The sequence below is a fragment of the Schistocerca serialis genome, chromosome 1 (genome assembly GCF_023864345.2).
Source record: "Schistocerca serialis cubense isolate TAMUIC-IGC-003099 chromosome 1, iqSchSeri2.2, whole genome shotgun sequence".
Classification (NCBI taxonomy): Eukaryota; Metazoa; Arthropoda; class Insecta; order Orthoptera; family Acrididae; genus Schistocerca; species Schistocerca serialis.
In genome coordinates, this window is record NC_064638.1 from 624909947 (window position 1) to 624982035 (window position 72089).

The following is a 72089-nucleotide window of genomic DNA, read 5'->3' on the forward strand; positions in this document are numbered from 1 at the left end:
ATAAAACAAATTGAATGTCTAGTAAAATTGGCAAGGAAATTTATGTACTGTAATTACATATTCCAGAAAGGCGGACTATTTAAAATGAAGAAGAGGATGGTAAGACTGAAGGCATAATGCAACAGATTGAATATATACTTCTTGATCCCGCAGACCAGCTTCCAGCATATAAAAGCGAACGACCTGAGCCTTTGTAATGCCAGGAGTCCGAATGCCACATTACGTTACAACTCACTGCACGTTCAACAAGCGTTATGACTGCAAAATAACAGTGCAAATATACAAAAAATACAGCTGATACGACTTAAACGTTCCTTATTAACGCCCACAACAAAGTATTTGGAAGGATCTCACCCTAAATCTAGAACATCGGAAACCTCCCAATCGCCTCCCACCGACCCAGTGAAAATACTGTCCAATATCCCAAAAAATGTTGAAATGAGTGTGAATTCCTAAGGAACTAAACCGCTGCGGTCATCGGTCCCTAGACTTACACACTACGTAAAATAACATGCTAAGAGCAACACACACACTCATGCCCCTAGGGAAGACTCGAACCTCCGGCGGCATGGCGTCTCTAACCGCTCGGACATTCCACGCGTTGCAATATCCTACTCAGACTTTACACAGACCCGTGGCCCAGCAACCGCCAGGGTTTTCATGGGCTGAAGGACCGAGCAACACACCAGAGATGCAAACAAGCTTCATTTGTGCCACAAGGAGCAAACTCGAAGAGTTACTGCGGCTAACAAAAGCTGGCCGTTGGATGCCTTGAAGAACATAGCGAAAACTGTTTCCCGATATTAGAAAGTAAATAAAAATTGTGGGCAAAAATGGAAGTGCAATTTAACAAGCAAGTTTAAACTTCAAGAAAGCAGCTGATAGTATCAGATAACCAGCCAGTCAACTTTATTGTACTAGTCATAAACATGTATTCGAGATAGGTCTGATTGTGGGAGTAAAGTGGTGGTGATTTACAAAATGCGTTCAGTAAAAGTCGTTTCACATCCTGAAAACTGTTTTTACACCACAAGAAATATTTACACTGTAGCTCTAGAGAAGTGTCTTCAAACATTAATATTAATACGCTATTAAATGACACTCCCATTCACGTATTGCTCCGTTCACATAGTTTCAAACACTGGGCAGAAAGTCTAAGATTCCATGACGAAATACATATCTGTATTAGATAGCACGAAGACGTTACAGTCGTATTCAAGTGGATTTACGTTCAAATACACAGAAAATTTATTTAGTTTCCGTTAGAACTTTTCAGTAATGCAACGATCCTTCCATCCACAAATGGGGCATTGTGTGCAGCACAAAAAGCGCTAATAGGAGTTAGAGTGAATCTAAAATTTCGTACGCAAAATCGTCATTTCATTGCGTAACTGCAAGGAGGTGACAAAAGCGCTGCACACGTAGAAAATCCAGTCCTTACCGTCGCTCGGGTTCCGCATTATACCTTGTGTACTCCCTAACAAGTTCATGGTTTTAAGTGACGTATTATTATATGTCCGAACCTACCGAGATTACGCGGCATAATTTCCGGTACTCAGGATCCCATGTTGCCGTATTTTCTGAAGTTTTACACAAATCAGAACGGGATGCATTCAACAAAGCCAAACACCTCCTGGCAGCATCTGTCCAGCCCGCGCAGTGGGAGTATTGGCGTGAGGCTGGTAGCTTTGTGTTACTGTCAAATGAAACTGGAAGCAACTATTGCTTGTTATAGTAAGGTCCGCATTTACAGTTACCAAATTTTAGCCGACAGTGGAGGTTCATCTTATACCAGATTTTTCCTTCACTGCAACTACTTTTTGTATCCATTTTCTACAATCTACTTCTTGCTAGTTCTCCAACAGTCATATTCTTTAGTTCTACTCCATCGAGTTTGCATCACAGCTATCGCCAAATTCTTTCGAAGCACGTCTGGTGCTTAGTAATAAACTTTTGCATTATTGTCAGGGCATCGAATTATTTTGCTTGCTTCCTGGCACCTCCTCTAACATATCCTTATCTGAAGGAACTTTCTTTCGGTTGGCTTTAACGTAATTGTTACTAACGGTGTAGCACGCTATATTTTTGTCAATAGCGTGGATCATGACAAAAGATGTATAAACTGGGTTGTAGATACTCCCACTAAGTGCAGATTATAGCGCCAAGAGATTTCTCTTCAACGTAAAGCTGACAACTAGTTTACTGTTGCGTTACAGTAATACTCAGTAAAATATAATACGCCAGAGAATGACATAAAATTAAATTGGTCATGTTGTTTGGAATAGATAAGTGGAGACGAGTGCTCGTCTCCCAGATCTCTTGTCTAATAACTGAATGTAGGATGACATGGACATTCGTTTCGTCATTGATAAAGCACACAAAATAAAAGGCACACGGTTCGCAGAATAAACGCTCGTGAACTGCTGCCTTCAAGCATACGTTTAGTCTACACAATGTATTGGATGGAAATATCAGATTCGATTATAGCTGTGTAAACGTGCTGTCACACACATATTAAGAAACTTTCACCACCTGGAGAATTTTCCTATAACTTGTCGTGAAAATAGGTGGTGCGAATGTTTTAACGATTTATGAGCACATGGGCGCAAAACTATTTTACTTCCTTACAGTTAAGACAAACACTGAATTGGTATAATGGCTTTCATATGTTGATTTTGACATGGATGACATTACGTTGCCTCTCAGAGGGCTAATTCATTTTATATGTTTTTTTTAACACATCATAAATTTTCACGTAAATGCTTTGCAGTAACGTCTAGAACTAGTGGACTCTCCATACGGATATACAAACATCAAAAAAAGTTTTGCATCACCCCAGTCCCAGAACTCCTAAAGATAGACGTTGACTGTGGTTACTGTATCACAGACACAGTCCCTTTTACTGTTCAGAGATGTCACTAAACCCGGCCACATATGTAAACAACCATGCATTAGCAGCGCGTATTAGACGGAGGGAGTCCGACAGCCGATCACTTCCGGTCATTCCTCCAGGAAGGAAGTACACGTCTCGTGTTTTCTGTAGTTCAGCCATGCCTAGACGGTCAATACCGTGGTCCGATGGCGTCCGCATTGTTACATTGTGCCAGGAAGGGCTCTCAGCCACTGAAGTGTCCAAGCGTCTCGGAGTGAACCAAAGCGATGTTGTTCGGACATGGAGGAGATTCAAAGAGACAGGAACTGTCGATGACATGTCTCGCTTAGGCCACACAAGGGCTACTACTGCAGTGGATGACCGCTACCTACGGATTATGGCTCGGAGGAAGCCTGACAGCAACGCCACTATGTTGAATAATGCCTTTCGTGCAGCCACAGGATCTCGTTTTACGTCTGAAACTGCGCGCAATAGGCTGCATGATGCGCATCTTCGCTCCCGACGTCCGTGGCGAGGTCCATCTTTGCAACCACGACACCATGCAGCGTGGTACAGATGGATCCAACAACATGCCGAATGGACCGCTCAGGATTGGCATCACGTTCTCTTAACCGATGAGTGTCGCAGATGCCTCCAACCGGACCTTCGTCGGAGACGTGTTTGGAGGCAACCCTCTCAGGCTGAACTTCTTAGACACACTGTCCAGCGAGTGCAGCAAGGTGGAGGTTCCCTGCTGTTTTGGGGTGGCATTATGTGGGGCCGACGTACACCGCTGGTGGTCATGGAAGGCGCTGTAATGGTTGTACGATACGTGAATGCCATCCTCCGACCGATAGTGCAACCATATCGGCAGCATAATGGCGAGGCATTCGTCTCCATGAACGAGAATTCGCACCCCCCATCTTGCACATCTTGTGAATGACTTCCTTCAGGATAACGACATCGCTCGGCTAGAGTGGCCAGCGTGTTCTCCAGATATGAACCCTATCGAATATGCCTGGGATAAATTGAAAAGGGCAGTTTATGGACGACGCGAGCCACCAACCACTCTGAAGGATCTAAGCCGATTCGCCGTTGAGGAGTGAGACAATGTGGACCAACAGTGCCACGAAGAAAAATACATGCATCAATGCAAGAGGATGTGCTCCTGGTTATTAGAGGTACCGATGTGTATAGCAATCTGGAACACCATCTCTGAAAATCTCGCTGTATGGTGGTACAACATGCAATGTGTAGTTTTGGTGAGCAATAAAAAGAGCGGAAATGATGTTTCTGTCTCTATTCCAGTTTTCTGTACAGGTTCTGGAACTGATGCAAAACCTTTTTTGATGTGTATATTTTACTAACTTTCACATTTGACCGGAAATGGAGTTCCTTACTGGAATGCTGTACATTTGCTAATGGATAGTCACTTGCACCTAAAAATTTACTAGCTATTCGAACGTCAGTCATGTTTTATCTTGATTTTTTATTCCCTTGCCTTCTATATATAATGTAGAATCACATAAATAAGTGAGCAGATTATTAAACGACTGTGATAGTCCAATGTCCAAGCTACATGACGTTGAAATGTGAGTAAACAGTCCCAGAGAAAATTCGTTATTCATATTTTGCCTGTTGAGGGAGTTAAATGATTCAGGTTTCTGGAAATGGTATGAGGTCGGTACATATGATATATGAATTAATTTAAAAAGGCTCTCAGATGAAGCTTCGGAATTACCTTTAATTCTGGGCACATGCGGATGAGAAGATGGCAGCTCAGGAATAGCGATTAATGAAGCAATGCAAAGTTACCTGCAACAGAAATTTAATTTCCAATTAAAGATCGATATTTTCCATGAAAAAACAAAGAAAACTATTCAATATAAAATATTATTCCAGATATATTTCATTGGTTACGAAAACCGTAAATGACTAATCATTCAATGCACTTCAGAATCGGCCGAGAGAAACTCACGTTTGTTACTAATACTAAGCCCATTGCAACTTAATATCGAGTAATTCAAATAGAATGTACTACTCGATGACGGATACTTTGTATCCGTTAAAAAGAGAGGTTTCTAAAATTGATTTAGTTATGTCAAAATCGAATTTTTTAATAATATTTGATCAATGTGTACACTGTGTGTCAACCAGTTGTTCTTTATATATTAAACACTTATCTTTAAGTTAGAAAGGAATTTGTAATTCACTTTGTATTGACATCGATCATATTGATATCCTATTTTTGCATTTCTGTGTTGTTGCTACACGCAGCTGTACATTTTAGTGCACTTCCTATCATCGACTGGCGGTCAGCTTGTGTCAATGACCCGACTACTGCACTTCATCATCCAACGTACAAAATATATTCTGAAGGCATTAATTTTCTAGGCTGTTCCAAGCTTGGGCTATTTTTATATCTCTGCACGCTCTGCACGCTTACCACAACTAAAATGTAATCGGCATATTCTGATTTTAGCAGTCTTATTTTCATCTACATCTGTATATACATGATTACTCTGCGGTTCATACTTAAGTAACTGTTGAGTGTTCATCGAACAACTTTCACACTATTTCTCTACCGTTCCACTGTTAAACAACATGTGCAAAAAACGAACTCTTAAATCTTTCTGTGCGAGTTCTGATTCCTGTTAATTTTTTACAATAATCAATTCTCCCTTTGTAGGTGGACGCCAACAAAATATTTCCGCAATCAGAAATTTAGAAACTGAAACTTCGTGAAAAGCTGGCTCCACAACGAAAAACGCATTTGTTTTAATCATTGCCGTCCCAACTCGCGCAACATATCTGTGGCACTCTCTCACCTACTCCACGATGACACAAAAAGAGATGCCCTCCTTTGCACCTTTTTGATGCCCTCCATCCGTCCTGTCTATTAAGGCTGCCGTGCCACACCGCAGTACTCTAGCGGACAAGCTTGGTGCAGTCCCTATCACAAACATTTTAATTATCTGCTTAGCGTAAGTCTGGTGACTTTTCACATTTGTCATTAGCGCTTTTTCTGGTAAGTATTCCACTGGAATTATTTTCTTTTCTGTCTTCATGATACCTTATCATTTTGGACTTCTGTAGCAGTGTCATTCTTTGTATCGTTCTGTACAACAACATATGTGTATAAGTTTATCCACTCTTTTTTATTTTCTTAGACTTGCCAGTAACGTACATTTCAGTTGCGAAGAACATCGCTCACAATTCTTACTTTTTCAGCATCTTCATTGCAATATTTCTTATGTTGGGCGCAGAACAGAAAGAAATGCTTTTGTGGGATATATTGCCACAGGGAGCGACATGTGTGTGCACAGTAATGGCGCAAAGCAATGGCCAATCTTTAGAATGATGGCACATGTCCTCTCAGGTAACAAACAAAATTCAAGTTCCAACATTCGGCTGGGAAGTTCCTTTAGTTCTCTTCCTTTAGGGGCACTTTAAGGAGAGAGATTAAACAATGAATAATGTGTGAAATGGCAGACAGCAAAGCAGAAGCTAAAATATGAGCACAAATCCGACATAGTGGGCTAACGCGTTGAGGTATTCTTCATCCGCAGAATAACGTATTTTTCCATACTACAGAATAAAATCTAAATTTGCTTGAGAAGTTGGAAATTTCATATTCTGCCGCATCCTACAAAACAGTAACAAAAAAAAAAAAATGGTTCAAATGGCTCTGAGCACTATGGGACTTAACATCTTAGGTCATCAGTCCCCTAGAACTTAGAACTACTTAAACCTAACTAACCTAAGGACATCACACACATCCATGCCCGAGGCAGGATTAGAACCTGCGACCGTAGCAGTCCAGCGGCTCCGGACTGCAGCGCCTAGAACCGCACGGCCACCACGGCCGGCATAACAGTAACAGTCCCGCGCCTTCGTGTTAGCATGTGCACGTCTGAACTTAGTACGAAATATATGACAAAAAGATTTGAGGCAATGATTCCACAAGTGTAGTGTACGGAAGGTGATTATGTTGAAGTTTTTTTTCCTTGCTTTTCGAATCGAAATATGTATTTCAGATATTTTATTCTATTATATTTTGGAACATTAATGTCCCTAAATTACGACTTATTCGGTTCATACTCCCCATGAGCTCTTCAGTGGAGTTTATAATGAGTTTAGTATCGTCCGTTCAAGTGAGCAGGCACAGTCGGCACTGCCCGTGGAACTGTATGAAAGTATCTTCGCCTTCGAACGGGAACAACAAGCGGTTATGAAGCGCTCTCCATCTGCGAGGTGTGGTGCGGTGCAGTGCTAATAACTCGGCATCGCCCCCAGCCGTCCGGATTATTGGTTCTGCGGGCAGCAGCTGCCGGCTCCCTGCTGCCAGTTGCTTACGAGCCCGCCCACAGCCTGCAGCGGCCGACACTGGACCGCTTGTACCGCGAAACACACACTCATTTTCTCACACAAGTCCGCAACTGCACGACTTTTATTCACTATCATCGTTCTCTAACACTGCTGCGATGCGGAAGTCATTGCACTAGCAGGAGTGCTCTACAAGTAGCGAATGTACACTATTGGCCATTAAAATTGCGACACCACGAAGATGACGTGCTACAGACACGAAATTTAACCGACAGGAAGAAGATGCTGTGATATGTAAATGATTAGCTTTTCAGAGCATTCACACAAGGTTGGCGCCGGTGGAGACACCTACAACGTGGTGACATGAGGAACTTTTCCAATCGATTTCTCTTACACAAACAGCAGTTGACCGGTGTTGCCTGGTGAAATGTTGTTGTGATGCCTCGTGTAAGAGGGAGAAATGCGTACCATCACGTTTCCGACGTTGATAAAGAACGGATTGTAGCCTATCGCGTTAGTCGAGATCCAATGACTGTCGTTGAGTTCAGGAGGGTAATACGGAACGCCATGCTGAATCCCAACGGCATCCTATCACATGCAGTCGGGATGATAGGTATCTTATCCGCATCGCTGTAACGGATCGTGCAGCCACGTCTCGATCCCTGAGTCAACAGATGGGGACGTTTGCAAGACCACAACCATCAGCACGAACAGTTCGACGACGTTTGCAGCAGCATGAGACCAGCAGCTCTGAGACCATGGCTGCGGTTATCCTTGACGCTGCATCACAGATAGGAGCGCCTGCGATGGTCTACTCAACGACGAACCTGGGTGCACGAATGGCAAAACGTCATTTTTTCGGATGAATCCGGGTTCTGTTTACAGCATCATGATGGTCGCATCCATGTTTGGCGACGTCGCGCTGAGCATACATTGAAAGCGTGTATTCGTTATCGCCATACTGGTGTATCACCCGGTGTGATGGTATGGAATGCCATTGGTTACACGTCTCGGTTACCTCTTGTTCGCATTGACGGCACTTTGAACAGTGGAAACCCTACATTTCAGCAGGATAATGTACGACCGCATGTTGCAGGTCCTGTACGGGCCTTTCTGGATGCAGAAAATGTTCGGCTGGTGCCCTGGCCAGCATATTCTCCAGATATCTCACCAATTGAAAACATCTGGTCAATGGTGGCAGAGCAACTGGCTCGTCACAATACGAAAGTCACTACTCTTGATGAACTGTGGTATCGTGGTGAAGCTGCATGGGCAGCTGTATCTGTACACGCCATCCAAGCTCTGACTCAATACCCAAGCGTATCAAGGCCGTTATTACGGCCAGAGGTGGTTGTTCAAGGTACTGATTTCTCAGGATCTATGCACCCAAATTGTGTGAAAATGTAGTCAGTTCTAGTATAATATATTTGTCCAATGAATACCCGTTTATCATCTGCATTTCTTCTTGGTGTAGCAATTTTAATGGCCAGTAGTGTAATTGACCGTCGTGGCCGCGCCCCCCTCACCCCTCCTCCATCCCCCGCAGATATTCTACTTTTAGTAGTACGGAGGTATTACCCGGATTACCCGGCTTCAGGAAGGCTTAACGTACTATTGATTTCAATATGTTATTTGTGAAAATGGAACAGCTTAATATCTCAGAGTTCAGCACTACGGTCCGACAGCTACCTCAGAAAGATGTACCAACGGTTCGTATGTGACTCAGAGGAGTTATAACGGAAACATGGGCTCCAGGAGTCACCCAGAGACTCTCCCGGGTAGCCACGACAACCTCTGGGGCGGAGGCATACGCCGGACGCGGATCGTATCCGCCCACCGGAAGAATGACGAGGTGTCAGTGTATCTGTCAGCCTGGACATCAGTTTAGGCAGTTTCTCGCATCCGACTAGGTGAATACCGGGGTTGGTTTTCTTGTTCGGCCTCACGCTCACGCCATGCAAACATTTGGAAAACCTTCTCACACTTGCACACAGTCTTTGCTCTACACGCAGGCGGACTGGGTACACTGATTCTGTCACAGGGTGTGAATGGGACGCTGATTTCCTTATCTGTTTGGTCTCCTTACTCAGCAGCAGAAACCCCCCAGAGGTCAGTTCTCAGTCCACTGCTTTTCTCGCAATAGATCAATGATACCTTTCGTACTGTGTTTTCCAGGAGGAGTGGCCCATATACAGGGATACCTTAAGATCCATGACCACTTCTTCATTAGAAGAGATGTATTCCACAGTCGTGAAGATGAACAAGTGATCGTACCTCTTGAAGTACGCACTTTTGAGTCCATGTTTACTTCACTTTTTGGCTTCGGAAGATTGTTTCTGTCATATCCCATAATACTGACCATTCCTCCCGGGAAAGCATATTCATATTTAAAATAAATTTCGTCCGTACGAAAGTTTATTAGAGTACCGGGTAAAAATTAAAAGTACATCGGACAACATTTTTAGGGAGTTTTGATAACTATGTTTCCCTATTACATATTATATATACATTTATATTTTATATATATTAGAAAAATATATAACCTATATGCATTCGAGTGTTTGTTAGAGCATGCTGTAAAAGTTTTAAGTAGACTCGTCAACAATTTTCGAACCTTTAGGTAACACCGTTGAAAACGTCGTGGCTTTATACAATAGTAAAGATTATTGTTATTATTATTATTTTTATTATTGTGTACTATTCATATGACACACATACCGCACTGAACTTCTTCTGTTATACTTCCGAGGATTTCATGAGGCCTTTGGCAACCAGTGCTGCTCATACATGGAATAAGTCATCACATTTACAGTTTACGTATGGCGATAGTAAACAGAACATAGCATCACAGCGTTTCTGACCTTATACACACATAGAGAATGAAATACAGCGAATAAGTGGAACCTAAAGCCTGAAATAAATGCGAAGTATGTGGCATAAGCAATTCTTTCGCCTTAGATTTGAAGACCCCATAATGAACAGTTTTTTTCTTGATTCGTTATCGCTGCAAGCCAATGAAATTGGAGACAGATGCATAGTGTACGTCTTTTTGCACGTTGCTTCTTCGTCCAATTTCCGCTGAGTGGATGTTGCAGTTCCGATTGAATGAATCCATTACTAACTATAAATCCCATCTGAGAATTACAATTTCCAACCACTTGATCAACAAGCTTCAGATTTCAATAGTGTACTCACAACATTGGTAGTGTCGTGGAATGCGCTACTAACGTTTAAGCTAAATACAGAAAACGCTGTTCACACATATTATCCTAAATTCAGTGGGTCTAAGTGAGCCTATAGTGTGTGGTATCTTTGTTTTACGAAACAGGTAGCACGTAACTCTGTGATGTTGACTGGTAACTCCTTAACATTACGCTTCCGTCGTTCACACAGGCGGATAGAAAAGCCATTCCCTGTTTATGAAGAGCATTTTATCTGTTCTATTAAAGATAGATCTGCCAAGAAATTAATCAAATTTCTTTTGATACTTTCATGAGTGTGTGGCGTAGAAATCATTATACATGAAATCTGCAATGTCCACATATCAGTAAGGAAGTCAATGTGTTCTCCTCTAAGAACGAAAAGAAAGTTGAGGAAATATACTGTAACACGCCCAGCACCTACAGAAGCGCATCGTGATAGATAATAGATCCTGAGAACAGGAAAAGTGGAAGCTGTGAGACAGCGTTAGTAAAGAGGAAGTCGCAGATAAGGTCTTCGCTGATCATCGACATACTAACAGTCAATCATAGACAGTGGGGAAACAAGAGCAAAAAAAAATTCGAAATATTTAGATGTGATGCTACAGACGAATGTTGCAAGTTAAGTAGACTGATAAGATAAAGAATAAGGAAGTTGTCCGTCGAATCGGTGAAGAGAGGATCCTATGGAAAATGCTGACCAGAAGGAGTGGCGGGACGTTAGGACATGTGTTCAGACATCAGGAGATAGCCTCTATGGTACTACAGGGAACTGCAGTAGTAATTTTTGAGAACCCTTCTCTTCTCGTGGAGAACAGCAGTTCCTTTTTATTACTTAAAAATGCCCATGCACAGTCACAACTTCAGGAAACCTCTTTTTTTATTGGAGGTTACCGGTTTCGGTCTTCTTTAGACCATCTTCAGACCTGCCACCATGAAGGCAGACGGTGGCGGTAAATGGAGCAGGTGCTACGAAACCACGGACGCTAAACTGAGTTTCTGCGGATGTGGCTGTGCGTGTGCATTTTGAAGTAACTGTAGTAGCTTTTAAACTGGATTCCATTATTTTGTCCGAATGGGAAAGATGTGGAAACGAAGATGGAAGATTCTTACTCTGTGAGTCAATGAAAGTTCTAGAGTACTCCTGCGTTCGTAATACCTAAGGTAAATTACTGATTCAAGAAAGGCTTCAACATCTTACATTGCACCACAGGTTAGTAATTCATGCAAAAGATTGAAAATGGACACATATTTTCTTAGTAAAAAGTACCCTGGCTCCAGTTTGCAGTTGAAATGCTATCGTTTATTCAGAGTAACATGGAATAGCTCGGACGTACTGTTTTATTTCTTACACGTAGATCTTGGAAACTACCCATTTATTACCTCTAAGTACATTAATATTCTTTCAGCCCATCTTTCTACAATGGAATTATTTACAGTTTCCAAATTGCTACACGCGACCGCTACAGCCGCAAGTTCGAATCCTGCCTCGGGCATGGATGTGTGTGATGTCCTTAGGTTAGTTAGGTTTAAGTAGTTCTAAGTTCTAGGGGACTGATGACCTCAGAAGTTAAGTCCCATAGTGCTCAGAGCCATTTGAACCATTCCAATTTGCCCAACTACGATCCATACATGGCTTCCAATAAGTATGAGCAACGCACTCAACGTTTTGTTGCTATTTACAACAACGATGAATGGGTCGTCACGATCCGCTTTTTCAGCCTCCGTGTTCCCATAATGTAACAAGCAACTATTCTTTCTACTCCTATAACATTTTTCCAAGCATCTGTCTATGAGACAGACCTTATTGTAGCTTCGTTGGCGGAGAGGTTTTGCGAGTTCACATGAAGCTGTGAGCTATAACGGCAGTGACGTGGTCATTAACAAGTCTTCACAAGTTCGACAGGTCATTGGTAAGATCCAAGCTGGACAGATCACTCATAAGACCGCTCACGATGAACAAGTCCAGCCGACGTATCAGACAGGGTGTTGTCCTATTTCGTCCCACCACTCTCAAGTCCGATTCTCTGCATCTTAACCCTTTACGCCCTAAATAGACTTATGTTTGGTGAACAGACAGAGGTCAGCGCTCCATCGTAGACGTTTTTGAGGGTAGATGTCGGCAAGTTTCATAAATGATGACATTAATTTCTACATCACAAAAGGAAGAAAGAAATGTGATCAGATGCAGTTGCTGCCAAGAAATGCCTTTCACTACTGCGGCCACCAAATCGGGTACTCGGGAACAGTTCTTATCATTACGAACAAAATTGTTGACATTAAACATGTGTCAGATTAACAAGCGTAGTATTAACAGTAAATAAGATATTGTCATCGGAAATAGAACAAGTTCATACCTGCAACACCCTTGCACCATTATGAGGTTGGAGATCCTTTTGAGGAGTCACAAGAACAATTTAACAAAAGTAATTCCGGATTGCAGTGGGCCCCTTAAGACAAAAGCGAGGTAAAATATTGGATTCGATACCACGAACGACAGACGAGATGGGCTAATGGTATTCTCTGAGAACAAGCTGACTGTACATCCAAAACACATGTTCTGAGGAAAACTCAAACAGGATATCTACACCGAAAGGTTGAAGCAGGATTTAAAAGGAAACTGACGATTTGCTGTCGAAGAACACGGAAATCGTGCAGGATGAATCGATCTTAAAGTAGCTCACGATCTGTAAAGACTATGGGCTAAAAGTATGCAAAATAAAACTGGGCAGTAAGGAATAACTTCGTAAATCCAGTTTCACTGATTGAAAAAGAAAAGGTTTAAAAGTGGATACAATGGAGGAATGCCACTTAACATTAACAGGTTTATGCTCTAGGAAATTAAGAAGCTATAGGCATAAACATCAGAAATGATGCATTAATAAACATTATACTTGAACCAGCCTAAGATGTTCTAGGAGTGAAGACGAAGAAGCAAATAAGATTTCAGAGGAGACAAAACTGATTAAGACTCGGAGATCAGAATCAAAAGTAAATGGCCACCGGCGTTAGATATATTTCACTGAAGTAAGCAGAAGTGGTCAGAAACGTTGACAAGAAGATATCAGAAAGTATAATGAAAATATCTAAGGGGAGACAATGGAGAACAACCAATGGTTGAAGAATACGAAAAAAACTGGGTAAAATTCGCGTCTCGGCAGTATGTCAAGTGGCACTATTACGACGAACCAGAAGATCATAGTGCAGGTGTTTTAATATTTCTTCTAAAATATCTTCTGCCTATAAGGAAAACTTATGAGAATGAGTGCATTAGTGAACAGGTTTACAACACAGCTTTACTTCCGAAAGTTCCTCATCTCCTAATTTCCGAGCTTCACGGAACTTCTCCTGCATACACTGCGAGATTAGCCCTCCTGGAAGAAAGGTATTACGCAGACAACGTTATCCATAGCTGTGGAGATTATTTTCAGAACAGGACTAGCACTCCTGTAGAAGGACACTGCGGAGCCACGGCTTAGCCAAAGCTGAGGGATCGTTTCCAAAATTCATTATTTCTTCGACGAGTGCTAGTCGCGCAAGTTATCCAGTAGATCGTCTGTGGAGTTTGGAAGGTAGCAGAGGTATTGGCGGAAATAAATCTGCGAGGACGGATCGTGAGTAGTTCTTGGATAGTTCAGCCGGTAGAGCACTTGCCCATGAAAAGCAAAAGATTCAGGTTAGAATCCTGGTCCGACAAACAGTTATAATTTTCCAGGAAGTTTCAAATCAGTGCACATTCCGCTGCACAGTGAAAATTCATTCTCTGCTCACGACAGCTCTCCATCGCAGACAGTATGGCGAGTACGTGTCTGCAACCTTCCAGAATGATCACATTACTCTCTGCAATAGAAAGAAAATCTTCTGATCGAGAAGAACAGCATGAAAGGACGAAATAAATGGACAGAACATGTATGACAGGGGGCCTAAATATTGATTACAGTAAGACTGTGGGGTGGCGTGTTATGTTTTATTACCACTTCATGAGATATAGATTGTTTTTGGTGCATTTATTATACGTTTGTACGATTTTAAATGGCACTGCCGTTTACAAGACCCTGAAAATTACTTGTGAGACAGCCAGAAAGTAATCGAGAGACCTGTTGCCCATAATCTCCAGTCCACAACCCAGAGCGCCAAACAGGAATGAAATGTTCTAACTCACTATTCATATTCAAAAGAAGTGGAGAACTACGGGAATAAATGGAAGTTTATTGTTTTAACAAATCATATAACGACACCTAATCGAATTTCCAAGTATTTCTAATTATCGCTGCAACTGTTAAGTAAATAGAGTTCATTGCTCAGCTTAAAAGTGGTGATAAGCTATGCTAGTTGCTCCAGTTTCTTCTACAACAGCACTGACTGCACACAAAGAAAACACCGATTTTCCAGTAAATTATCAGTCGACAAAAGTTTGCTCTACACATTTGCGCAAAAATACACAACTAGTACTCTCGATGAAAGCAGGTCTTCAATGTCATCCGATACTTGGCATACCATAGTCGCGGACAGAAGTATGGCAGGTCCTGAAGCGTAGCGAGATCCATCATGGATGACTGACGACGATCGAATGACTCCCACATACCTCTACGGTAGTACTTTTATACTGCCGATGCGGATTCGCACTGGATGGCAAACATAGACCTGTATTTAGAACACGTTAAGTTAAAAAAAAAAAATAAGTGTGTGTGAAATCTTATGGAACTTAACTGCTAAGGTCATCAGTCCCTAAGCTTACACACTACTGAACCTAAATTATCCTAAGGACAAACACACACACACACATGCCCGAGGGAGGACTCGAACCTCCGCCGGAACCAGCCGCACAGTCCATGACTGCAGCGCCTCAGACCGCTCGGCTAATCCTCCGCGGCACACGTTAAGTACCTGTACTCAAATGGCACCCTTTCTTACTAAAAGATCTATTATATAGTTGCTTGCTGAAGGCTAATAGTTTTTCCAAGTTTTCTACGTGTTACACTGCACTCTATATATATTGCATAAGAATATCGGTGAGATAAATCTTAAATACCTACTTCTAGAATTTTTCTAACAGAACCGATTATATACAGCGGCCTCTGAACTGTCTGTATTTTTTTCTAACAGAACCGATTATACACAGCGGCCTCTGAACTATCTGTATTCTATTATCTGTATCTTTGTAAAGTTGCATAATCATTTTGAAATTTGATACAGTTCCAGCATTGCTTTTAATTAACATAGTGGAGTAATTTTATCTTTGTAACTTACTTCTAAAGGTTAGTTAATCTATCATTATTTTACAAATTTTAGTACGAAAATAATTTCACTTAGAAAATGAAGAATGAACGTGAAAACTTCATAAAAACTTCTACAGTATGTTTTTACACAAATCCAATCTTACGACTTTTTGTCTTTAATATTTCACACTTTTCAAATTTCGTAAAAAATGGAACTTTGCGGAAGCTAATCAGTAGACCACGCTGAAACCCAAAATATATGACAATGGTATGGTTTTACATCGTCTAACAGAGTATTGGAATATTATTTCAATATTTAACTTTACTTTAGGTTGATTTGTAATGCTTCGAATGCTCTCAAACGTGTAGCGTGACCGGCTTTGCCTTGACTAAGTGCCGCGCGGGTTTAGCCGAGCGGTCTAGGGCGCTACAGTCATGGACTGTGCCGCTGGTTCCGGCGGAGGTTCGAGTCCTCCCTCGGGCATGGGTGTGTGTATTTGTCCTTAGGATAATTAGGTTAAGTAGCGTGTAAGCTTAGGGACTGATGACCTTAGCAGTTAAGTCCCATAAGATTTCACACACTTTTGTTTTTCTTGACTAAGTGGCAGAGAAGTAGCGGTACCGATCTCATTCGCTCGCCAGCGTTCCTACAAAGCCACAGCGCTTGCTTGCCCACTAGACTAGTATGTTGAACAATCTATATGTCGATTGTACTGTAATACAGATAAAATCAAAGAAATAGCCGACGAATTTGTAAACATAGTTAAACTTACGAATCGAATCGACACTTTAAAAATGTAGGTAAAAGCAGCTTTGAATTCATTTGGGAGACATAATCGGAAGAAAACAGCCAATGTGCCTTAATCGGGAAGTGTAAACCGGCAGCTCTAACTTCCAGAACTGACGCATGGACATTAATTGCATACACATTTCAAAACGTGAGGGACACACTATGAGCATTTGGAAGACACATCACGGGTATGGCAAGGATGGATAGAAAATAAGTAAATAAGACAAAAGAGTGGATGACGCATTAGTGATTGTTACGAAAGATAAATTTAGGTGGGTTTGGCATGTACGGTGAGGAAGTGGTGGAAGATGTACTGAGGATAATATGTGTTGGATTCCTTATATGAAAACGCATAGAGACTGAAGATATACATAAAAAACAAGGAAAAATTTCAGTGTGAAAATATGAAATCGTGATGTATCGAGAAAGCTTGTGTAGAAATAACGTTTTCAAGCACAATTTTACTTCGGACGCCGAAACTGTAAAAGAAAGGATACCTGAAATCACTGCGTCGATTATCGTGACTTGTTGGCTAATACATGTTCTGGTATTTAATATGGATTAAACATGTCCACCATGAGTAATCGCGGTGAAGCACGCCGAAAATGTCTGTTATTTGGTAAACAGTTTTAGTAATGTCAGCTTTACGACTCTGACGCGCTTATTTTAAAATAAGAAGTTTACAATTAGGGGAGAATCTCTTGCATAGCCAGTATAAGCAACACAAGTTTGTTTACCGTATAGAAGCCTGACATTTTTCACGGCTCTGTCTTTCCCTGTGGAACAACATGGAGACTTCATTTATTCACGATGCCCTTGGGGAGTTTTGGCGCAGAGGGGCACAAGTCTCTCAACAGTTGTGGTGAAGCGTCACGCGATGTGCCGGGTCGCGTGATTCGTGTGGTTGTGGCTCGGTCTGTTGATGGCCCACAGACATCAACACTGGCTCCTCCCTGTCAAGTGGGAGCTGGGATTTTATACCCCTGACAGACCTGCGTAAAACGTATGCGACAGTAAAACGTGGAAGGGTCAGTCTGTATATTTTCTCCGAACACGACGATCCCAGGTAGAATTTGAGAGTCAGTGCGCTTCTGCTGCCAACATGGCAGACGTCGCTTCCAGAAACACCTATAAACACAGACACACAGACGTTGCTTCGTTGTCCTAGCCAGTGCCGCATACAAAACGAGAATGCGAATAGCAGGCGTCATCTCGAAGTTTATGGGAGAAAAGCAGACGGTTACACATTCAATGGTTTGATGCAGTTCGCCACGATCCTCTCTCCTATATAAAAAAAGTCAATATTTGTAATATCTGTTTGAACTTCTGTCTTTGCCTCCAGTTTTGGACCCTCACAGCTTCCTTTATTAAGATTTAAATTATTTTCTGATAAATTAAATAATAGTCTACCATCTTGACCCTTCTTTAAGTTACAATTTCATACATGTTCCTCTCCTCGGCTATTCTATGGACTATCTCATTTTTATGTTCGTTTTATTTTCAGTATCCTTCTGTAACATTCTCAAGTGTTTCAGTTCTCCGGTTTTCCCATCATGATTTACCTACGCACGTAGCTCTACGCCAGATACACATTTCTTCTTCAAATTGAAACCTATGTTTAGTACTAATAGACGTCTTTCCGCGGAAAATGCTTCCTTTGCCTGTCCTACACTATTTCTTGAGTCCTTTTTACCCTTTCCATCATATACTGTTTTATTTCGAAGGAGAACCAATCCACTTCGTCTGCTAAAAAATGTGGCGATATGATATCAATCTCACTGGAAACAATACCTAGGACGTGAACTGCAGACTTCTCCGAAGTATTATACTTGGCCACAATATCGTAAAAATTTGACCTCGGGTACCCGAAGAGTCAAACTATTTCAGTGTGCGAACGGCCACCGCGAAGACTTTGGATAATCGCGGCTCTTCAGTTGTACTCCGCACTTGCCCATAACATCTCGACCATTTTGAGGTTCTGACTGACTACTACATGCCTATAGCTTTCAAGAACGTCAGTCGCTACCTACGGCGGATCTGCGATATGGCGGGAAATTCAAATTGAAATTTTTCTGGATTTAAGCGTCGCGTTCTGTACAGAGGCATGCTATGGCTTTATGTACTCGACTGTTATCTTTCTTTGCTGGAGAATGAGTAGTTATATCTATAGCAGAATTTTATTAATTTTTGTTTTTTTTTTTAATTTAACAAATTTTCGTAGCTTTCGTACCTGTTCAATGTGATAAGTTGCTTCTCTGTCTAGTCCGCAGTAGCTGCAGCAGGTACAGTGGTGTGGTAGCTTCTCTCTTACAAAATCTACTTTTAGGCGAGTGATCGTCTTCCTCATGAATCCACGTATTTCCTTCTCTGCCGTCATATCCTTAAGTGATGATCCCAGCTTCTACCTGAGATGAATCGTAGTACATTCCCCGTAATCGTATACTTACAGTCAACCTTATGATGAGCGCATATTGTTGTCTTCTCTAGGACGTTAACTGCGCCATCTCGGTTTTGGGTTCTGTTGGAAGCAAAAATAAATTTAATAAGATAAGTCTTAAACAAGTCTTCTATTTTTCTAGTCATATCCCAGCCTGATAAATTCTCGTTTAACTGAACGTTGTACATATTATGTATAAAGTACCTGGGACCTAGATTCAAATAAAAATACAGCGTTTCCGGTGCCTAAATAAAATTCTAATGTTATTAAAGATTGATTTATGGCTAAAGATAGTTAATTTGCCCCCAGCACTTCCAGGATGTGTTGTAGATCTCAAAAATAAGCTTCAGTTTAACGCCATACGCAAATGGTTTCACTAATCCACAGAGCTCGGGATAAATTAAATTCTAGAACCAGTAGAACTTTCAATAGAAGAAAGAATATAGGATTGGTTGTAGGAATGAGAGAGGGGAAATATGTCTGTTCTGCTCTAATTTCACTTAGTAATTGTGAATATTCTGTTAAAAAATCACAAGACATTGGACTTTACTTGTAGAAGGATGAGTGACATGGCATTCTATTGGTTTACGTTATGGTCCGACAGATTGTAAAATCAGGTGTTGCGCTCTAACGCATGCCCTGGAGCACACACAGACTCTAATCGTATTTTAGTAATGATTAGTATACTGAAGTTTACAAGAATCGTCCTGAAGGATCGCTCTGGGAAGAAGTGGGATACTGAACCACTGAGGACTGTGAGACGCGTTGCCTGTTCTCTGGCGCGGTACATACTGGGATACCGAATATCACAGTAGGTGGTTCAGTTCAAGAAAATGACAGGAGCTGGACAAAAAAACATAGGTTCAAGAAGACAACTGCTAAGAATCCGTCGGTAGTGGGAGAAATACTTCAATTGATGTACGAACAAAGAAGATACATAAAAGTTCAGGGGAAGGCAGTGCGACGGCGCCCTTTCTTTCGTCCATTATCTGCACCTACCTGTGAACTCGTTTCGGCAGATCGCCGGTAGGAAAGCCGAGCAAAAACCTACCGTACCGCAACTCGCACAAGGCTGCATACAACGTAACTATTCCAAAAATCGGGAAAAGATCTTAATTTAGAATGAAAGATGGAAATACTGCCAAAACTTCGGAATATTCTGAACCTTGATAATGTGCACCTTCACTACCAAGCCCGTGCTAATCTTAATACAGTCATGCACAAACCCTTTCATTCACGTTAGCAAGTTTATGGTAACGTATTTCTCGAAATCTGAATTGCTACTACGCACGGATTTTTCTCAAATAAAAATGCTTGCCATACTATTAAGTTGATCGGTCTAAAGCCCTCAAGTTTTTAGTCACCGATCAGCTCAATATGTCACACGGAATTACTGTCTTTTCTCATACAGCCGGCCAGTGTGGCCGAGCGGTTCTAGGCGCTTCAGTCCGGAACGGCGCGACCGCTATGGTCGCAGGTTCGAATCCTGCCTTGTGCATGGATATGTGTGTGATGTCCTTAGGTTAGTTAGGTTTAAGTAGTTCTAAGTTCTAGGGGGCTGATGACCTCAGATGTTAAGTCCCATAGTGCTCAGAACCATTTGAACCATTTTCTCATACACAAAATTACTTAAAAATCCGTACTTCTAAAAAACACACCGGAGTAAATATGCCTTCACTTTAAAACACTTTTGAAGCAAGTTGCACAAATAAAACCGGCAAATTATAACTTCCTTCGGAGCTCATACTACACACGACCATACCATTGAAAGGCTTGGTTCCGAGTTCTTCAGACTGCTGTAAGCCTTCTATATCTCCAAAAGAAAAGATGCGCGAAGAATACTCCGTTGTGATTGCTCAGTTTTCTTTAAGGCGAATAGAAAAACATTATTCTGCCGCGTTAGTCCGCGCTTTTCATGACTAACTAATCAACAAATAACACACTTTCGAAATGTACTTTTTCCCGAAATAATTATTTAACATTCTGATATTTTGTTTATACTTTACGTTATTAACAATTTTCATTTGCACTCAAATTAGCTTTCATTTTACCATAAACTCACTTAACATATACAAACTGTCTAAAAACTTTCTCACAGTAATTCGTACAGCGTTCATCAGTAGGACAATGATCTACATATTTACTTTAGACCACATTCGCGCATCATTCACACTACTAAAAACATATACAAAACCGCACAATCATAAATAACCAAAAAGGCCTCCAAGAAATAAACAGAACAATTCACAAAAACATTCTCTTGACCTGTTTCATGAATGTCTCTGTCCGCTATTGTCCTCTAGCAGATGAAAATTAGAACTACATACTCGACTGAACCCGCTTCAGACCATTTGTCACTGTGCACGCATGAGTCAGTCTCCCGATACACATGCTGTAGACAGGAGCGATATAAGGCGCCATGCCTCAGCAGGAATGCAGTATTATCAATCACTTAGGAATGAAATAAATAAGAACTGCAGGGCAGTGAAGGCGAAATGAGTGCGGGAAAAATATGAAGAAATGTAAACAGAAATGGCCATCAGAATGACAGGTTCACCACACAGAAAATTCAGAACAACCATCGGTAAAATTAAAAAGAAGGGGAATTCCACAAGGAATACCACGGCTAGACACAGAGGAAAGCGCGAGTAGTTGGAATGAGAACACTGAAGTCCTCTACTAAGAGGAGAACTTGTGTGATGATATGCTAGAAAATTGTAGTTGAGAGGGAAAACATAGGGGATTCAGTATAAGAGTTGTGATCAAGTAAGGCAGAGGAGATAAATAACATTTCATCAGAATTCCTAAAATCATTTCCATAAATTGCAATCAAAAGACTATTCATATTGATGCGTAAAATATATGAGACTGGAGATACCATCAAAATTTCGTAAAAATGCCTGTACACTGCTGGAGATAGCAACGGCAGACAAGTGTGAGAAATACTGCAGAGTCAGCTTAACGTCTCATGCATCCTGCTTGCTAGCTAGAGCAATACACAGGAGAATGGATAGTAAAATTGAGAATTGGCTGACTTTGGCATTGGAAAAATAAAGCAACCAGAAAGGCAGTCCTTAGATTGCATTTCATAATAGATCCAGACTTAAGAAAACTCGAGACACGTTCACAGGATTTGTCGACTAGGAAAAGCATTCGACAATGCAGAAAGGCGCAAGATGTTTTAATTTCCGAGAAAAATAGGAGTAACCCACATTGAAAGACGGGTAATATACAATATGTGAAAGAACTAAGAGGAAACCACAAGAATGGAAGACCAAGAGTGAAGTGACCGAATTGAAAAGGAAGTGCGGCTGCAATGTAGTGTTTTACCCTGCAGATCAATCTGTACGTCGAAAAAGCAATCATGGAATAAAGTTTCATTACTGGAATATAATTCACGGTGAAAGGACATCAGTTATGAGATACGTTCATGACATTGCTCTACTCAGTTAAAGAAAAGGATTACTAGATCTTTTGCATGCAATGAGCAGCGGAATGAATACGGACCATGCACTGACTGTAAACCGAAGGAAAATTACAGTAGTGAGGAGTAGCAAAAATGGAGTTAACGGTAAACTTAACACAAAAATTGGTTACCACGAAGTAGACGAAGCGTTTCTGCTACTTTGGCACCAAAATGACACATGACGGATTAAGAAAAGAGCACATGAATAGCAGACTTGCACAGGGAAAGAGTTATTTTCTGATCACAACAAAGAACCAAACACAGGCCTTAGTTTGAGAAATTTCTTTTAATGTTCGTTTGAGAAAATCTGTGTGCGGTAAAGGAGAAAGGACAGCAGGAACACTGTACGAGAAGAGAATCGAAGAATTTGATATGAGGTGCTACAGAAGAATGTTGAAAATTAGGTGACCCGATAAGGTAGAAAATGAGGATGTTCTCCGCAGAATCGCAGAAAAGAGGAATATACGCAAAACATTGGCAAAAAGAAGGGACAGTATGATAGGACAACTGTTAAGAGATCAGGGAGTAACTTCCATGTTATTAGAGGGAGCTGTAAAAGGTAAAATCTGTGGGGAAGACCGAGATAGGAACAGGTACAACAAATAATTTAGAACGTACGGTGCAAGAGCTGCATTGATACGGAAAAGTTGGCAAAAGAGGGGAATTGGTTGGGGTAGCATCAAACCATTCACAAGATTGGCTATTAGAAATGGAAAAAAATACTCCATTCCCTCCCCTCTGTGCTTAACAATGGAATTTTCCTTTCCACTCATAGACGTGAGAGCTGGACCATACGAACAACATACTCTAGAAAGGCGTTAAAATTGAAATGAGCACATAGAATACACAATCAGGTTTGAAAATTGTTACACTGCAAGTAGTATAAAGTAATAATGTAAACTCTAAGGACTTTTTATCACGCCATCGCTGGCATGCTGAGTGACAAAATATTTACGAGCGAATGCTTCAGACACTACCTTTGTGAAGTTGGAATCTATCATTACTGAGTGGCATAGCTTCCAGTTGTCATATAATATGAATCGGAGCATCATTGGATGCAATAATATTATTGTCACGGCTCGTACGTCTTGATTTCATTCTTACACATACATCTGAGAGATACTGGGGGCAAGGCAATGCTTTTCTTCCATATACTAACTTCACGAGACAAAATATTAGTCTTGCCTTTGAAAGAGTACTGTGATCGATCTGGAGCGCTGTACATGCAGTAGAACTGATACAATGCGGTCACGTGACCATCCACTGCTGACATATATCATGACAGTGACGAGGTTCGGTTCGTATTTACCAGTCAGGTGTATAGAGTAAGAAGAGTAAGATGTAGAGACGTGGCAGAAATACTGTGCTTGGATGTTGTATTGACCACAACGTGAATGAAATTGCCCAATTGTTTGTGTGATGTGAGGACTGTACGAGGGCTGTTCAAAAAGTATTCGACTTTTACTAATAAATTAATCTATATTCAGATACTGTTGTATGGCACTAGTCATCTTCAATGTAGTCGCCCTTCATTGTCCACATACCTCACCCAACGCTGCTGCCACTGCTGAAAGCATCGCCGGAAAGCCTCTTGTGGTATGGTGCGCAACTGTTCCGTAGTATTCTCCATAACGGTTCCCTCTTCTGAAATGTGGTGCCTTTTAGAGGAAGGCTACGGCAGTGGAATAGGGGGGGCTGACAAACCAGAGCCATTCTGTGTTCGGCCAAAACACTCCAAATTAACTGGGCGGGCGCGCTATCATGGTGAAGATATCAACTGCCCGCTGCCCACAAGTCATGTCGTAAGTGTCTCACAGCTTCACAAAGGTGATGTAGAACAAGTTGGTAGTACTTCTCATTGACACTGGCACCTTCTGGGTGTAGTGGTACTTGAATTGCGTCGCCGTTGCGGCACCTCACCTGAACCTCTCGACGCCGGCAATGTTCTGCTGTGTTTCTGTGGGATAGTTGACGTGTGTTTGAGACAACGTTCCGATTTGATTTGGTTAGTGTGGAGGTGCTTTGATGCATCGATATGTTTGTGTTGCAATGATATTATTCTTATGTGTGTTCTTTCTTTTGTCACTATGATCTTTGACGTGCTTGTAACTCTGATTTTTGGGCGAGTGGGCGATTATTAGTTAGTCAGAGGGTCGGACCTTGAAAAGGTCAAGTCTTGGACGTCATGTTGAAAAGACGAATATTGTAGTCAGCTTATAAAATGTGAACTTTAACAGTGAGGAAGACGTTTTCAAGTATGTTTTGTATTGTGAAGTGATGTTTTGTGTGTTACGTGATATTGCAACAAACGCAATTCGGAGTGCTGATTACTTTTTTACATCACCATTGTGTTAACTTTCAAAGGTGTAATCTTAAAGAATGGTTTGCGAAACACATCTATAAAACTTTTGAACATAGCAGAATAAAACCTAGGCCTCTTTGCATCCGAGCTTGGAATCATCACCACCTAGATTTTCGACGATTGAGCCATGATTTTACAACGAGACCAGCGTGGGAAACACGAAAAGACGAGTGCCTAATATAGTCATCATTACATGAAATGACTTTATTAACTGTGCTCTGATGACACCTGCCACATAATAACTTTGTTGTTGCCCGAAAATGCAGTATTTAGCAGCGTGAGCAATACCACAATCATTGTTAAATTTTGACCTTTTGTTGTGGTAGGGTTGTTAGATGGGGCACAGGAGAAAAATAAATAAATAAAATAGAAGGAGATGAGTTAAGTTTCACTTTGTAGCGGGCTTACCTACTTTTTTCTTTTTTTTTTTTTTTTTTTTTTTTTTGGCTGCTTCCACTGCGATGGCAAACTTCGTTTCTGAATCTTACCCCTGTTACCCGTATGCCCAGGCCTGATCACCACTGATCACTGATTTAAGAAAGTTAGGAGAACTGTTAAAATTATTCAGCATGTCCTGTGCGATCTCTGAAGTTACTTCTGCTCAGCTGTAAGCAACTTCGGTACAAATTTTACTGAGATCCTTCTGGGGTCCAAATATTCCGTTAAAATAGAATGACTGAATCCAATACAATTTTAAGTTCGTCTGAAAGTTCTCCGATCATGTTTCGTCTGTCCTCCGCCAGGGTACTTACATGATCACTAATAATCTCATTTGCGGATCTTCAACGCCTACCTGAACGTGCTTCACTCTCCACTGATTAGCGGTGTGCCATTTCTTTATCTGTATGGTGTCCATTGCTTCGCCGCGAAACGCTTGTCGAATCTTGTGGATTGCTTCAAGTTGAGAATCCAAGCTTCAAATAAAATCTGATGCAATAACGTTGTACCTTTATTTCTGTCATTTTGCCCTCATCACAAAATCCGGTGATTACCACTTACACGTGTTCGCTTGTCAACGGCTAGCCAGTGGCCAGAATACTAGGCATGCACACTATGTATGCCTACAAATATAGAGAACGAGCGTGGCCCAATACCATTGTTGGCTTTAACGATAAAACATAAGGTCAGAGACATTTTGATGAGCCCTCGTACAACGTATCTACAAGGAATGGTGCACCACTTGCAGTGATATAACATAGCGCAAGAACAATGGTCGTAAATAGACACTAGAGACGAGTGTCACATCCTGTCAATGACAGTCGGTTTGAAACCCAACAATAATTCCTGTCTGTAGTATAGATCAAGCTCAACCAGTTTCTGAGCAAGAGTAGCGAAGGATACTACATGCAGCTGATATTTTGTGTTGTGTATTTGGCACAAGTCCATTACACACAGCAGCACATCTTCAATCGACAAAACAACAAAGGAACTGGAGTTGCTGGCTGGAAGTGAAATACGTAGTCTGACGAGTCCAGATTTTTCCTCTTTTCAGATTATAGGAAGGTCTTATGTGGACCAAAGGGCTGTTATTGTTGTGGTCTTCAGTCCTGAGACTGGTTTCATGCAGCTCTCCATGCTACTCTATCCTGTGCAAGCTTCTTCATCTCTCAGGAGCTACTGCAACCTACATCCTTTTGAATCTGCTTAGTGTATTCATCTTTTGGTCTCCCTCTACGATTTTTACCCTCCACGCTGTCTTCCAATACTAAATTGGTGATCCCTTGATGCCTCAGAACATGTCCTACCAACCGATCCCTTCTTCTGGTCAAGTTGTGCCACAAGTTTCTCCTCAATCCTATTCAATACCTCCTCATTAGTTATGTGATCTACCCATCTAATCTTCAGCATTCTTCTGTAGCACCACATTTCGAAAGCTTCTATTCCCTTCTGGTCCAAACTATTTATCGTCCATGTTTCACTTACATACATGGCTACACTCCATACAAATACTTTCAGAAATGACTTCCTGACACTTAAATCTATACTCGATGTTAACAAATTTCTCTTCTTCAGAAACGCTTTCCTTGCCATTGCCAGTCTACATTTTATATCCTCTCTACTTCGACCATCATCAGTTATTTTGCTCCCCAAATAGCAAAACTCCTTTACTACTCCTTTACTACTTTACGTGTGTCATTTTCTAATCTAATTCCCTCAGCATCATCCGACTTAATTGGACTACATTCCATTATCCTCGTTTTGCTTTTGTTGATGTTCACCTTATATCCTCCCTTCAAGACACTGTCCATTCCATTCAAATGCTCTTCCAAGACCTTTGATGTCTCTGACAGAATTACAATGTCATCGGCGAACATCAAAGTTTTTATTTCTTCTCCATGGATTTTAATATCGTCTCCGAACTTTTCGTTTGTTTCCTTTACTGCTTGCTCAATATACAGATTGAATAACATCTGGGAGAGGCTACAACCCTGTCTCACTCCCTTGCCAACCACTGCTTCCTTTTCATGCCCCTCGAATCTTATAACTGCCATCTGCTTTCTGTTCGAATTGTACGAGTATATATGCTCTCGCTCCCTGTATTTTACCCCTGCACCTTCAGAATTTGAAACAGAGTATTCCAGTCAACATTGTCAAAAGCTTCCTCTAAGTCTACAAACGCTAGAAACGTAGGTTTGCCTTTTCTTAATCTTTCTTCTAAGATAATTCGTAGGGTCAGTATTGCCTCACGTGTTCCAACATTTCTACGGAATCCAAACTGATCTTCCCCGAGGTCGGCTTCTACCAGTTTTTCCATTCGTCTGTAAAGAATTCACGTTAGTCTTTTACAGCTGTGACTTATTAAACTGATAGCTCGGTAATTTTCACATCTGTCAACACCTGCTTTATTTGGGATTAGAATTATTATATTCTTCTTGAAGTCTGAGACAATTTCGCCTGTCTCATACATCTTGCTCACCAGATGGCAGAGTTTTGTCAGGACTGGCTCTCCCAAGGCTGTCAGTAGTTCTAATGGAATGTTGTCTACTCCTGGAGCCTTGCTTCGACTTAGGTCTTTCAGTGCTCTGTCATTCTCTTCACGCAGTATCATATCTCCCATTTCATCTTCTTCTACATCCTCTTCCGTTTCCATAATATTTTCCTCAAGTACATCGCCCTTGTATAGACCCTCTATATACTCCTTCCACCTCTCTGCTTTCCCTTCTTTGCTTAGAACTGGGTTTCCATCTGAGCTCTTGATATTCATACAAATGGTTCTCTTTTCTCCAAAGGTCTCTCTAATTTTCCTGTAGGCAGTACCTATCTTACCCCTAGTGAGATAAGCCTCTACATCCTTACATTTGTCCTCTAGCTATCCCTGCTTAACCATTTTGCATTTCCTGTCAATCTCATTCTTGAGACGTTTGTATTCCTTTTTGCCTGCTTCATTTACTGCATTTTTATATTTTCTCCTTTCATCAATTAAATCCAATTTTTCTTCTGTTACACAAGGAGTTCTACTAGTCCTCGTCTTTTTTCCTACTTGACCCTTTGCTGCCTTCACTACTTCATCCCTGAAAGCTACCCATTCTTCTTCTACTGTATTTCTTTCCCCATTCCTGTCAATTGTTTCGTTATGCTCTCCCTGAAACTCTGTATAACCTCTGGTTTACTCAGTTTATCCAGGTCCCATCTCCTTAAATTCCCACCTTTTTGCAGTTTCTTCAGTTTTAATGTAGAGTTCATAACCAATAGATTGTGGTCAGAGTCCACATCTGCCCCTGGAAATGTCTTACTATTTAACACCTGGTTCCTAAATCTCTGTCTTACTATTACGTAATCTATCTGAAACCTGTCAGTATCTCCAGGGTTCTTCCTTGTATACAACCTCCTTTCATGATTCTTGAACCAAGTGTTGTGCTCTGTGCAAAATTCTACCAGGTGGCTTCCTCTTTCATTTCTTAGCCCCAATCCATATTCACCTACTACGTTTCCTTCTCTCCCTTTTCCTACTACCGAATTACAGTCACCCATCACTATTAAATTTCCGTCTCCCTTCACTATCTGAATAATTTCTTTGATTTCATCATACATTTCTTCAATTTCTTCGTCATCTGCAGAGCTAGTTGGCATATATACTTGTACTACTGTAGTAGGCGTGGGCTTCGTGTCTATCTTGGCCACAATCATGCGTTCACTATGCTGTTTGTAGTAGCTTACCCGCACTCCTATTTTCCTATTCATTATTAAAGCTACTCCTGCATTACCCCTATTTGATTTTGTATTTATAACCCTGTATTCACCTGACCCAAAGTCTTGCTCCTCCTGCCACCGAACTTCACTTATTCCCACTCTATCTAACTTTAACCTATCCATTTCCCTTTTCAGTTGAGTAATTCCCACCTTATACCACCCGAGATATGTCTGAGTTTTAATAACAAGTGGAGGCCACGACGCTGAAATCACAGATTTACTTCCAACTTTGCACGCCTTTATTAGGCCATTAAAACGACTTAATTTGCAAGTGGTACAGTGCACTAGTCTGGCAAGTCCCAGAAAACCGCAAGAAAAGTTTTACGAGTCTATTACGTAACGCACGTAACTGTGCGTAGGAGCGGGACGTTAGAGTTCATGATGGTTCAGTGGTCAACGTTCGAGCGTCATAAGACGAACGTGTATGAAGCGGCGGTTCGACTTCCGCTCACACTTAACTCTTCATACAGTTTTAAAAATGGCTGTTTCTCACCATAGTTGCTCTAAGTTCTGACAATTGCTTTCTCGCTATGTAACTTTACGGTTTCTAAAAATTTTATTCTGATGAAGCTACCCTTAGTAGGTGTCGAAACCTATGTCAATTGTACCAAACAGTTATTTGCAGCCGGTCGGCTGTATAAATCTTATGTTTGAAAATTGTATACGGTTGCTGGGAAACAACAGTGTTTAAAACTGTATTAAAAATTAAGTTTGAGTGGAAGTCGATCCGTCACTTCATACACGTTCGTCTTTTGACGCTCAAACACTAACCACTTGACCATCATGAACTCCAGCCTTCGGCTCCTACGCACAGTTACACTAGTTACATAATAGACGGGTAAAACCTCTTGCGATTTTCTAGGATTTGCTAGAATAGTGCACTTTACTACTTGCACACTATATTGTTTTAGTGTTAAAGATTTACAAAGTTTGAAGAAAATCTGTGATCTCAACGGCGTGGGAGTATCGCCGTGCAGAGTGATATAAACGGCACCTCCACCTCCGAGAGTACCGAGGAAGGAAGAAGAAATAAAAGATCTTTGTTTGCATGTGCCAGTGCCAAGATAACTCTAAAACGGCCGCCTAATGATTTGACTGGTAAATAACGCTACCCTCCAAAGCATTGGTTGCAGAGATACAGCGTTCCGAAGATGAGACTGCACTTGGAGGTGAAAGTATGGGCAAGGTAATCTTTGCATCATGTTATAGAAATTTTTTTATAGCGTTTGTATACAGTATAGTAGGAAAGATACGAGTACGTCGTTAAATTTATAGGTAATTTTGGGATACATTGAGAGAACGTGCTGACCAAGGCAATGATCGAACACGTTGATGGGGGGACAGCGTGCGTAACATGAAACACATTCAGAGACCACAGTGACATGTCTCAGCGTCTCGTATTAACTGTTGTGTCTAGGCAAGACAGCCTAGACACAATGAGAGGAAGCCGAAACGCACGCGCTTAAACTCACGCAGGCTGGCGTGAGGTCTGAAACAGGATACGTAATGAATGCTATAAAGAAAAGTACGTAGCTTCTGGAATACTTAACTTTAATCCACAATTGGTGAACATTGGTCTTGTTGATACAGTATTATCATCTCAATATAACTTGGTATGGCGCCTTGCTAGGTCGTAGCAATTGACTTAGTTGAAGGCTATGCTAATTATCGTCTCGGCAAATGAGAGCGTATTTGTCAGTGTGGCGTCGCTAGCAAAGTCGGCTGTACAAATGGGGCGAGTGCTAGTACGTCTCTCTAGACCTGCCGTGTGGTGGCGCTCGGTCTGCGATCACTGACAGTGGCGACACGCGGGTCCGACTTATACTACCGGACCGCGGCCGATTTAAAAGCTACCACCTAGCAAGTGTGGTGTCTGGCGGTGACACCACATTAATAAGTCATAAATCTACCGACTATAAAAACTAGAGCTGATCTTGTTGCGTGCCCAACGACACCAAGAGCTGGACTTATTTGATGATGATGATGATCATACAGTGAGGGCTTTCACGACCGAATGTTTCAGCTGCTGAGAATTTTTCCAGGTTGCATTGCCGTGGTCCATGGTACTCTTCAATCCCTGACGTTTCGTCCAAGGCTACGTTGGACATCGGAGGTACTCATGGCTGTGCTGATTCTTGCCGACAGACAAGTCGGACGTCGAAGAGCGGCCTAAATACCGTGGGATGTGGGCGTGGTCTGGATTTCACGTGATAGCAGAGATAAATCTTGTCAAAGATAATTTTTTTAACTATCAATTACAGTACGTCAAAGATGAAACGCCTCATCGATTCTGTAGCGGTATGTGTAACTTTACGAAAGACATTATGTTTCAAGCTGCCATCAGTCTGTCTCATGACGCAGACATCCAAGAAGGATACTGCATTGTCTTTCTCCATTTCGTCCGCAGCTCGTGGTCGTGCGGTAGCGTTCTCGCTTCCCGCGCCCGGGTTCCCGTGTTCGATTCCTGGTGGGGTCAGGGATTTTCTCTACCTCGTGATGACTGGGTGTTGTGTGATGTCCTTAGGTTAGTTAGGTTTACGTAGTTCTAAGTTCTAGGGGACTGATGACCATAGATGTTAGGTCCCATAGTGCTCAGAGCCATTTGAACCCATTTTTCTTTCTCCATTTCCTTTTTAAACTGGATTTTTTATTTATACTACTTAAATAACAAAAGAATTCCTCAAAAGCTTGTTTTTGCCATGTGACCAAAGAACAAAAGTATCATCCACTTATCGATACCATGGACATGGTTTCTTACTCTCTTTTCCCAGAGCTAATTGCTCGAATTAATAGAAACATAAAGTCTTTCGGAAGGTTACACATACCGACAGATACTTGCATAAGGATTCCAATCATCAACCACAACAGAAAAGAGGTGTAATTAAAAGTCTAGTGGAGAGAGCTAAAAGGATTTGTACACCGGAACACCTGGACGGCGAGTTAAGACATCTAAAGCAGGCTTTTGAGAAGAATGGGTACTCTAGTAAGGAAATACAGTTTTGCCACAGAATAACAGGAAGCCCAAGGACAACGATAGGACACAGCGGTGGAACAACACGGTTTCTGTACCCTTCATCAAAAATGTAACAGATCAAATCGGCAAGATTCTGAGGAAACATGACGTTCGACCGATTTTTAGACCAACTAAGAAAATAGCCAAGCACTTCGTCCGTTAAGGCTAAACGTCCCCCTCTGTCTGCAAGTGGTGTATATAAGATTCCGTGTACGTGTGGCAAGGTCTACATTGGAACTACAAAGAGAAGTGTGAATACATAGTTGAAAGAACATAAAAGCCTTTGCCGACTAGGAAAAACTGACAAACCAGCCGTGGCGGGGCATTAACTTCAGTCAAGTGATCACGTAGTGAAATTTTCGGAAACTGAAGTTTTATGTACTATGGCGAACTGTTATCCACGGCTATATAGAGAAGCCATCGAAATATATAAAAATGGGGATAATTTTAACAAAAAAGAAGAAGCCATGAAACTCAGTCATATATGGACAGTGGGGCTACAGAATCGATGAAAAGTTTCATCTTTGACGTACTGTAATCGATAGTTAAAAAAAATTATCTTTGACAAGATTTATCTCTGTTATCGCGTGAAATCCAGACCACGCCCACTTCCCACGGTATTTAGGCCGCTCTTCGACGTCCGACTCGTCATTCGGCAAGACTCAGCACAACTAGGAGCACCTTGGAAGAGCCGGCGGGTGTGGCCGAGCGGTTCTGGGCACTTCAGTCTGGAACCGAGCGACCACTACGGTCGCAGGTTCGAATCTTGCCTCGGGAATGGATGTGTGTGATGTCCTTAGGTTAGTTAGGTTTAAGTAGTTCTAAGTTCTAGGGGACTGATGACCTCAGATGTTAAGTCCCATAGTGCTCAGAGCCATTTTGAACCTCCGAAGATGTCCAACGTAGCCTTGGACGAAACGTCAGGGATTGAAGAGTTCCATGGACCATGCCATACAACCAGAAAAAATTCTCAGCATATGATGATGATGATGATGATGATGATGATGATGACGATGATGACTATTGAAATCTGTCAATGTCCATTCTGCATGGAACCACCACACACGAATACGTTCATCGTGATGCTGTAAGCAGATCCTAGATTAATCTCGAGAGACGACGTGCTATCTCTCCAATGTCCAGTGTTGAAGCGCACACCAGTGTCGACCTCCTCTCCTCTGCCGCGACAAGGGAAGTCACAGCAGTGGTCGCCATCTTTACAATCCGTGATGATCCACATGCACATCATTACACTGTATAGATGCAGGTTTCGATGAAAGTAAGCCAATTTCCTGACTCAAAGTATGTTTACTGGCTGCACGATCTTGCTCAGTAGAGTGAACAAAACGTCGGGTGGTAGTCACATGGGACTACTGACATCTTATGGTGTGTACTGGGGTCCACCTGAATCTATCAATTTAGATTCACATGACAGTTGTGTGACGCCGACCAAGGCGAGCAGCAGCAACGTGGAAAGGTAGGCCTCAGCCTTGACGGGCACGAGCCTGCCCCCACTTAAATGACTCTCTTCTCATATCACTAGATATATAATTGCAGATTCTACTTCTAATGCACCATGCATCACACTAATTGTGTTCAGCAGTGATTGAGTATAGTGACCATTCATTAAAATTTTTGTGAAAGCTACGTCAGAGTTTTTAATTGTTACCGAACACTTATGTATGGAATGTATTCAGATCTTTTCAGACTCAAGAAATTTAGAGAAATTATTCAATTATCTGGCAGGTAATTCAAAAAAATGTAATGCAAGGAACGTTACAGGACAGACACAACTTATTTCTGCCAAAATGCACTTAAGTTCGTTTAATACAAAACCTTTATTTAAAAATTACTCATTGTACATTGCAATACTTTGACATTCTATGGAAAATTGGCAATGCGCGTGGTATTCAGGTGACATACCATTCCTTAGAAGAAAGATAGTTTCGTGAGAGGTAATTGTGACAAGTTATATACCTGGTATTTGATTATTTTTCCGCTTGTTTCTTGGCTATTTTTGAGGAGAGTGTATGGCTTACTGAGTAAGATAGAAGGCTTGACGTTTTCGTTTTACACACAAACAGGCCAAAGTGTTCGTCCCGTGGACTGCCGTGCCCACAGGAGGTCAGTCGCAGAACTTCTAGAGAAGGGACGTGTGTCTCCTGGGCACTGGAGTTTGGAGAAGAAGTCTGTTGCGGTAAGCCCCTGCCCCGCACTTTGTCAGAAAATGCGACTTTCTTCTTGGAGGCAGTCTGCCACTAGGCCACATCAGATCCCTGGTATATTACTGAGCGTGGCGAATTCAACTCCCTGTACGCAGATCTAAGAACAGGCGGCCATGGCTCTGCTCAGGCACAGGGAGAAAATTTGTAGCCACACATTTTGTTATCCAAACAAATGTGTCTCACCCGCCAGCGCGCCTCGACGTTAAGCAATTTGTAGCCAAACATTTTGCTATCCAAACAAATGGGTCTTATCCGCCACCTCGCCACGGCGTTAAGCAATCAACTAATGAGTGGAGTATCGCCAGCTGCTGACACCAACCTCTTGCACGTTAAGATGCGTTCTGTAGGGCAAGGACGGAAAATTTCAGCATGTTTCCCCTTCATTCGTATAAATAAAGCAACATTTCTGTGTTAAGGTTGGCAGTAGCACTGAGTTATCACTTATCACAATAAGATTAAGGGGAGGGTAATTTCGGACTTGTGCTAGTCTGCCGTGGAGGGAGAGAGGCTTCTAGTCCTTGTGACGCCGATTGGGGCGACCTTTTATCCAGTGGCCATTGGCGCAGTCTGGAGCACGTTTCCGCGTTTGAGTAAGTGACGCATTTCGCATTAGTGCTATGCACTTTCCGTGCAGCTCAAAATACCCAAAATTTGCTACTCAGCTTGTGTTGCCTGATTTAACTGTATTGTTTCGTGGCTCTTGGAATCGTTTTCTTCGAATTTTCAAGTTGCACAGATTAAGTAAGTTTGTAGCGTTTTTCAGGCAGTCTTTCACATTATTGAGGTACCTACCAACAATGTTAGCGGGACATTTGTGAAATCAGCTTCTACAATATTTTAGATGACTTTGCGCTCACTGTGTTGTAGCAGTTTCTCAGTCATTTTACAAGAGTTAATGTTCACTTCATTGGTAAGTTATTCCACGTCATTTTAATGTAGTATGTGTCGAGATTTTAGAGTAAGTAAATGAGAAAGTAAACCCAGTTTTGATATGAATTTGAGAACAAAACTGTTATTTCTATACCTGCTCCTGGTTCGGTTATATATATAATCAATTTACCTATATTTCTATTTGACTGTGACCGTGTAGCGTTGCAGGGCAGCGAGAAGACCTTCTGATAATTGATATACAGATATTGCAAGCACTTGTTTAATTCATATATAACGACCATTGCACTCGCTCATCCAGCATGCTATAGAGCATATCGTAAGAAAAGTCGGGTTGCTTACCTCGTGTATCGTACGGGAAAGTACGACGGTTACGTTTCACAATTCAGACAAATAACTGCTCTCAAAACTATATTTATAGTCTTAAACATATCTACAGGAGATCGTTAGCGTAAATAATGGCATCAAATACAACAATGAAGCTGTGGCGAGATAAAATAATTTGTCGCAGTTGCTGCTGAATTGAAAGACAGGTATCACAACGATGTTTACTGGTAAAAAAAAATGCGAACACTTGCGAGCAGCCGTGCCATTCAATCTGACGGCCTTCTTCAAGGAACGGAAGTGGCGCTGGCAGTGGAAGTTCCGGTGCGGAGCTTGTTATGCAAACCATGTCGGTAGAAGGCGGAGCTGGATGGCTACGGTGTTAAACTGTAACGCTTAGCGGTAATTAACGATTTCGGAAGTCGTCTAATGTGATTAGCGGCCAGCGGGGATTACCGACTTAGCGCCGTAGGCTGGTGGCGCGGAGGGTGGGGAGGGAGGGGGGGAGGGGAAGCCGTGGTTTCCCGCAGTGAATGCTGCTACAGATTTGAATGGTGATAAGCGTGTAGTACATACACACCTAACAGCAGTCTCGGTTATCAAGTCGCATTCACTTGCAAATGTATGGGGAAGTCAAACTCCACGCGAAGCTGTTGACATATCGTGTAAAGAGGCAGTTTGTAAATCCGTTCTCGTCGTACTACGCAACGCGTGAATATTGTTAGATGCCGTATTGTAGCTTACTGTTACTGACGTGGCTGGAATATTTGCGTCCCGTGAGGTTCATTTAGTAGAACAATATTTCATTCTAGGATGTATTTCCGACGTACCTAACTTGTCACTGCCGGTGACGGCAATAAGTGCGTTAAAAGTGCTGTGGCAAAGAGGGGAGAAAGTGCATCTCGCATGTGATGCGTATTTGGCACTCTTCGAACGGTTCTTCTGAGCTCAGCGATTTCGAACGACGGATAATTTTTGGAAGTGAGTCTCTGTTCATCTCTTCTTACTGTCGTTTTTGTTAGACTTGTGATCAGCAACGTGCCGGCAACATCTTCTACCGACGATGAAAATATCTTCCTGAGACATGCTGCCAGGTCGATAGCTCGCGCTCGGCGAGTTGAGTACTTTCTTTGCCGCTTGGATGGTCTTTGGTCTCTCTCTGTGGTAGGAAGGAAGGAAATGGTCGAAGTCGCAGGGGAATGAGGAGTGGTGGCCGGCGGAGCGTTCCGTGCTTCTTGGGGAGCTGTTGTGCCGCACTGCTGCCGCCCGGATTTTCTGGTGCGAGCGTCGCAAGCCGGCGTCTGCCTTACAGGTTGCCGCCGTGACGCGCTTGGCGAGGCTGCGCCTGTCTTGGCTGCGCTAGTTCGCGTGGTTTCGGAGTTTTCATTTAATTGGTGATGAGCTGAAGGGCCTGCTGGTGTGTGCTCAACCCCCTCCCCTATGGAAATTAGCTTATTTGTTTAGAGTGTCTAATTTTTGTTTAAATTTCGGATGTCTGACTTTAAGTAAAAGTATAAACTGTTGTTTTCTTGTGATTTTGATTTTAAGGCCTAGCGGCCTTGCTCAGTTATAATTATAGATTCCATCTTGCCACTCTACTGAACTTGAAAAGGAGATCCACTTCAGTCAGTTGTAGTGATCTACAGCCTCAGACAGCACAACTACTCTTTAGCAGAATTAGTGGAATTTTTCGTATGATACTCAAACGGTGCTTACATCTGTTAAATTATGTACGCGATTGTGTAGGGGGAAAGTACATACAAACCGCTGTAGGGCGAAGGCAACTTTTTGAGTTGTGGCTACTAGTCTGCAAGGGGCTTTTGCATTTGTCAAGATTATGGCAACTTTTAAAGTATGGTTAACCGTTGATTCTTGGTTACTCTCGTATTTATAACCTGTCTAAATGTGATACCTCTTAGATCGATGCCAAAGGCTTTAGTTTTGTTTTACCCTTTCATTGTTTACGAGAGTGTCTGCTGCACATGTTGTAGCGGTAAACTTGCTCTCGCTTGGCTCGTTGTGTCCGGGGGCCGGTGCGCGAGGTCTACACTGGTGGCCGCGCGGTTTGAGGCGCAATGTCACGAATTGCGCTGCCGCTCCTGCCGGAGGTTCGAGTTCTCCCTCGGGCATGGATGCGTGTGTGTGTTGTTCTTAGCATAAGTTAGCTGAAGTAGTGTGTAAGTCTGCGGACCGATGACCTCAGCAGTTTGGACCCTTTGGAATTCACACATATTTGAACATTTCTACGTTGGTGTTCTGTTGAGCCGCCAGCTGGCTTGTCTTCAAATCTGACGTCGGGCTGGACAAGCGGAATTCATTAACATTTAATATGTTTCGTCTTTTGTAATCCTTCTAAAATTGTGAAGCATGTCCAAATCGCTTAACTTTTAGCGTTTGGAGCTTAATAATGTTTCTTAAGGTATTTAATATTTGTTTTTCCTTTTTAAATAGAAAAGACAACATTTATAGTTGTACCTCGTTATTATTCTTAAAAAATCCTGTTGGTTAATAAATTTTTGGAGAACGTATTATACAGCAAATACTGTTCAGTGGTTTTCCCCAGTCCTTGCTCTAGGACTTCACTGTCTCTGCCCCTAACTAGGTACACACCTCCATCATCAGAACTCGATACGAATGCCGTTACAGAAATTTACATTAACGCACTTGGCTAAGGATCTCGACCGTATCCCCCTGACAATTCATACGAACTGCAGCTTCCATTACAGACTACCAGTGAAGTCTCGATTTCCGCCGGAAGCGGATGTGGTCTAACTACACTTACTCTTTACCAGAACTAAGGCGCGGCTGTTTTGGTGCGGTACCTTAACGACGCAGTAAATGGTAGGTTTATAGATAGCATTGGTAGGGGGAAAAATGTAAATGAATGTGTGAGAGAATAGCTGCAAGCCGACGACTACACTGTTTTTATTTGTTTATTTTGCGCATAATTAGTAACACACATCGTTCAGTGTAGTCCATTGTGTATTTCCCATACGTTCAAAACATAAGTTGCATTTTATGTGGAAAACAGGCTGGCTTCTCGCGTAACGTCTGCTCATTTATGTAACAGAACAATTACTTTTGCCGCAAGTAGGATTTACATGCACAAACACAAGAAAATCTGTATAATTATGGTTATTATTTTGTACTCAGTATAAAATCTTCACCACGGTCAAAGGCAATAGTTTCCTGTTATAACTAATAAGTGCGAAAGTTTCTTAGGGAGGACAGAAATACGTTTCATATAAGCTCGACGACGTATTGAAGCGATATTTGATATGCTTTTGATTTGCATTTGTTTTAAATTTTCCTTTACTTGGGGAATTTGCCTTTTCTAGCCCTGTATGATAAATTTGTAATCTCTAAATTTTTGCTATAACACCCGTTTTTTTCAAGTTACAAATCAACGGTTTTCGAATAAAACCTGAATTGTTGTTGTTGTTGTGGTCTTCAGTCCTGAGAATGGTTTGATGCAGCTCTCCATGCTACTCTATCCCCTGTAAGCTTCTTCATCTCCCAGTACCTAATGAAGAATGCATCATTCTGAATCTGCTTAGTGTATACATCTCTTAGTTTCCCTCTACGATTTTTACCCTCCACACTGCTCTCCAGTACTAAATTGGTGATCCCTTGATGCCTCAGAATATGTCCTACCAGCCGACCCCTTCTTCTAGTCAAGTTGTGCCACAAACTTCTCTTCTCCCCAATTCTATTCAATACCTCCTCATTAGTTATGTGATCTACCCATCTAATCTTCAGCATTTTTCTGTAGCACCACATTTCAAAATCTTCTTTTCTCTTCTTGTCTAAACTTTTTATTGTCCACGTTTCACCTCCATACATGGCTACACCCCATACAAATACTTTCAGAAACGACTTCCTGACACTTAAATCTATACTAGATGTTAACAAATATCTCTTCTTCAGAAACGCTTTCCTTGCCATTGCCAGTCTACATTTTATATCCTCTCTACTTCGACCATCATCAGTTATTTTGCTCCCCAAATAGCAAAACTCCTTTACTAATTTAAGTGTCTCATTTCCTAATCTAATTCCCTCAGCATCAACCGACTTAATTCGACCACATTCCATTATCCTTGATTTGCTTTTGTTGATGTTCATCTTATATCCATCTTTCAAGACACTTTCCATTCCGTTCAACTGCTCTTCCAAGTCCTTTGCTGTCTCTGACAGAATTACAATGTCATCGGCGAACCTCAGTTTTTATTTCTTCTCCATGGATTTTAATACCTACTCCGAATTTTTCTTTTGTTTCCTTTACTGCTTGCTCAATATACAGATTGAATAACATCGGAGAGAGGCTACAACCCTGTCTCACTCCCTTCCCAGCCATTGCTTCCCTGTCATGTCCCTCGACCCTCATAACTGCCATCTGGTTTCTGTACAAATTGTAAATAGCCTTCCTCTCCCTGTATTTTACCCCTTCCACCTTCAGAATTTGAAGAGAGTATTCCAGTCAACATTGTCAAAAGCTTTCTCTAAGTCTACAAATGCTAGAAACGTAGGTTTGCCTTTCCTTTCAGCTACAAATACAGACAGTAGGATAACTACGTCGAACAAAAATTTCCGGAGGCTACACAGTCCCTTATGCAGAGTGTATCAAAAATAATTATTCGATTTTAAAAAATCATAATTATTATGTTATTTGAGGTATCAGCGTGAGCAACGTACTGTTGGAAAGAGCAAATTCTAGAGATGTGCACGGTTCCCCCTAAGTAACAGCAGTGTGCGCTTACTTCAGTTCTAGTAAAAATGGTGTCGGGGCAGCAGAAAGCGTTTTCTGTTCTACGTTCTGCGCAGTGCTGGTCAGTGGAAACTGTTCAGTGTGACTTTTGTACTCGGTACGGTGTGGATCCTCTTACAGCTCAGAGCATTAAACGATGACATGATCAATTCCAAGAAAAAGGTTGTTTGTATAAAGGCAAATCGCCGGCCCGTCCCCGAGTGTCTGTCACAAACGTCGAACGCATGCGCCACGGTTTCACAAGGAGTCCGCAGAAATTCGTTCGCTTTGCAGCTCGACAACTCAACATGCCCCCGATGTCCGTCCGGCGTATATTGCGTCGAAGTTTACACATAAAACCCTACAAAATTTAGCTACTGCAAGCTCTGCGTGAAGGTGACAAACAACAACATGTGGGGTTCTGTAATTTCGTTCTTGGTAAGCTGGCGTATAAATTTTTCTTCCACGCTTAGTGTTTAGTGACGAGGCAACACTCCATTTAAACGGAAAGGTGAACCGTCATAATTTGAGAATATGGGGTACGGAACAGCCACATGTAGTTGTGCATGATGAGACGGACACTCCAAAATTAAATGTGTTTTGTGCAGTTTCCCAGGAAAAGGTGTACGGTTCATTTTTCTTTGCTGAGAACACTGTTACAGGAAGCACACATCTCGATATGGTTGAGAATTTTCTTTTCCCACAGTCGGAGACTGATTGGAACGAGTTCATTTATGACCAGGATGGGCCACCGTCACACTGGCACCTGGAAGCCCGGGAACTCTTAAATCAAAGGATTACTGAACGATGAATCGGTCCCACAGAAAAGCTCTCACGCTTCGCGACGACACGTTCCACAAGTCTAATCTTACGCAGAAGGTAAATTGATGGACAAATCCAGACTCACTTAATGACCCGCGGTACTAATTGAGTACATCTACGTCTACATCCATACTCAGCAAGCCACCTGACGGTGTGTGGCGGAGGGTACCTTGAGTACCTCTATCGGTTCTCCCTTCTATTCCAGACTCGTATTGTTAGAGGAAAGAAAGATTGTCGGTATGCCTCTGTGTGGGCTCTAATCTCTATGATTTTATCCTTATGGTCTCTTCGCGCGATACACGTTGGAGGGAGCACTATACTGCTTGACTCCGTGGTTAAGGTATGTTCTCGAAACTTCAACAAAATCCCGTAACGAGCTACTGCGCGTCTCTCTTGCAGAGTCTTCCCCTGGAGTTTATCTATCATCTCCCTAACACTTTCGCGATTACTAAATTATTCTGTAACGAAGCGCGCTGCTCTCCGTTGGATCTTCTCTCTCTTCTATCAACCCTATCTGGTACGGATCCCACACTACTGAGCAGAATTCAAGCAGCGGGCGAACAAGCGTACTGTAACCTACTTCCTTTGTTTTCGGATTGCATTTCCTTAGGATTCTTCCAATGAATCTCAGTCTGGCATCTGCTTTACCGACGATCAACTTTATAAGATCATTCCATTTTAAATCACTCCTAATGCGTACTCCCAGATAATTTATGGCATTAACTGCTTCCAGTTGCTGACCTGCTATATTGTAGCTAAATGAGAAGAGGTCTTTCTTTCTATGTATTCGCAGCACATTACAATTGCCTATATTGAGATTCATTTGCCATTCCCTGCACCATGCGTCAATTCGCTGCAGATCCTCCTGCATTTCAGTACAATTTTCCATTATTACAACCTCTCGATATACCACAGCACCATCCGCAAAAAGCCTCAGTGAACTTCTGATGTCATCCACAAGACATTTATGTATATTGTGAATAGCAACGGTCCTACGACACTCCCATGCGGCACACCTGAAATCACTCTTACTTCGGAAGACTTCTCTCCATTGAGAATGACATGCTGCGTTCTGTTATCTAGTAACTCTTCAATACAATCACACAATTGGTCTGATAGTCCATATGCTCTTACTTTGATCATTAAACGACTCTGGGGAACTGTATAGAACGCCTTCCGGAAGTCAAGAAACACGACATCTACCTGTGAACCCGTGCCTATGGCCCTCTGAGTCTCGTGGACGAATAGCGCGAGCTGGGTTTCACACGATCGTCTTTTTCGAAACCCATTCTGATTCCTACAGAGTAGATTTCTAGTCTCCAGAAAAGTCATTATACTCGAACATAATACGTGTTCCAAAATTCTACAACTGATCGACGTTAGAGATATAGGTCTACAGTTCTGCACATCTGTTCGACGTCCCTTCTTGAAAACAAGGATGACCTGTGCCCTTTCCCAATCCTTTGGGATGTTACGCTCTTCTAGAGACCTATGGTACACCGCTGCAAGAAGGAGGGCAAGTTCCTTCCCGTAGTCTGTGTAAAATCGAACTGGTATCCCATCAGGTCCAGCGGCCTTTCCTCTTTTGAGCGATTTTAATTGTTTCTCTATCCCTCTGTCATCTATTTCGATATCTACCATTTTGTCATCTGTGCGACAATCTAGAGAAGGAACTACAGTGCAGTCTTCCTCTTTGAAATAGCTTTGGAAAAAGACATTTAGTGTTTCGACCTTTGGTCTGTCATCCTCTGTTTCAGTACCATTTTGGTCACAGAGTGTCTGGACATTTTGTTTTGATCCACCCACCGCTTTGACATAAGACCACAATTTCTTCGGATTTTCTGCCAAGTCAGTACATAGAACTTTACTTTCGAATTCATTGAACGCCTCTCGCATAGCCTTCCTCACACTACATTTCGCTTCGCGTAATTTTTGTTTGTCTGCAAGGCTTTGGTTATGTTTATGTTTGCTGTAAAGTTCCCTTTGCTTCCGCAGCAGTTTTTCTAACTCGGTTGTTGTACCACGGTGGCTCTTTTCCATTTCTTACTATCTTGCTTGGCACATACTCATCTAACACATATTGTACGATGGTTTGAACTTTGTCCACTGTTCCTCCACACTATCTGTACTCGAGACAAAACTTTTGTGTTGAGCCGTCAGGTACTCTGAAATCTGCTTTTCGTCACTTTTGCTAAAAAGAAAAATCATCCTACCTTTTTTAATATTTCTATTTACGGGTGAAATCATCGATGCAGTAACCACCTTATGATCGCTGATTCCTTGTTTTGCGTTAACTGGTTCAAATAGTTCGGGTCTGTTTGTCACCAGAAGGTCTAATATGTTATCGCCACTAGTCGGTTCTCCGTTTAACTGCTCAAGGTAGTTTTCAGATAAAGCACTTAAAAAAATTTCACTGGATTCTTTGTCCCTGCCACCCGTTATAAGCGTTTGAGTCTCCCAGTCTATATCCGGCAAATTAAAATCTCCACCCAGAACTATAACATGGTGGGGAAATCAGTGTAAACAGAAATGTGTTTGCTTCGAGAATATAACATTCTGAGCAATACGTGCGTGCCGCTTGTCTCGACGTGATATAGGAAACAGCCACCCCAAAATTCTTGGAATACAGGCTTTGACTCCATTACAAATACTGGTAGGGAAGCAGGTTCTGCCGATACGTGCGTGCCGCTTGTCTCGACGTGATATAGGAGACAGCCACCCAAAAATTCTTGGAATACAGGCTTTGAGTCCATTACAAATACCGGTAGGGCAGCAGGTTCTGCCGATCACTTCACTGGTATCCTCGTGAGGCTTTACTTTAACTTGTGTCGACACTTAATTCATGAACGTTTACGCGTCCTCTGGAGGCTATGCAAATCAAGAGAGTGAGAATAGTTTACAACTGAAATGGTGCAACGAATGACTAGTGGTTATAATTCCGTACAGTAGCAACTAGTTCAGACACGTAATTATTGGAACAGGAAGGGAAAACCTGGTAGAAGCCGACCTCGGGGAAGATCAGTTTGCGTTCCGCAGAAATGTGGGAACACGCCAGGCAGTACTGACCCTATATCTAAGAATAAAGGTTTACGAAAGGAAAATCTGTGACATTTGTAGATTTAGAGAAAATTTTTCAAAGTGTTGACTACACCCTTTGAAACTTAAAGGTAGCAGGGATAAAATAGAGTCAAACGACGAGGAGGAAGAGAAGTAGGAGATTAGTGTTTAACGTCCAGTTGACAACGAGGTCTTTAGAAACGTAGCTCAAGCTCGGATTAGGGAAGTATGGGAAGGCAATTAGGGGTGCCCTTTCGAAGGAACCATCCCGGCATTTGCCTGCAGCGGTTTCGCGAAATCACGGAAAACCTAAATCAGGATGGCCGGACATGGGTTTGAACCGTCGTCCTCCCGAATGCGAGTCCAGTTTGCTAATCAGTGCGCCATCTCGCTCGGTGGCGGTTCAAGGTTATGCACTATTTGAACTGAAACACGACCACAGTTATAAGACTCGAATTACGTGAAAGCGAAGCTCCTGTTGAGATAGGAGTGAGGCAGGTTTATAGCCTATCCTCGATGTTATTCGGTCTGTACAGTGAGCAATCTGTGAAGCAAACCAAGGCGATATGCAGAAAAGGGGCTGAACTTCTGAGAAAAGAATTGAAAACTTTAATCTTTACCGATGACACAGTAATTCTGTCAGAGATGGGAAAGCGGTGGAAACAGAAATTGAGTGGAATGAATGGAATCTTCAAAGAGATTATAGGATGAGCATCATCAAAATTAAAACAAGAGGAGTGGAATGTAGTCGAATTTAATCAGGCGTTGCTGAGGGAATTAGATTAGAAAATAAGACAACGAATGTAGCAGATGAGTTCTGCTACTTCTCAGCAGAGTGACTGATGATGACCGGAGTAGTGAGGATGAATGATGCGGACTGGCAGTAGTAAAACTGTCATTTCTGCATGACCAAACCAAAGAGGCACCGATAAGGGGAGGAAGAAACAAACTGGAACTTCACTGGCAAGGAGGGTATGTGATATTATTTCAGTGATCAGAAAATCAGGTAAAATTTACAATTACTTTGGCAATATAAACACAGTATGACTGTGCACCCACTCTAGCCTGAGTACATGCGGATATTCGGTTGGGAAGGCTGTCATATAGCCGTTGTGCGCTCTCCTGAGGCAGTCTGGCCATAGCTATGGCAATTGGTCCATTATATGCTGGATACTGGTAATGGAACGGAGTTGACGTCAAGCAGCTTTCACACATTTTCTGCCGCCGAGAGATCTTGAGATCTCGCTTGTCACCGGAGTACCCCAACATCAAGCAGACAATTCAAGTGTAAACGAGCACTGTCGTGTTGAAAAATATGGCACCTCGATACTACCCAGTGGGAGTCAACACACGAGAACGCAGTATGTCCGTGACTTGCCGTAGTTCTTTCAGTCACTATGAACTGTTGCCTGAAATAATCACCGATGGCTCCCCTCACTGCGACTCTAGCAGTAATACAGCTGTTTCTGTCCAAAATAATGGATGAAGAGGGCCTCTCCCAATGCCGCCGCTATACTCGCACTCAACAATCGTCCGGAATAGTGTAGAACCGCGATTCATCTACGAACACAATGTGATGCCATTAGTCAACTTGGTCCCGGCCGTACTCAAAACGCAGCCATTTGTGCTGTCGTGGTAACAGCAGCCTACACAAAGAACGGCAATTCTCTAGTCCGGCTGCTGCTAGTCTCCGACGAATGGCCTGAGATGACACAGAATGCCACACATTTATATTATTTGGATGGCACGCACAGATGTGATAACGGCGTGCTTGGTTCGCAATACAACGATCACCCGTGTAATGGTGAGATATGACTGATTGGAAACTTGACGACAAGCATGCATGCCCTCACGTTCCCACGTAGCCCAACATCGAGTCTAGTCCAGCCGTATGCCCCACAAATCTGAAAATTCTACGATTCGACAAGTCAGTCGAAAGGGAGACCCACAAAGAGGCCCCCGGCAAACACTGTCAGTTACTGCCATTGCTGTCTCACGTGAGTCCGAGGCATCTCCGTATCCTTTACTGTATGCATGACTGTTCACGACCCTTATAAACCTTCTCGGGTCTGGTAGCAACTCTAAACACGCAAAAAGGTGATACACTGTTGTGACCGTTTTACCTGTCACAGATAATTGCAACTGTAATCATTTATACACCCATCGACGATACGTATGTGCACGTAGTTACCTTAACACCCGACCAAGTGTTCTGGGTGCTTCATTTTTTATGTCAGGCAGTGTATTTATCTGGCATGTAGCCTTGTATAGAAGGAAATTGTGTACGACAAGCTCTTCAGTCACGATAATAATAGGAGCATTCGAAATGTGATTTAGAAGAATGCTAAATATTAGATGGGTAGATCTAATAACAAATGAGACGGCATTAAACTGAACTGCGGAAAAAAAAATTATGGCACAATTAGAATAAAAGAAGTTATCGGTTGATAGGACACGTAGTGAAGAACCGACGAATTGTGACTCTAATAATAAAAGGAATTGGGGAGGGTAGAAATTGTAGAGGGAGACCAATGCACGATTACAGTAAGCTAGCTCAAATATTTGTAGTTTGTGGTGGTTACGCTGGGATAAGAGGCTTGCACACGTTAGACTACCACGGAGAACTGCATTAAAACACTCTTCTGACTGAGCGGAACAACAGAGGATTCTGCAACTTGCCATATTAGGATATCCTGCAGGGTGACAGTTCTTGAACTATATTAAGTTAAATAGTCACAACTTCTGAATGGTTTGCGTTAGGACGTTCTAACTGCACGGTTGGCCTCGGGGCATGACGGGAATTATTATGCACATGCATGGCTTGGTTTAGCGACGAAGCCCATTTTCATTTGGATGGGTTCGTCAATAAGAAAAAATGGTGCATTTGGGGGACTGAGAATCCGAATTTCGCGTTCGATAACTCTCCCCACCGTAAACGGATCACTGTGTGATGTGCAATGTCCAGTCAACGAATAATCAGTGAGATATTCCTTGATAACACGGTGGCTGCTGAATGATACGCGAAGGTTTTGGAAGATGATTTCATCCCCGTTATCCAAAGTGACCCTGATTTCGGCAAGATGTGGATCATGCAAGACGAAGCTCGTCCCCATCGAAGCAGGAGAGTGTTTGACGTCCTGGAGGAGCACTGTGGGGGACTGCTTTCTGGCTCTGTGGTACCTAGAGGCCATTGGCATGGGCGTCGATTGGCTGCCATATTCTCCAGGTGTGAACGCATGCCACTCCTTTCTGTGAGGCTACATTAAAGAAGAGGTCTGCAGCAACAGCCCCAAAACCATTGCTTAGCTGATAATAGCCATTCACGATGTCATCGATAGTATCGAAGTTCTGTCACTTCAGCGGGTCATGCAGAACTTTGCTATTCGTCTGCTCCAGGTCATCGCCAATGATGGCAAGCATATCGAGCGTGTCATAACCTAAATCTGAATATCTGTAATGACGTTTACATGTTGAGTAAGTCTGTGGACGCCGTTGTTTGTAAGTAATGTACGTTTTTGTTTTTTTCATATAGTGCAGTAAGCGTCTGACGAATTATTCTCGAGCTTTCTCCTGTTAGTAAACATACAACAACTACTAAATTCATAATAAAAATTGGTTAATGGAGAAAATTTGTTACGTCAAAAAATTCTTCGGCGTTTCGAAGATTGGTAGTCTTTTCACCTTCCAGCGAAGTGACAGGATTTTGCGCCGGCGGCCCATATACATAGCTGAACGGCGGCCGTCTCTCCCCAGCCTGCTTTGCAGGTGCCAGTCTCGATGACCTGCAGTGTGGGCAGCGGAGCGCTTTTCGACACTCGCTGCACTCAGTCTTGCCCAAATTCGCGAGACGTCAACTGGTAAGTGTGTCCTTGCGTTGTCGCTGATAGATAAGTGTTCCCTGCCAAACTTAGCCGGTGGCCCTCTTCCAATTTGATGAGACTGTTATGGATCATTACGTCAACTACTTGTATGATGTTCCTCTCCTAAAAGCCACTAGCTTGGCACAACACTTCTGTTTTCTCAAATTCTAACTTAAGTTTCTTGTTGAGGCTCCGATCTTCCACAGGTGATTTATCATTATTGTGCCATAGGTACGCAACTGATATGTTCCACGCTGCATTACGAACTCAGCGCTGCATTTGCCCAATGTCTGTCCGCCACGCTCGCAAAGGATGCTACATATATAACGAGTATTTCCATTTGGAACATATATTTGGTTTTCCGTTGTAGTCGAAAGATGGCAGTGATGTCTATTTCCGAAGATTGCCGCAATTTTGGCTGAGGGAGGCTAAATATAGGGGGTAATGGTGAGTTTCTCCTCCTTTTACCCTGCTTCTTCTTTGGGTATGACTGTGTGATTCGTTTTCTTCATTTCAATGCACTCTGCGCTTCGCTGTACCCATTTTCGCGAAAAATATCTCTAAGATGTTGCAGCTCAGGTGGGAGGCTGTCTTTAACAAAGATTTTACGTACCCCGTGTACTAGAGTCGCATCAACGGATTACCACTACGGATGGTAACTTGTTGTATGAAGTTACAAATCTGTGTTGCTCTCCTATCTGTGAACTGCATGTCCTAGGAAAGAGCCGATAATTTTGTTATTTGATAGCTATTATTATTTTCTTTCCGTTTTGTATTATTTTGTTTTCGTTTTGTATTGCATATGAGAAAATGTGAAATCATAATGCAGCAGTAAACGCAATTAAATCTTGCTATGAATGCGATATACAGCGGAATTATTTGTGGTGCTGCATACCTATCAGTGAAGACAACCGTAGAGTGGAAAAGTTTCTCCAGCAGAAGTAAATGATGGTCAATAGATATTTAGTAACGACAAAGAAACAAGATTCGTTTCAAGAATCCTAAAGTCATCTGCATTTGGCTTCTTATGGCCTGGAAATAAAGCTAGGAGGGCTGCCCATGAATTCACAGAATCGAACAACAAGAAAGCATAGCTTCTCAGACGGCAACAAAATGGCAGGTAAGAAATGGCTAAAAGAGTCACGGAAAAAACCTAAATGTCTTCGAAAATAGTATACCATACCCTATCGGGATTCAGTAGTGTAATAAAGAGGAAACAGCTCAATTCCTTTCCCTGAGAAAAGGTATGGAGAGTGTTCACTTACTGGAAAAACTTCATCTTATTTACAATGCAGGTGAATCAGCTGGTCAAACGAACATCAAGCGCACAGAAAGTTTTCGCTGAAAAAGGAAGGAAGGCTGTTTATATACAGAGAAAGGGAAACTGGTCACCATAGCCACATTTAAAGTAAAAAAAAAAAATTACCGGAATTCCTTGATGGTTTTCCAAAAGGCACCATGATAACAGTCTAGATGTATTAGTAAAGAAACATTCCTAACATGGTTGAAACATGTTCATTCCCAGCGGTTTCCTGGGCGCTGCATCTCACTTACGGAAAGTCTTACTTCTCATAAGGGCTCCACTTTTGCGTGAAAAAGAAGTATTATATGCCACACAACTCGTCGCCTGCACCCATTAGATAGATCATTTATAGATCGCTAAAACTGAGTTACTACTATGAATGTATGAACTTCGTGACACAAAAAGGGCAAGGAAGACCAGCAAGATCACATTTGGAAACGTATGTATGGATCCATGGACGAAACCGAAAGCAACAGCCACCGCAGAAAATGGATTTTGTTCGACAGGCGTTTTCCTCTGAATGAAAGTGCTGTGGTTGAACGTAAGTTCTTGCCGGCTAGTCAATCATCGAGCTAAGAAAACACATTAGACGAAATTGAATTTCAGATTGTCACTTCCGGCAAGCCCATTTTACAATAACAATAACATTCCAAGTTTTTCTGTCTGATCCCACGATTTGTTGTTGCTTCCAAAGAAGTCAATACCAAAGTCTGTAGCCTGCAAACAGAAAGCAAACATTTAGAAACCTCCAGAAAGTATGATTTGAACATAAAATGTTTGGGAAAGAAGTTAAAAGTGTCTTCTCAGACAGAGCACCACGAATCACAGATTGAATCATCAGCCAGGTTTATCACTGTCCTTCGAAGAAAGAGATAAAGACACATATTGTCAACTCTGCTCTCGACTGTCTGGGAAAACTGGATCGAATGTGAAGTAGACGACAGGGAATGATGTGGTGAGAACTTGAGCAGTCGGGAAGAAAAAGTATATTTGTGGAAGATATTGTTATTTTAATGGAAATGCCGTGTGGCTAGGGCTTCCCGCCGAATAGGTCGTTCACGTGGATCAAGTCTTTCGAGTTGGCGCCACTGCGGTGGCTTGCGTGTCGATGGGGATGAAATGATGATGATTAGGACAACACAACACCCAGTCCCTCAGCGGAGAAAATTTCCGACCCAGCCGGGAATCGAACCCGGCCTTTTAGGTGTGACATTCCGTCGCGCTGACCACTTTTTTGTTGTTGTTTTTATTTATTTATTTTCCATAAAGATCACTCTGTTAAAAGGAACATCTAGATTATTTCATGGTATAGTATGTGCATTACATACGGAGCGGTGAGAGAAGCGTGAGGTTCATTATCAGCTGTCAAATGTGCGCACCGACTGCACCCGGCACATCCCAACTGTGTGGGGGGTCCAGGAAGACTGCCTGAAGGTAGTTGGCAAAAATTTTCCGATAGTGTGACCATCTATGAACCTCATTGTGGGCTTGCTGCAAAAAATACCAAAAGTCAGGTCGCGACCTGGCAGCATCCCCATAGAGGTACGCGATCGTCCAACCTTTGCCCCAGATGAATGACTGTGATTTAGTCGCCGGAAAGTAGTCACTCTCCGGATGTAAGAAGGAAACAGGTGTAATAAGTTGCGGGGTCACACGGAGGTAGCAAGCCACCATCTGTCTTCCTAGGAGCCATACGCTCTCCACCGCGATACAAGTTAAGCGGTGATGGTCGTCATCCACTTGGCGACATTTCGGGCATAGTGGAGTGTCCACTAGTCCAATTGCATGGAGCCATTGGTTGATGTTGAAGTTCCCACAGGCGACAGAGAACCACAGTGCCCGAACGAAGGTAGGAAGGAATTTTTGGTGCACATGTCTCCAAATCTTCGAGCAATGCAACTTGGGGTGTTTGAGTTCAAAGACATTACGACTTATCCGTCGCAGCAGCCAAACATAAAAATCCTTCGCGCATGGTGGTCTAGTGCGCGGAAGCTCGTCTCTGATATAACTAAGTTCCACGATAAATGTTGATACATGCGCAAAATGTGGCGTATTGTTGCCCACCGCCACCGGAGGTGTGAGGGACGCTGGAACTAGGAGATCCATCAGGTGGGATGTAAGGGAATCACGTCCGCTACGCCATTGCTTGTACATCGTGGCAAGAAGAAGCGCCGTCGCTCGGCAGTGAACATTCGTAAGTCCGAGCCCCCCCTTGTCCGTAGGGAGCGTGAGCATTGCGTATCGCACCTTGAGGGGCGACCCAATCATCACAAAATAGCCCAGTGCTGATTGAAGTCGACGTCCGAGCGTGAGTGGTAGGGGCAGGATCTGCGAAATATGCACCATTCGAGAAACCACATAAGTGTTCAGATATTCGACTCGCTGCAAAGGATCAAGGCGCCGTAGGAGATGTTGTCGGACCGTGGTACGTGTTGTCTGTAAAATATGTCGGTAGTTAACTGCCGCAGTATGTTTTACAGATGAGGTAAAGTCTATGCCGAGATAGCGGAATCGTTGCACATAAAGAAACGGACTGATTTCTTCCGGCGTAAGGCCCCTTCCAACCGGCATTGCTGCCAATTTGTTCATGTTCAATGCACTACCCGCCGTCACACTGTGGTCCAACAACAGCTCAAGGACCGTCTTCACCTCTTCCTCAGAACGAACGAGCAGCTGGAGGTCGTCCGCATAGGCACGACATTTGAAGGTGTATCCCCGCAGTTCCATCCCAGAAAGAGAATTTGTTAGCCTCCCATTTAATGGTTCCAACGCTATCGCGAACGACAGCATCGAAAGAGGGCAGCCCTGGCGAATGGATCGTCGAATTTGAATGGGCCCTGCTATACGCCCATTAACCTGTACCAAGGATTGTGCGCCCCCATAAATCCTTCTAATGAGACCAGTAAGACGGTCTGGAAATCCCATTTGTTCCAGTACAGCGTACAGATAGCTGTGGCGCACCTTATCAAAAGCACTGTCAAAATCAACCGCCACCATCGCCGCTTTAAGCCGACACTCCTCCGCCAGCGCTATCACATCACGGCATTCACCAGTAGCTGTTTGCACATTCACCGACCCACCCGGTGTCGTCTGTTCTGGAGAGCGAACGCTACGAATTAACATACGACATCGGGACGCTAGCAACCGTGCAAAGATCTTATAGTCGGCATTAAGAAGGGTGATGGGGCGATAATGTGTGACCGTAATTCCTGGCTTCGGTTTATGTACTGGCACCAAGAGGCCTTCCATTAAAGCCGGTGGAATAGGCGCATCGGAATTTAACATCTCGTTGTACATTTCCGTACATCGCGGTGCCATTTCGTTGCAAAATTCTCGATAAAATTCAGCAGGAAGTCCATCAATGCCTGGGGACCGATTCAATGCACCCTTTGCGATCGCATCATGTACTTCCTCACAGCTAATGGCTTCCAATAAGGTTCCCGCGGCTTCCACCGTCAGTGTACGGGAGACGTAAGTGGCTATACTTTCGAGGTCATCGACAGGGGCTGCTTCTTCCCGGTAGATGTGTTTTTAACGGTCGACGAATGCAGAGATAATGTCCGCTTGACGCGTCACTCTTCGGTCTTCGCGGGTAATTAATTCCCGTACCAAAACGCGTCGTCGGTGCTTTCGTTCATTCACGACGTGGTGCATGGAAGGATTCTCATGCATTATCGTATCGTGACATCTGGCGCGCACCATGGGTCTCTGAAGATGTTTCCGAGCTAAAGCCACTAGTTTAGCTTTTATCCTTTTGCGTTCGATCCAGACGTCCTGTCCCGGCGGACCATCGTCCAGGTCGCGCAGCGCTGCAAAATAAAAGTCGGTCGTACGGCGGCGCCATTCTGCTATCTCCCTGCTATATGAGATGAACGTACGGCGAAGTGCCGGCTTAGCACAAGTCAGCCACCAATCAAGCTTCGTCGCATACCTTCCAACCCTTCGCTCGCACATCGTCCATGTCTCAAGGATCCGTTGACGGCATTCAGGATAATGTAGATGTTGAATGTTTAATTTCCACGGGGCCTCACTGTTCCACACCTCTCTACGGGGAAGAAGCACCTTACAGATGTAAGCGCTGTGATCGAAAAATGCCAATGACCAGCGTTCCGCGTCCTGGACATCATTTGCATGAGCCGTGAGATATAAATGCGATCTAACCTGCTCGCCGAATGAGTTGTCACATAGGTGTATCCCGGTGCATCTCCATGTCGTAATTCCAATGTGTCATTAAGTACAAGGTCGTTGACAACGATTCGCAACTCCTGGCTGATGTTTGCTTGCGGCCATTGGTCTTTCTGGCTGAGAACACAGTTGAAATCTCCACCAATTATTACACATTCATAACGTCCATGGAAAAGTGGGGCAATGTCTTCTGCATAAAATCGCGCCCTTTCCCGCCACCGATTGTTTCCCGACGGTGCATAAAGATTGATGATGCGTTCCCAAACGTTGTGAAAGCCATTCACCTGGCCGACGGAAGGTAACACACGTTTTCCACTGGGAAGCCATCTCGCACGTAAACTGCCACCCCACTCCCATTGTGATCTCCGTGTGACGAATAGGATTGGTAGCCTGCGATGTATGGGAGTGCAGCTATGTGGACTTCCTGCAGCAAAGCAATATCCACATCAAATGCACAAATCGTTTCCTTCAGTAGATGTATTTTGGCCGGCGAACGCACGTCATTTATATTTAATGTCGCAATACGGTTCGCATGGCGTTGAATCCCACTCTGTCGAGCCGCAACGAACATCTCCCTGCATCGGCGCTGGGGGCTGAGTTAGAAGACGTTCTCTCGCCCCTCTCCCTTCACCTTCAGCAATTATTAGGCAGTCTTCGTGAGTGCCGGCTGCCCCTGTATGACGTCCGGCACCTCCTCAATATCGTCATACCACATCTTTGCAGGCAGTGATATATTCGTGTCCATAGCCACAGCATTTGCTTCTGGAGAGCCAACTGGTTGTGATTCCCCTTCAGCATCACCACGTCCCGGTACCGTCAATGTGACAGACCGCTGCGGGTCTGATCGAACAGTTTCCATTGCCTCATCCTGTTTCGTACAGGCTGTTGTGTCGTCTTGGTCCACAGGCACATCGTCGTCGGGGCAAGGGGAGTCATCCCTAGGAGATGTCGTGCGACGACGCCGTTTCCTCCTTTTCGGGGAACGTTGTTTGCGTGATCTTCCTTCCGTGTCCTCAGATTGTAGGGAATCACGGCTGCCCGACAGAAAAGCATCCGTAGTAACTGGAAGTGTTTCGAGTCCCATCGTTGTACCTGGCGGGAGTTCGGTCGAAACATGTTGTCGTCACTGAGTGCGTTCCAGACGGAACAGCATCCGCGGTGGCTGGAACTGCTTCGTGTACTATCGGTGTGCTTGGTGGGAGTTCGGTCTCATCTGATGTTGTCACCGTAGATTGTATGCTCGATGGAGCAGCACCCTCTGTCATCCCGACGTCTGCTACAAGGTTTCGGAGAGTGCCATCTTGATCTTACACCGGGGCTATGTCCTTTCGGTCATCAGCGGACGTAGCGAGGGCTTTGGCATAGGTGATCGGTAGTACTGTCATCGCCGGCGACGGCTCCCGCACATCTGAAGGCAGTTGCGTAATCCGCCGTTGCATACAGTTCGACTTGAGGTGTCCCTCCTGGCCACAGCCAGAACATGTATGTTGTTGACCATCGTAAATAACAACCGCCCGACAACCACCAGTTGTAAGATAGTACGGCACATGCTTCTGAAGATCAATAGTGATCTGTCGCACTCCGTTAAGAACGGGGTACGTGGCGAATTGTGTCCAGCTTTCTGCTGTGTGACCATGTACCGTGCCGTACGGCTTAAAAGCCTCGATAACTTCATCAGCCGGGAGCTCAAATGGCAGCTCAAAAACACACCCAGACCAGCATGTTCTACAGTTACCGTGCCGACATTCCCGTCACTATGGCAAAATCGGAGACCTGCTTTTGACACCTGTAGAATTCTCTCACTCGCCGCGTCATTTACCATCTTAACATACACCGTGGGACTAACGATGGACAGGTGAATTCCGACAATATCGTTTGGCGGTATCTTGACGTCCTCTCGAATGAATCGTTCCACTGCTAAATGTAATGTAGTTTTCCTGTACTTGTTCGCCATGATCGTTGTTACTAGCCCGCGCGCAGACTAAGTCCACAAGTAAACAAACACTTGCACACGCCGCACAGGCGGAAGTATCGGAGCTCCGCTTCGCACGGCCGCTAGCGCCGAACTGTGGAGATGCGTCAAGCTGCGGCGCCAAGTTCACTTTAACTACCACGCAGCTACCAGCGGCGGACGCTATGTTAATGTAATGTAAACGTTTTGTACTTATTCTATTCTATAGACTAATGACCAAATGATTGTTACTTGTAGAAGGAGAAGAAGTAATGCAGCTTGTTCTTCAGCTTTATTTTGTTAAATTATGAGGAACATTTATGTAATGTTGCACATTACAATTTGCAGCTAAAAGAACATATTCATTAAATATTTACAATGAAAATCTGCTCATGTGAAAGTATGTCTCATATTTCGACTTTAACAAACGTTGAACCGATTCAGGCGACCAACAAGTTTGGTTACAGCAGTGTGAAAAGATAACACAGCGAGATACCAACAGACTTACGAAACGACTGGCACGATGGGTGTGGTTTGGCTGCGGCGTCGGCGTCGGCGTGAGCAACAGTGCCAGCGCCAGACAGAGGTGTGAGGAATGTGGGGGGTGGAGGGGGGAGGGTGCGGGGTGGCGTTGTGACGTATCGGCGCCGGCGCCGGAAGCACCGCCTGCCACCCTCCGCTCGGCTGCGCTTTCATTCCGCCTGGCGCGTAGGCAACCCAGCGCCACACGCTCCCTACGGCGTCTACGCCGCCAACGCTGCAGCGTCGCTCTACCTGTAATCTCTCTCCCAGTCTTCGACTGCCAAAAAGTGGATTTCTAAACATAATCCGTACGGAAGCACTCATACCTGAATACGTACGGGTTATGTTCTTGGCAGCTTCTGTTATTAAGAGAGTGACGATGAAACTAATTCGACATGCAAACTGCGTTTTTATGTTAAGAAAATAACTTATTTTTAGACACAGCCAGCTTTGTTTCAGGCGCTGTGTCCACTTGTGTGCAATCCATCTATGAAATGCAATTATGGAAGATCTACAAAAGACAGTTCTTGGCTTTTTATGTAATTGCTTCCTGTAGACCTACTCTCCATGTTTATGTAATAGATAGCATTTGTAACATTTTGTAAAAGTTGTTACATATGTTGATTATAAAGTTGTCTTAGCGTAATAATAGTAATAATAATAATAATAATAATAATAATAATAATAATAATAATATGAAAGAAAGATCATTAGGAAAATCCTTGGACCACGAAAAACTGAAGCTGGATATAGACTGCAAACCAACAAAACTACAGAGAAAATTTCAAATATTGCTGCTGACATTAGGAAAATACGCGTAAAATTCTATGGACACATACACAGACTCCCTGAATATAGACTCACACGCCAGATACTCACAGCCACTGAAAATCTTAAAGGTATGACATAGGCCGAACAAGTACGAAGAGACCTTACTGATGCTCAACTCACCATTCAGGACACTACAGACCGTAAAGTCTACAGAAGCAATAGACAATTGGGAAGCCCAGCCAGAGACAAGAGCCAAAAAGACCGGTACAAAGCGGACGGATGAAAGAAAGAAAACCATGAGCGAGAAAATGAAGGTCTCATGGAGAAACCGCAGGAGGAACTAGAGAACCTTCACGTGATCCATAAAGGGTCTACTACGTGTGTAATAAATAAATAATATGTCACTGTTTGCAGCTATTTTTCCTCAGTTGCTACTTAAAATACGATGCAGCATACAGATAGGAAAACTAGAACGTTGCACAAGATGGAATTTTTCCCATATGTGTGATAAAGCATAATAGTAACAGTAATTACAACAATAATAGTAATGATTTACTAACGGTGGGTGAATCACCTAAAACTTGCACCACAAACATTGCGGAAATGGAAATTGCTATTGATCGGCAGTTCTTAAAGAATGGATTGATAGTCAAGGGTTCGTATTGTTAGCCAATCAACAGAATGCAATAATACTTAGAAAGTACAATTCTTATACAAACACTTATTAAAGGGAACACACCCTATTGACATTAACAAACTAAAAGTAGGTTAATGGAGAATGTCAGTAGTATTTGTTGAAGGATTCTAGTGCGAGTCGTCTACGAGGTGATGCATTTTGAAAAAGTTCCCATACCGACTCTTTACAATACTTGCGGTAGCACACACTAAAGAACACACATGTACATACACCAACTACGTGCATTTTGACCAGTAACGATGGAATGATTGCTGCACACACGCTATCATTTCAGCGTAGATGACCAAGCAAGCAACAGTAATACTTCGTTGCGCATCATAGGATATAGATGGTATCTTCTTGCAGATAGCGTTTTTTAGCTTTCCCCACAGAGAACACTCTACAGCTATCAAATCCTCTGCATCCACTCTAATGATTTGGAAACAATTCGTAAGGCATACTCTAGTACATCCTGCACGATATGCTGGACAGCCATCGTGTTGGTACCACAGCTTCTTCTTATTCTGAAGAGGAACGTCTTCTAGGATCAGTGAAGATGGTGCGATACTTTCGCACGTTCAGTGTTCTGTCTATGAAGAACTGGCCTATGAGCTGATGGCTCACTATCCCACAGCTACGTTTACACTCCATGGACGATAACGTTCCACCCGACGAAGCCAATGGGGATTGTCAACAGACCAATAGTGTATGCTTCGGTGGTTTACCTGCCATAACTGGTAAACGTGCTTCATCACTAAACAAGACACATGATATATCTACATCTACATCTACATTTATACTCCGCAAGCCACCCAACGGTGTGTGGCGGAGGGCACTTTACGTGCCACTGCCACTCCTTTTCCTGTTCCAATCGCGTATGGTTCGCGGGAAGAACGACTGTCTGAAAGCCTCCGTGCGCGCTCTAATCTCTCTAATTTTACATTCGTGATCTCCTCGGGAGGTATAAGTAGGGGGAAGCAATATATTCGATACTTCATCCAGAAACGCACCCTCTCGAAACCTGGCGAGCAAGCTACACCGCGATGCAGAGCGCCTCTCTTGCAGAGTCTGCCACTTGAGTTTGCTAAACATCTCCGTAACGCTATCACGGTTACCAAATAACCCTGTGACGAAACGCGCCGCTCTTCTTTGGATCTTCTCTATCTCCTCCGTCAGACCGATCTGGTATGGATCCCACACTGATGAGCAATACTCAAGTATAGGTCGAACGAGTGTTTTGTAAGCCACCTCCTTTGTTGATGGACTACATTTTCTAAGCACTCTCCCAATGAATCTCAACCTGATACATCTACATCTACATTTATACTCCGCAAGCCACCCAACGGTGTGTGGCGGAGGGCACTTTACGTGCCACTGCCACTCCCTTTCCTGTTCCAGTCGCGTATGGTTCGCGGGAAGAACGACTGTCTGAAAGCCTCCGTGCGCGCTCAATTAATTTTATATGATCATTCCACTTCAAATCGTTCCGCACGCATACTCCCAGATATTTTACAGAAGTAACTGCTACCAGTGTTTGTTCCGCTATCATATAATCATACAATAAAGGATCCTTCTTTCTATGTATTCGCAATACATTACATTTGTCTATGTTAAGGGTCAGTTGCCACTCCCTGCACCAAGTGCCTATCCGCTGCAGATCTTCCTGCATTTCGCTACAATTTTCTAATGCTGCAACTTCTCTGTATACTGCAGCATCATCCGCGAAAAGCCGCATGGAACTTCCGACACTATCTACTAGGTCATTTATAACACTCCACTGTGGCACGCCAGAGGTTACTTGAACGTCTGTAGACGTCTCTCCATTGATAACAACATGCTGTGTTCTGTTTGCTAAAAACTCTTCAATCCAGCCACACCTGTACTAACCTGTCGTAATGTCCATGTACAAAAGTTAACACGATTCTCATAATCGTTACCGTGCAGCTCTTAATGAAAAGAGATGTGATAGGGATGGAACTTACGTCGATGAAGAATGCGTAGGCCACTTGTCCTGCTCATGCCACTTACTCGTCCAATTGCGCGGGAGCTAACGTGCGAATCAGCTGCAACTTCAGCATGAACATAAATTGTCCCCTTTTCTGTCTTCACTTCTTTCCTTCTGTTACATTGTCTAGGTGTTACATTACCACTTTCACGTAACTAGCTGAAGAGTTTGTTAATTGCCGAGATGGTTGACGTCTATTGAGATATCTTGCCGCATACACCGTACGAATTGCATTCTTTCTACACTCTTCAGATACCAGGAGCAAGTGGGCTTATATAGAAAACTTTCAGAAGTGGTAGTATGGACCAAATAAAAAAATACCAAGTAAAGTAAACAAAACTCTAAAATGCATACCTTAAGAGCTATGGGTAGAGAGTGGGAGAGTTGTGTTTGACAGTATCGAAGATGAACAAGTGCTCATTGCTCTTATGGCATGCATTTTAGAGCCATGCTTAGGAGATATTTTTTCTTGTTTTGGTCCATGGTGTCACCTCTGAAAGTTGCCTAACTTACAATCATAACAACAAGAGTTCACGCTAGCTATGTAGGCAGTTACAAGTTCAATAAATCATTTTAACCATTATTTCATAGAAATCAGGCACAACGAGTTATTTCATCTGTACTTGTTTATTGTTAACGTTAGTGAATACATTATTTTTTAATTCTATTCACGCAACAGTATGATACTTGAAAACAATTTTTAGTGGCTACGTGCTTTGAAAGGCTACGTGCTTTGAAATAGAATTTGGTCCATGAAAGCAGCAGTTACCCAGTAAAACGATTTTGAGGTAGGTCTAAAACATGCTCTGCTAACTGAAAGATATTTTATGCTACTGGGAAAACTAATAATAAAATTTGGTTGATTTATACTGAATTCCTCTCAGAGCCACTGACAACTTTAATAATGGTAACAAATGTCATATTTTCCTGTAAGTAACAACTATCGAATCTGTAGTTTCCGAACCAGGGTCCCTTTCCTAGAATTGATAAATTTATAATTTACCTTTCTCCGTCATCCATGAAAGTATGTAACATCGCCACAGAATCACCCTGTATAGCTAAACACCGACGGAAGAAAAATCACAAAAAGTAATTAACATGTTGTTGTTGTGGTCTCCAGTCCTCAGACTGGTTTGATGCAGCTCTCCATGCTACTCAATCCTGTGCAAGCCTCTTCCGCTCCCAGTACCTTCTGCTACCTACATCCTTCTCAATCTGCTTAGTGTATTCATCTCTTGATCTCCCTTTACGATTTTTACCCTCCACGCTGCCTTCCAATACTAAATTGGTGATCCCTTGATGCCTCAGAACATGTCCTACCAACCGATCCGTTCTTCTGGTCAAGTTGTGCCACAAGCTTCTCCTCAATCCTATTCAATACCTCCTCATTAGTTATGTGATCTACCCATCTAATCTTCAGCATTCTTCTGTAGCACCACATTTCGAAAGCTTCTATTCCCTTCTTGTCCAAACTATTTATCGTCCATGTTTCACTTCCATACATGGCTACACTCCATACAAATACTTTCTGAAATGACTTCCTGACACTTAAATCTATACTCGATGTTAACAAATTTCTCTTCTTCAGAAACGCTTTCCTTGCCATTGCCAGTCTACATTTTATATCCACTCTACTTCGACCATTATCAGTTATTTTGCTCCCCAAATAGCAAAACTCCTTTACTACTTTAAGTGTGTCATTTTCTAATCTAATTCCCTAAGCATCATCCGACTTAATTGGACTACATTCCATTATCCTCGTTTTGCTTTTGTTGATGTTCACCTTATATCCTCCCTTCAAGACACTGTCCATTCCATTCAACTGCTCTTCCAAGACTTTTGCTGTCTCTGACAGAATTACAATGTCATCGGCGAACATCAAAGTTTTTATTTCTTCTCCATGGATTTTAATATCTTCTCCGAACTTTTCGTTTGTTTCCTTTACTGCTTGCTCAATATACAGATTGAATAACATCAGGAAGAGGCTGCAACCCTGTCTTACTCCCTTCCCAGCCACTGCTTCCCTTTCATGTCCCTCGACTCTTATAACTGCCATCTGGTTTCTGTACAAATTGTAAATAACCTTTCGCTCCCTGTATTTTATCCCTCCCACCTTTAGAATTTCAAAGAGAGTATTCCAGTCAACATTGTCAAAACTTTCTCTAAGTCTACAAATGCTAGAAACGTAGGTTTGCCTTTCCTTAATCATTCTTCTAAGATAAGTCGTAAGGTCAGTATTGCCTCACGCGTTCCAGTGTTTCTACGGAATCCAACCTCATCTTCCCCGAGGTCGGCTTCTACTAGTTTTTCCATTTGTCTGTAAAGAATTCGTGTTAGTATATTGCAGCTGTGGCATATTAAACTGATTGTTCGGTAATTTTCACATCTGTCAACACCTGCTTTCTTTGGGATTGGAATTATTATATTCTTCTGGACGTCTGAGGGTATTTCGCCCGTTTCATACATCTTGCTCACCAGATGGTAGAGTTTTGTCAGGACTGGCTCTCCCAAGGCCGTCAGTATTTCCAATGGAATATTGTCTACTCCGGGGGCCTTGTTTCGACTCAAGTCTTTCAGTGCTCTGTCAAACTCCTCACGCAGTATCGCATCTCTCATTTCATCTTCATCTACATCCTCTTTCATTTCCATAATATTGTCCTCAAGTACATCGCCCTTGTATAGACCCTCCATATACTCCTTCCACCTTTCTGCTTTCCCTTCTTTGCTTAGAACTGGGTTTTCATCTGAGCTCTTGACATTCATGTAAGTCGTTCTCTTATCTCCAAAGGTCTCTTTAATTTTCCTGTGGGCAGTATCTATCTTACCCCTAGTGAGATAAGCCTCTACATCCTTACATTTGTCCTCTAGCCATCCCTGCTTAGCCATTTTTCACTTCCTGTCGATCTCATTTTTGAGACGTTTGTATTCCTTTTCGCCTGCTTCATTTACTGCATTTTTATATTTTCTCGTTTCATCAATTAAATTCAATATTTCTTCTGTTACCCAAGGATTTCTACAAGCCCTCGTCTTTTTACCTACTTGATCCTCTGCTGCCTTCACTACTTCATCCCTGAAAGCTACCCATTCTTCTTCTACTGTATTTCTTTCCCCCATTCCTGTGAATTGTTCCCATATGCTCTCCCTGAAACTCTGTACAACCTCTGGTTCTTTCAGTTTATCCGGGTCCCATCTCCTTAAATTCCCACCTTTTTGCAGTTTCTTCAGTTTTAATCTACAGGCCATAACCAATAGATTGTGGTCAGAGTCCACATCTGCCCCTGGAAATGTCTTACAATTTGAAACCTGGTTCCTAAATCTCTGTCTTAGCATTATATTTATTATCTGATACCTTTTAGTATCTCCAGGGTTCTTCCATGTATACAACCTTCTTTCATGATTCTTAAACCAAGTGTTAGCTATGATTATGTTGTGCTCTGTGCAAAATGCTACCAGGCGGCTTCCTCTTTCATTTCTTAGCCCCAGTCCATATTCACCTACTACGTTTCCTTCGCTCCCTTTTCCTACACTCGAATTCCAGTCACCCATGACTATTAAATTTTCGTCTCCCTTCACTATCTGAATAATTTATTTTATTTCATCATACATTTCTTCAATTTCTTCGTCATCTGCAGAGCTAGTTGGCATATAAACTTGTACTACTGTAGTAGGCGCGGGCTTCGTATCTATCTTGGGCACAATAATGCGTTCACTATGCTGTTTGTAGAAGCTTACCCGCATTTCTATTTTCCTATTCATTATTAAACCGACTCCTGCATTACCCCTATTCGATTTTGTGTTTATAACCCTGTAGTCACCTGACCAGAAGTCTTGTTCCTCCTGCCACCGAACTTCACTAAGTCCCACTATATTTAACTTTAACCTATCCATTTCCCTTTTTAAATTTTCTAACCTACCTGCCCGATTAAGGGATCTGACATTCCACGCTCCGATCCGTAGAACGCCAGTTTTCTTTCTCCTGATAACGACATCCTCTTGAGTAGTCCCCGCCCGGAGATCCGAATGGGGGACTATTTTACCTCCGGAATATTTTACCCAAGAGGACGCCATCATCATTTAATCATACAGTAAAGCTGCATATTCTCGGGAAAAATTACGGCTGTAGTTTCCCCTTGCTTTCAGCTGTTCGCAGTACCAGCACAGCAAGGCCGTTTTGGTTTTTGTTACAAGGCCAGATCAGTCAATCATCCAGATTGTTGCCCTTGCAACTACTGAAAAGGCTGCTGCCCCTCTTCAGTAACCACACATTTGTCCGGCCTCTCAACAGATACCCCTCCGTTGTGGTTGTACCTACGGTACGGTTATCTGTATCGCTGAGGCACGGACGCCTCCCCACCAACGGCAAGGTCCATGGTTCATGAGGGGGGGGGGGAGGGGTAATTAACATAGAGCAATGAAATTTCGGTAATTCATTTGTCTAGGTAACGCATGTAAGTGATTAACACTGCGAAATCACTGGTTAATTTAACTGCTAGATAAGCCATTGCAAATGTGAAATGCTGGTACATTAATAACCGGTGTAAAAGCCAGAATGTTGAATGCAACCATTCAAACTAGCATGCATTGTGTTGTATAGGTAGCGCATGTCAGTTTGTGGGATTGCGTTCCATGCATGTTGCACTTGGTCAGTCAAAACAGGGTATGCTTTTGCTGTTTGTGGATGACGCTTTAGTAGTCATCCTCTGATCTTCCATATATGCTCGATTTGAGACAGATCTGGTGATAGAGTAGGCAAAGACAAAATGTCGACACGCAGTAGACCATGTTCGGTTACAATAGGAGTATGTGTGCGAGCATTTTTCTATTAGTAATCATTCCTCCCCCCCCCCCCCCCACCCTGGCGGATCCTTTCCATGAATGACATAACAAAAGGTCGAATCACCAGACTGACATACAAAATTGCAGTCATGGTGCCTAGGATAGCCACAAGAGTGCTGCTGCTGTCATAGGAAATCGCACCCCAGACCGTAACTCCAGGTGTAGGTCCACTTTCTCTAGCACTCAGACAGTTGGTCTCTTTTCAACCAACACACGGCCATCGTTAGTACCGAGGCAGAAGTAGCTTTCGCCAGAGAAAACAACAGACTTCCACCCTGCCCTCCAATGCGTTCTGCGGTGCCAACTGCTGCTCAAATTGCTACTGCAGATGCAGTTCGATGTGCCCTAGCCATAGGCCTAACACGATTGTCTTTCGTCTCAATAGTGAAAGAGGTTGTCCAGAGCCCGGTTGAAAGTAGGCTGTTTAGGTTCTTATATTGGTAACGCCACCACAACGTAGCGCTCTGTATGAAAATCACTGGCTGTGCTGTGTGCAGTCTGTGGCTGGGTGGCATTGTTGGAATTTGCTATTGTAGTGTTCGGCAGATGGCTGTTAACAGCTCGTAGCGTTGCGCAGTTGGAGGTGAGCCGCCAGCAGTCGTGGATGTGGGGAGAGAAATGGCGGAGTTTTGAGAGCGGATGATCTGGACGTGTGTCCATCAGAGACAGTAAATTTGTAAGACTGGATGTCATGAACTGATACATATATTATGACTTTTGAACACTATTAAAGTAAATACATTGTTTGTTCTCTGTCACATCCTTTCTTTTGCTAACTATGCCTATCAGTAGTTAGTGCCTTCAGTAGTTTGAATCTTTTATTTAGCTGGCAGTAGTGGCGCTCACTGTATTGCAGTAGTTCAAGTAACGAAGATTTTGTGAGGTAAGTGATTTGTGAAAGGTATAGGTTAATGTTAGTCAGGGCCATTCTTTTGTAGAGATTATTGAAAGTCAGATTGCGTTGCGCTAAAAATATTGTGTGTCAGTTTAGTGTTGATCAGAATAGGTAAAGAGCAAAATGTCTGAGTACGTTCAGTTCTGCTGAGCTGTTAGAAAATTAAATAATGTAAGAGGTTTATCAGCACAGTCATTGATAAATTTTTCTAAGGGGACGTTTCACAGTATTCTAGCGACCGTATATTCTCATTACGACTGCTGCCACCAGTCGTGTATGGTGGCTACATTGTTGGTTGCTTGATTTAGAGGAGGGGACCAAACAGGGAGGTCATCGGTTACATCGGATTAAGGATGCACAGGGAAGGATATAGGCTGTGCCCTTTCAAAGGAACCAATCCGGCGTTTGCCTGATGTGATTTAGAGAATCGCGGAAAATAAATAAGAATGGCCAGAAGCGAGTTTGAACCGTCGTCGTACTGAATGCTACATTCTTGCCGATTCTTTGTGCAGTGTGGCAGAAGAAACATCCACCTTCTGGTAGTCCTATTAAAAGACCTCGTTCACACACAGTGAGGTGTAGATGATGACATCTTTGTCACCTTAAATACATTCTTGACTAACACTGACTCTCCAAGTTCTATCTCACAGTTAACTAACGCTTAGGACCATGACAGTGTGTATTTAAAGAATATCTGATTGGCTTCCTCATGGTGGCGTTTTAGCGTCAGTCTTTGTGATCTAACATTCCAAAGATGTTCTGGCTCACATGCGGTTCCCCTTCATCGAAATGTCTTGGCTCAAACTCGTCTAGGGGTTGAACCGCACATGTCACATTACACGCCCTAAAATAGACACTTGTGACCTCTGGGTTAAAATGTCTGGCTGATGGCAAGATTGCGAAATACGAATATAACATATAATAACAGTAATAATAATATCGGGAACTAAATTAACGACCCATAAATTATGTAGGCTACACAATTGCGATTTGGTTAGAATAATGTTTATTCAGAAAGCAAACTAATAGCGAAGGTGGTCGTATTTAGAGTTACTGTTACATTCGAGCGCATATCCATTTGACACAGTGCAATCATTCACAATTTCATCGCGAAATACAAGTTATCTACGCGAAAACTTAAGAGTTCACACCAGGCGGCAGTACACCGCTCAGAGAATAACTCCCGCGATACCACACAACGATAAATTTCCCAAGTCGTTTCACTTCCTAGCTGCCTAAAGACCGACTGTCCGCTTTCGCGTCTGAAACCGAACTGTACCCTTTGGTGTCTCCAGCCGAACTGTCTGCTTCCGCGTCTACACCAGCACATTCCCTCTGCCCGTCCTCGGCCGCATTTCCCGCACACCGAATATCCTCGCTCCACTGACTAGGGCAGTTCCGTTTCCTGAAGCCGTCCATCTGATTGGCTAGAGCTTGTTCTACACTATTTTACACTTTAACACATTTAAATAATCAAAGCTTGACCACTTTCAAATAATCTGCCGAGAGATCTTAAAGAATTATGTGATCTGCTATGTGAAGTCTATATAAAAAATTGGAAACTGTGAATCTACACAGTGTGTTTAGAGATCCTGTGCAAGCCCATGGATGAATGGAAATCAATGTCCAAAATCCAAGCTGCCCCCCTTCTCCCTCTCCCTCCCACCCCCTTCCCTTTCCACTCTCCCCCCTTCCCCCCTCCTCCTACACCACATCCCCTCCCCCTCACACAGCCCCCTCCCCGTCCACCCTTCCCTCTCCCCCTTCCCCCTCTGACCTTTCTACCCCCTCCCCCTCCCCATTCCCCCTCCTCCCTTCCCCCTTCCCCCTCCCTCCTTCACCCCTTCCTGCCTCTTGTGATGTCTGCAGGTTTATGCCCTGCCTGAAGTAGGGCCATTCTATTACTCTATTGCAATTTTCAGGTTATGGTGTGCCTCGCCATGACTTACGTTCAATGTAAATTATTAATATTTAATATTTTGATGAATTATAATGTTTTTAACAAAACTTAACAGATCAAACCATTTCGCTTCTGGCATTTCACGTTTAACGCCTTTTCGTAAGGGTGTAAGTTTAAATTTAGTCTTTCACTTTTTTAGCTGAGCCTCGTTGCTGTTGAGGGAAAGAGTTTATTGTTGGTTCATAAACTGTTTTAAAGAATACTTGGTAAAAAATGATGATCGATAATTTTTCCAGACCTTATTCTAGGAACTGTTTGTTGGTGTCCTCGTAAGATAAAAGTCCTTGTTGCCTGTATCAATAAGTATATTCATGATTTGCGATAGAAATAATATCGACTGAAACTTATGTACGCCAGAAATCTATAACGTTAAGGAAAAAACTGGAATGAGCTAAGCGAAGTAATATCCAACGTCAACACATTAGCAGCCATCATATATAAGTATCTAAGGGGTCTGTCATTACAAGAGGTAATACAAAATGCGCAACTGGAATGTATCACGTTACGAAAGAAGATTCCACGGTCATCTGAGCTGGTGGACATTAGATGGCTTATTAGCTGAGATATAAGAGACTATCACAAGTCTCCCACTGCAGCCATCAAGTCAGTACAACTGGTACAATACAGAAATGTTAAGTACTCGATTAGGAAAAAAATGGTTCAAATGGCTCTGAGCACTATGGGACTTAACTTCTGAGGTCATTAGTCCCCTAGAACTTTCAACTACTTAAACCTAACTAATCTAAGGACATCACACACATCCATGCCCGAGGCAGGATTCGAACCTGCGACCGTAGCGGTCGCGCGGTTCCAGACTGTAGCGCCTAGAACCGCTCGGCCAACCCGGCCGGCGCGATTAGCACAAACTGGCGTAGTTAGAAAACTATCCGAGAAATGAGCTAAAGAACTATGTGTGTGGTAACCCGTAAAAAATACTGATAGAAAGAAATCGAAACCCCAATCGTTCTACCCACAACGAGAAATGAAGATAGAACGGTGACCAGTGGATGGAGACAGAGAGCAGAATATCTGCTTGGCAAACTCCTTCCGAACGATGATCAGTATTATAAGCAACTTTACAGGCAAATTAGTTATATGCTACGCAATAAATGCACCAATAGTCTAATAAGTACACAGTTCGCTCAAGAAGAATCCATAGCTGTCAAAAGAAATGCAATCATCCTACAGTTTCATGGCTGTACTTAAGCTCAGGGTAGCGTTTTAATCGTAAGTCCGTAATTATTTGTTCGATACATTCCAATCTCTGCCATCCCCTGAATATTTTGCTCAATGCAGTTCTCTCTAGTTCCATAAAAGTTAATGCCCTGATTTCTTCTAGACCGCTATGATTTCCAATTTTCCAGACGATCTTCTCCTTGCTGAGTCTGCATCCACTTCCTCATTCCATTTTCATCATCCTTCTATAGCACCACATTTCACACGCTTCGAAGCACAAGATCACTTCCGTTCAATGGTATGATCCAAACGTACATTCTCAGAAATGTTCTCCTCAAGTTATGGCGGGAGTTTTGATACTAGTAGACTTATTATGACTAGGATGTCTGTGCTAGACTGATCCTATACAAACGAGAATGGAAAAAGTGGCCACAAAAGGCATCTGCAGCATTCAAAATACAGTCTGCATTTGTGTGTACTGTATATCACAGGTGAGAAGACTGGTGGAATCCGAACAGCGCCTTGGCATGAAAGAGTCTAAATAAAAAGTAGCTGTTTGACGCATGTCTTCAGACGACAGATTACGTTTTCCAGACGCGAGTTTCATTACAGGTGGTGAAAATCCAAGTCACAGGATTTTTTGAGAATGGAAAATGCAGGACCAATTCATACCTAAAATTTTTAAATGTTTCCATTATCCATTACCGAAAAATCTTTCTCAACAATTATATTCCTTTCATGCGGAAAATTTCAGCTACCCACTTCTCAATTTTTGAAAGTGAATTATTAGACCGCCTTATAATGTTTTGAATCTCCCTTGGTGAAAACCCATCAAACATAAAGAATTTTACCACAACATGATAATTCTGTTCAGCCATTTGAACTAAAAGAACTTACTGTAATTTTAGTAAGAATCTGTGTGATCAAAGTATTTACTTCCGTAATTGCGAATAAATTTATAGTTCATCAACCGTAAGGCTGGTTCCATATTCTTATTTTATACCCATTATTTCACCTCTTAGTGGCTACTACAGCGTCCTCTGCTATCTTTATTGTTTGTTTTTGTCTATTTTTCCCATTCTACTGCTCTTCCTATCTTCCAGCTGACTAATGCCGCCAGCTTAGCAGATACTCCACCAGCTAGTACACTCCTCTGTGTTACTGTTGTATTTTTACGTGCTTCTATTAGGAAGTAAGCATCAAATAGCTTCTGTCCGTGTTTTGTGCTTTAAGTTTCTTTCCCTTTTGTGTATACAAGATCTGAGTTGATGATATTCAAGTTGCTGGCATTTCTAAACAAACAACACGTACTGGTAGCAAAGCTACCAACATATTTAAAACCAGATGCAAAGAACAGAGATCTGTAGAAGTTGTTTCCAGAAATAGAAATCACAGTCCTTTATCTAACGCCTTTAACATCTAAATCTACGCTCTTACTCGCCAAGCAACTGTACAATGCTAGGCTGAGGATATTTCGTACTAACATTAGCAGGTGGGTATCGCGCAAGGGAAAATGGATTATCTACGAGACAGTTCTGAAAAGTAATATTTCCGAATGTTTTACGTGAAAACTCTTAAAGCTTTTTAAATAAAACAAACGCTGTTAACATTATACTTCTTTATCTTCGTATCTGCGTATTTATTCCTCAACATAGTCACCCTGGCAACGAACACATTTGTCCCGACGATAGACTAGATTTTTGATATTGTCACTGTATAACGTTTGTTGACGGAGCCACAACCTCACCTTTGCTTGCACCCTTTCATCACCATCAAATTGAAGTCCTCGAAGGTGTTTAAATTCTAGAAACAGATGAAAGTCGGATGGGGGCAAGTCAGGTCTGTATGGAGGATGGTCGATAACAGCGAACACAGGTCGCCGGGTTGTGGCCGAAGTCGCAGCGCCTGTGTGTGGTCTGCCACTGTAACGCTGAAGGAGAGGGTGCTTCAAGTGTGAAGGAATTCTTCGAATTCGAAGCTAGATTACAGCACACTGTCTCTCACACATCGTCATGTTACACTCTACAGTTCGGAGTCCTCTAGCGGCAGAGGGCTGCAAATATGTAGACATGGAGAATAAACGTTTGCTTTATTTAAAAAGCTTTAAGAGAGACAATACTTTTCAGCACGTGATACGCTCTCTCACGACGCTGACAGGAAAATTGTTGCACAGTCTTCCTCCAGTGGAGGTTCTCTAAACGTACGTGCTTGTTCCATACTATATGGCCTCTTAGAATTAATCCTTGATAGTTACATGATGTGACTGGCTGTAGACATACAGTACTAATCCCGTAATCAGATACTACTGTTTTCTCTCTGTCTGTCTCTCTTTCTCTCTCTCTCTCTCAAAACTATTTTATTTGCAACATTGAGCTCTACCTTCCAGCTACTTCTCTACATAGTCGTCACTCCGACTTGGACATCTGTCGTAGCCTTCTACCAACTGTCTAATACCCTCGTCACTGAAAGCAGACGCCTGTGCTGTCGACCAATTCCATACATTGGTCTGCAGCTTTCCTTCTGAGACAAAATGATGTCATAGCCAATTGTTCATGTAAGGAAAAAGAAGAGAGAGAGAGCCAAGTCCGGGCGGTATTGTGGGTGATCAAACACTTAGCATCGAAAACGATAATGGAGCGTCGTTGTTGTCTCTTCAGTGTGCGGCCAAGCATTGTCATGAAGGACACGCATGACAGTTGCATTTTGTGGGCTGCATGAAATCAGGCTGAAACCACGAGCATGCACTTCACACTTGGCAAGAAATACTATTGGTCGAAGTATCTTACGCGTTCACTGTACACTCAGAAGTGAAGAGCGCAATGTGGTACGACCGACGGGCATACTAGAGACACTGCGCAACATACCGGCGCAAAGCAACATCGGATTTCCTCCGCGGTTTTGATTTTGCGACTGAACAGAGATTGAAAAAGAAATAGTTCCGGTATACCAATAATAAGCTTAGTTGACTACAGTAACATCGTAATGTCTGAGCTTACAGTCTCATCTAGGATGTTGTGAAACGTGACAATTGGTCCGTTTCATGTGTCATGTAAGTATTTTGCAAGTGAAGCCATATCTGTCATGCTAAATTTTTGCATTGGTGAGATTGCACTAATACCTTCTCGTAGGGAGGTGGTACTTGCTGTCTTTATTCCACTTAAGTTTCTTTATTCCTTACTCCATGTGCGACTGTAATTTGGTGACAATGTCGTTGTGGAGAATTAACGCACCATGGTGTTAAATGGAGGGAAAAGTCTAGAACGAGAGGGAACATTGGATTCGTTCCTTGAGTTGTTTGAATTTTAACAAAAAGTTATCTTATACATTTGAAACAGAACGTTATGTTGAAAGTTAGAAAGAGGTGCTTATGTAATGGAGATGGCAGAACATGGAACCGCAAATGAGAACATCGTTGGCGTCTTCAAATTATAACAAAATCTTCTCCCCACCATCCAACAGACAGAGCCAGTTTGGGACTTGAGAGAGAACTCATGTCAGAAAAGGGACACAAGAAGGTGAACCTTCAATAGTCCATGATTGGTTTCAAATCTACCGGACATTCCCCCTTTCTTACCCGTGGACAAGCACCGTTTCGGGATGAGGGGGGGGGGGGGGGGGGGGGGAGTGGCGACTATGATAGCCAAGGGGTGAGAGCGACAGAGGGACGCAGAGTCTTAAGCCATGGGGCAATTAGACGTTTCTGAAATCCAACAAGATGTTTCCGCCTCCCTTTGGAAGCGAGAGTAGCACTAGTGAGATAGAAGCCTCGCAGTATGGCACAGTTTCAGATGAAGATGGAAAAGTTAGGACAGGAGAGAGAGAGAGAATGACTGGTCAGTTTCAAAGTTAATGCATCTTGCTTCCACCTCCTTCCCATCCCCCCCCCCTCCCTCCTCCTAAGGACCGCGGAATGACTTGAATTTCGAGAGTGCTTCCAGGGCAGCGAGGACCGACGTTGAGAAGCAAGCTCTCGGTGGCGCCTGGTTGCTGGGGTTAGCACGCCGATGTGACTG